Here is a 71,532-nt window from a genome sequence, read left to right as displayed (position 1 = left end):
AGAATGATTTCTGTTCGTTTCCACGGCAAACCATTCAATGTTACAGTAATACAGGCCTATGCCCCAACCAGTAATGCTGAAGAAGCTGAAGTTAATCGGTTCTATGAAGACCTACAAGACCTTTTAGAACTAACACCCCAAAAAGATGTCCTTTTCATTCTAGGGGACTGGAATGCAAAAGTAGGAAGTCAAGAAACACCTGGAGTAACAGGCAAATTTGACCTTGGAGCACGGAATTAAGCAGGGCAAAGGCTAACAGAGTTTTCTCAAGAGAATGCACTGGTCATAGCAAACACCCTCTTCCAACAACACAAGAGAAGACTCTACACATGGACATCACCAAATGGTCAATACCGAAATCAGATTGATTATATTCTTTGCAGCCAAAGATGGAGAAGCTGTATACAGTTAGCGAAAACAAGACCAGGAGCTGACTGTGGCTCAGATCTTGAACTCCTTATTGCCAAATTCAGACTTAAATTGAAGAAAGTAGGGAAAACCACTAGGCCATTCAGATATGACCTAAATCAACTGCCTTATGATTATACAGTGGAACTGAGAAATAGATTAAAGGGACTAGATCTGATAGATAGAATGCCTGATGAACTCTGGATGGAGGTTCGTGACATTGTACAGGAGACAGGGACCAAGACCATCCCCATGGAAAAGAAATGTAAAAGAGCGAAATGGCTGTCTGAGGAGGCCTTACAAATAGCTGTGAAAAGAAGAGAGGCGAAAAGCAAAGGAGAAAAGGAAAGATATAAGCATCTGAATGCAGAGTTCCAAAGAATAGCAAGGAGAGATAAGAAAACCTTCCTCAGTGATAAATGCAAAGAAATAGACGAAACCAACAGAATAGGAAAAACAAGAGACCTCTTCAAGAAAATTAGAGATTCCAAGGGAACATTTCATGCAAAGATGGGCTCGAAAAAGGACAGAAATGGTATGGACCTAACAGAAGCAGAAGATATTAAGAAGAGGTGGCAAGAATACACAGAAGAAGTGTACAAAAAAGATCTTCAAGACCAAGATAGTCACAATAACGTGATCACTGACCTAGAGCCAGACATCTTGGAATGTGAAGTCAAGTGGGCCTTAGAAAGCATCACTACTTACAAAGCTAGTGGAGGTGATGGATTTCCAGTTGAGCTATTTCAAGTCTTGAAAGATGATGCTGTGAAAGTGCTGCACTCATTTGGAAAACTCAGCAGTGGCCACAGGACTGGAAAAGGTCTGTCTTCATTACAATCTCAAAGAAAGGCAATGCCAAATAATGCTCAAACTACTGCACAGTTGCACTCATCTCACACGCTGGTAAAGTCATGCTCAAAATTCTCCAAGCCAGACTTCAGCAGTATGTAAACCGTGAACTCCCAGATGTTCAAGCAGGTTTTAGAAAAGGCAGAGGCACCAGAGATCAAATTGCCAACATTCGCTGGATCATGGAGAAAGCAAGAGAGTTCCAGAAAAACATCTATTTCTGCTTCATTGACTATGCCAAAGCCTTTGACTGTGTCGATCAAATAAACTGTGGAACATTCTGAAAGAGATGGGAATCCCAGAACACCTGACCTGCCTCTTGAGAAACCTGTATGCAGGTCAGGAATCAACACCTAGAACTGGACATGGAAAAACAGACTGGTTCCAAATAGGAAAAGTTGTAAGTCAAGGTTGTATATTGTCACCTTGCTTATTTAACTTATATGCAGAGTACATCATGAGAAACGCTGGGCTGGAAGAAGCACAAGCTGGAATCAAGATTGCTGGGAGAAATATCAATAACCTCAGATATGCAGGTGACACTACCCTTATGGCTGAAAGTGAAGAGGAACTCAAAAGCCTGTTGATGAAAGTGAAAGAGGAGAGTGAAAATGTTGGCTTGAAGCTCAACATTCAGAAAACAAAGATCATGGCATCTGGTCCCATCACTTCATGGGAAATAGATGGAAAAACAGTGGAAACAGTGTCAGACTTTGTTTTTTTGGGCTCCAAAATCACTGCAGATGCTGATTGCAGCCATGAAATTAAAAGACGCTTACTCCTTGGAAGGAAAGTTATGACCAACCTCGATAGTATATTAAAAAGCAGAGACATTACTTTGCCAACCAAGGTCCGTCTAGTCAAGGCAATGGTTTTTCCCGTGGTCATGTATGGATGTGAGAGTTGGACTGTGAAGAAAGCTGATCGCCGAAGGATCGATGCTTTTGAACTGTGGTGTTGGAGAAGACTCTTGAGAGTCCCTTATACTGCAAGGAGATCCAACCAGTCCATTCTAAAGGAGATCAATCCTGAATGTTCATTGGAGGACAGGGAGGCCTGGCTTGCTGTGATTCATGGGGTCGAGGAGAGTGGGACACGACTGAGCGATTGAACTGAACTGAGGTCCTCTTCGCGTGTTGAGTCCATAAAATGTCTTCTCCACTCCAATTGTGACGGCTATGAGTGAAATTTCTGAGTCGCATAAAGTGTTTCAAGTACCCTTTTTCTTTCAAGCGGGAATGTGGGATTTCTCTTGAGATTCTGCATTGCAAAATTTCCTCATCTCGCAGTGAGGGGATATTTGTCTGTTTTTTCTCGAGTTTTGGTGTGAAGCTAGGGGTACTTCTCGAGTTGCAACACGGAATACAGGAACTTCGTTGGGTTGCTTCAGGGAATTCAGGACCCCTTTTTATGTTGGAAGGGAACTTCGGGATTTTTCCCGAGCCGTTAAATGGGAATAGGGCCTCTTCTCGAGTTGATTCCATAAAGTGTGTTCTCCTCTCCAATGGGGACAGTGGTGTGAGGGAACTTTCTGACTCGCATAAAGGTTGTCAAGTAACCTTTTGCCTTTCAAGGGGGAATGTGGGATTTCTCTTGAGATTCTGCAGCGCAAAATTTCCTCATCTCCAATTGAGGGGATAATTTTATGGTGTTTCTCTAGTTGCGGCGGAAAGCTGGGGGTACATCTCAAGTAGCGACGTAGATCTCTGGAACTCGCTCGGGTTGCTTCAGGGAAGTCAGGTCCCCTTTTGTGTTGGAAAGGGAACTTACTGATTACTCTCCAGCCATTAAATGGGAATAGGACCTCTGTTCTTGGTGGTCCATAAAGTGTCTTTTCCTCTCCAATGGTAACGGCTATATGAGGGAAATTTCTGAGTAGCATTAAAGTTGTCAAGTACCCTTTTGCCTTTAAAAGGGGAATGTGGTATTTCTCTTGAGATTCTGCAGCGCAGAATTTCCTCATCTCGCATTGAGGGAATAATTTTGTGGTTTTTCTCGAGCTGCGGCTGAAAGCTTGGGGTACTTCTCCATTTGGGACGGGGACCTCAGTATCTCGTTCAGGTTGGTTCAGGGAATTCAGGTCTCCTTTTTTGTTGGAAGGGGAACTTCCGGATTACTATCAAGGTCTTAAATGGGAATACGGCCTCTTCTCGAGTTGAGTCCATAAAGTGTGTACTCCTCTCCAATTGTGACGACAGTGTGAGGGAACTTTCTGAGCCACATAAAGGGTCTCTAGTACCCTTTTGCCTTTCAAGCGGGAATGTGGGATATCTCTTGAGATTCTGCAGCGGAAATATTCCTCATCTCGCATTGAAAGGTTAATTTTTTCGTGTTTCTCAAGTTGCGGGGGGAAGCTGCAGGTACTTCTCGAGTTGCGATTGGTACCTCTGGAACTCGCTCAGGTTGCTTTCGGGAAGTCAGGTCCCCTTTTATGTTGGAAGGGGAACTTCGGGATTGCTCCCAAGCTGATAAATGGGAATTGGCCTCTTCTCGAGTTGAGTCCATGAAGTGTCTTCTCCTCTCCAATGGTGACAGCTGTTAGGAAACTTTCTGAGTCGTATCAAGGGTGCCAAGTACACTTTTGCTGTCAAGTGGGAATGTGGGATTTCTGTTGAGATTCTGCAGTGCAAAATTTCCTCATCTTGCATTGACGGAATAATTTTGTGGTGTTTCTAGAGTTACGGCGGGAAGCTGGGAGTACTTCTCGTGGTGCAACGAGAACCTCAACATCTCTCTCGGGTTATTTCAGGGAAGTCAGGTCCCCTTTTGTGTTGGATGGGGGACATCTGGGTTACTCTAGAGCCGTTAAATGGGAATAGGGCCTCTTCTCGAGTTGAGTCCATAAAGTGTGTTCTCCTCTCCAAAGGGAACGGCTGTGTGAGGGAAATCTCTGAATCACATAAAGGGTGTCAAGTACCTTTTTGCATTTCAAGAGGGAATGTCGGATATCTCTTGATTTTCTGCAGCGAAAAATTTCCTCATCTCGCATTGAGGGGATAATTTTGTGGTGTTTCACGAGTTGCGGAGGGAAGATGGGGGTACTTCTCCAGTTGAGACAGGAACCTCAGGAACTCGCTTGGGTTTCTTCAGGAAAGTCATGTCCCCTTTTGTATTGAAAATGGAACTTCCGGATAACTGTAAAGCCGTTAAATGGGAATAGGGCCTCATCTCCATTTGAGTCCATAAAGTGTGTTCTCCTCTCCAATGGGGACTGCAGTTTGAGGGAACTTCCTGAGTCGCACAAAGGGTGTTAAGTATCATTTTGCCTTTCAAGAGGGAATGTGGGATATCTCTTGAGATTCTGCAGAAAAAAAATTTCATAATCTCGCATTGACGTGATTATTTTGTGGTGTTTCTCGAGTTGCGGCCGGAAGCTTGGTGTACATCTCAAGTTAGCGACGGGAACCTCAGGAATTCGCTCGGGCTTCTTCAGGGAAATCATATCCCCTTTTTTGTTGGAAGGGTAACTTCGGGATTACTCTCAAGCCATTAAATGTGAATAGGGCCTCTTCTCGAATTGAGTCCATAATTTGTGTTCTCGTCTCTAATGGGGAAGCCTGTTTGAGGGAACTTTCTGAGTCGCATAAAGGGTGTCAAGTACCCTTTTGCCTCTGAAGAGTGAATGTGGGATTTCTCTTGAGATTCTGCAGCGGAAATTTTCCTCATCTCGTATTGAAGATATAATTTTGTGTTGTTTCTCGAGTTGCGATGGGAAGCTGGGGATACATCTCGAGTCGCGATGGAGACCTCAGGAACTGGCTCGGGTGGCTTCAGGGAAGTCAGGATTCCTTTTGTGTTGGAAGGGGATCTTCAGGATTACTCTCAGGCTGTTTAATGGGAATCGGCCTCTTCTCGAGTTGAGTGCATAAAGTGTGTTCTCCTCTCCAATGGGGACAGCAGTTTGAGGGGACTTTCTGAGTCGCATAGAGAGTTTCAAGTACACTTTTGCCTTTCCAGAGGGAATGTGGGATTACTCTTGAGATTCTGCATTGCAAAATTCCTCATCTCGAATTGACGAGAAAATTTTGTGGTGAGTCTCGAGTTACAGCGGTAATCTGAGAGTACTTCTTGAGTTGCGACCGGAACCTCAGGAACTCGCTCAGGCATCTTCAGGGAAGTCAGGTCCCCTTTTGTGTTGGAAGGGGAACTTCCGAATTACTCTTGAGCTGTTAAATGGGAATAGGGCCTCTTCTCGAATTGAGTCCATAAAGTGTGCTCTCGTCTCCAATGGGGATGGCTGTTTGAGGAAACTTTCTGAGTCGCATAAAGGGTGTCAAGTACCCTTTTGCCTTTGAAGAGTGAATGTGGGTTATCTCTTGATATTCTGCAGCGGAAATTTTCCTCATCTCGCATTGTAGGGATAATTTTGTGGTGTTTCTCGAGTTGCGGCGGGAAGCTTGGGGTACATCTCGAGTTGTGACGGGGACCTCAGTAACTCGCTCGGGTTTCTTCAGGGAAGTCAGGTCCTGTTTGTGTTGGAAGGGGAGCTTTGAGATTACTCTCGAGACGTTAAATGGAAAGTGGGCTCTTCTCCATTTGAATCCATAAAGTGTGTTCTCCACTCCAATAGGGACGGCAGGTGGAGGGAACATTCTGAGTTGCATAAATGGTTTCAAGTACCCTTTTGCATTTCAAGTTGGAATGTGGGATTTCTGCTGAGACACTGCAGCACAAAATTTCCTCTTCTCGCATTGAGGGGATAATTTTGTGGTGTTTCTCGAGTTGTGGTGGGAATCTTGGGGTACAACTCGAGTTGCGACGGGAACCTCAGGAACACGCTCGGGTTGCTTCAGGAAAGTCAGGTCCCCTTTTGTGCTGAAAGGGGAACTTACGGAATACTCTCAGTTCAGTTCAGTTCAGTTCAGTCGCTCAGTCGTGTCCGACTCTCCACGACCCCATGAATCACAGAACACCAGGCCTCCCTGTCCATCACCAACTCCCGGAGTACACTCAAACTCATGTCCACAGAGTCGGTGATGCCATCCAGCCATCTCATTCTCCGTCGTCCCCTTCTCCTCCCGCCCCCAACCTTTCCCAGCATCAGAGTCTTTTCCAGTGAGTCAACTCGTCGCCTGAGGTGGCCAAAGTATTGCAGTTTCAGCTTTAGCATCAGTCCCTCCAATGAACATCCAGGATTGATCTCCTTTAGAATGGACTGGTTGGATCTCCTTGCAGTATAAGAGACTCTCAAGAGTCTTCTTCAACACCATAGTTCAAAAGCATCGATTCTTCGGCGATCAACTTTCTTCACAGTCCAACATGACCACGGGAAAAACCATTGCCTTGACTAGACGGACCTTGGTTGGCAAAGTAATGTCTCTGCTTTTTAATATACTATCAAGGTTGGTCATAACTTTCCTTCCAAGGAGCAAGCGTCTTTTAATTTCATGGCTTCAATCAGCATCTGCAGTGATTTTGGAGCCCAAAAAAACAAAGTCTGACACTGTTTCCACTGTTTCTCCATCTATTTCCCATGAAGTGATGGGACCAGATGCCGGAATACTCTAGAGCCATTAAATGGAAATAGGGCCTCTTCTCGAGTTGTGTGCATAAAGTGTGTTCTCGTCTCCAATGGGTACGGCTGTGTGAGGGAACTGTCTGAGTCGCATAAACTGTGTCAAGTACGGGAGAGACGGGAGAGACCCCGGCCCCAGCCGTGTAGACGTGAGAGACGCCGGCCCTGCCTGTGCAGATACGAGAGACGCCTGCCCTTTCCATGGAGTCCCTAGATACACTGACCCTACCCGCACAGATGTGAGAGTCGCCGGCCCCAGCGCACCGACCATTCAAAGATGCACAGCCGTGAGGAGCTACCCCACGCCTGAGGCCAGGGCAGGCAGCCGAGAGGAGATAGGCTGTGGCTCTGTGGGGGAGGGCCGAGAGGAGCTACTCACGTTAAAGGTCAGGAGGGGCGGCCTTGAGGAGATACCCCTCATCCAAGGTAAGGTTCAGCGGTTGCACTTACTTGGAGTAGTTGTGAAGAGATATCCCACACCCAAGGTAAGAGAAACCCAAATAAAACGGTAGGTATTGCGAGGGGGCATCAGAGGGAAGACACACTGAAATCATAATCACAGGAAACTAGTCGATCTGATCACATGGACCACAGCCGAATGTGGTCCACTGGAGAAGGGAATGGCAATCCACTTCAGTATACTTGCCTTGAGAACCCCATGAAGAGTATCAAAGGACAAAATGACAGGATACTGAATGAGGAATTCCCCAGGTCGGTAGGTGCCAAGTATGCTAGTGGAGATCAGTGGAGAAATAACTCTTGAAGGAATGAAGGGATGGAGCAATAGCAAAATCAGTACCCAGTTGTGGATGTGACCAGTGATAGAAGCAAGGTCCGGTGTTGTAAAGAACAATATTGCATAGGAACCTGGAATGTTAGGTCCATGAATCAAGGCAAATTGGAAGTGGTCAAACAGGAGATGGCAAGAGTGAACAGAGACATTCTAGGAATCAGTGAATTAAAATGGACTGGAATGGGTGAATTTAACTCAGATGACCACTATATCTACTATTGTGGGCAGGAATCCCTTAGAGGAAATGGAGTAGCCATCATAGTCAACAAAAGAGTCCGAAATGCAGTACTTAGATGCAATTTTAAAAATGAGAGAATGATTTCGTTTCGTTTCCAAGGCAAACCATTCAACATTATATTAATCTAGGCCTATGCCCCAACCATTGACGCTGAAGAATGCGAAATTGAACGGTTCTATGAAGACCTGCAAGACCTAATCGTATTAACACAAAAAAAAGATGTCCTTTTCATTATAGGGGAATGGAATACAAAAGTAGGAAGTCAAGAAACAAATTTGGAGTAACAGGAAAATTTGGCCTTGGAGCACGGAATGAAGCAGGGCAAAGGCTAATAGAGTTTTGTCAAGAGAACGCACTGGTCATAGCAAACACCCTCTTCCAACAACACAAGAGAAGACTCTACATGTGGACATCACCAGATGGTCAACACCAAAATGAGATTGATTATATTCTCTGCAGCCAAAGAAGGAGAAGCTGTAGACAGTTAGCAAAAACAAGACCAGGAGCTGACTGTGGCTCAGATCATGAACTCCTTATTGCCAAATTCAGACTTAAATTGAAGAAAGTAGGGAAAACTCATAGACCATTCATATATGACCTAAATCAAATCCCTTATGATTATACAGTGGAAGTGAGAAATAGATTTAAGGGACGAGATCTGAGAGATATGGTGCCTGATGAACTCTGGACAGAGGTTCGTGACACTGTAGAGGAGACAGGAACCAAGAGCATCCCCATGGAAAAGAAATACAAAAAAAGCAAAATGGCTGTCTGAGGTGGCCTTACAAATAGCTGTGAAAAGAAGAGAAGTGAAAAGCAAAGGATAAAGGGAAAGATATAAGCATCTGAATGCAGAGTTCCAAAGAATAGCAAGGAGAGATAAGAAAGCCTTCCTCAGTGATCAATGCAAAGAAATAGAAGAAAACAACAGAATAGGAAAAACAAGAGATCTCTTCAAGAACATTAGAGATTCCAAGGGAATATTTCATGCAAAGATGGGCTCGATAAAGGACAGAAATGGTATGGACCTAACAGAAGCGGAAGATATTAAGAAGAGGTGACAAGAATACACAGAAGAACGGTACAAAAAAGATCTTCACGACCAGGATAGTCACGAAAACGTGATCACTGACCTAGAGCCAGACATCTTGGAATGTGAAGTCAAGTGGGCCTTAGAAAGCATCACTACTAACAAAGCTAGTGGAGGTGATGGAATTCCAGTTGAGCTATTTCAAATCTTGAAAGATGATGCTGTGAAAGTGATGCACTGAATATGCCAACAAATTTAGAATACTCAGCAGTGGCCACAGGACTGGAAAAAGTCAGTCTTCATTCCAATTCCAAAGAAAGGAAATGCCAAGGAATGCTCAAACTACCGCACAATTGCACTCATCTCACACGCTAGTAAAGTCATGCTCAAAATTCTCCAAGCCAGGCTTCAGCAATATGTGATCCGTGAACTCCCAGATGTTCAAGAAGGTTTTAGAAAAGGCAGAGGCACCAGAGATCAAATTGCCAACATCCGCTGAATCATGGAGAAAGCAAGAGAGTTCCAGAAAAACATCTATTTCTGCTTCATTAACTATGCCAATGCCTTTGACTGTGTGGATCACAATAAACTGTGGAAGATTCTAAAGAGATGGGAATACCAGACCACCTGACCTGCCTCTTGAGAAACCTGTATGCAGGTCAGGAAGCAACAGTCAGAACTGTACATGCAACAACAGACTGATTCCAAATTGGCAAAGGAGTACGTCAAGGCTGTATATTGTCACCTTGCTTATTTAACTGATATGCAGAGTACATCATGAGAAACGCTGGGCTGGAAGAAGAACAAGCTGGAATCAAGATTGCTGGGAGAAATATAAATAACCTCATATATGCAGATGACACAACCCTTAGGGCAGAAAGTGAAGAGGAACTCAAAAGCCTCTTGATGAAAGTGAAAGAGGAGAGTGAAAATGTTGGCTTGAAGCTCAACATTCAGAAAATAAAGATCATGGCATCTAGTCCCATCACTTCTCTGGAAATAGATGGAAAAACAGTGGAAACAGTGTCAGACTTTATTTTTTGGGGCTCCAAAATCACTGCAGATGCTGATTGCAGCCATGAATTTAAAAGGCGCTTATTCCTAGGAAGGAAAGTTATGACCAACCTTGACAGTATATTAAAAAGCAGAGACATTACTTTGCCAACCAAGGTCCGTCTAGTCAAGGCTATGGTTTTTCCCGTGGTCATGTATGGATGTGAGAGTTGGACTGTGAAGAAAGCTGATCGCCGAAGAATTGATGCTTTTGAAATGTGGTGTTGGAGAAGACTCTTGAGAGTCCCTTGTACCGCAAGAAGATACAACCAGTCTATTCTAAGGGAGATCGATCCTGGGTGTTCATTGGAAGGACTGATTCTAAAGCTGATGCTGCAATACTTTGGCCAACTCATAAGATGAGTTAACTCACTGGAAAAGATTCTGATGTTAGGAAAGGTTGGGGGCGGGAGGAGAAGGGGACGACAGAGAATGAGATGGCTGGATGGCATCACCAAATCTGTGGACATGAGTTTGAGTGAACTCCAGGAGATGGTGTAGGACAGGGAGGTAAGGCGTACAATTATTCATGGGGTCGTGGAGATTCGGACACGACTGAGCGACTGAACTGAACTGAATGAAATGTGTCAAGAAACATTTTGCCTTTCAGGCGGGAATGTGGGATTTCTCTTGTATGTGCAGCACAAAATTTCCTCAACTCGCATTGACTGGATAATTTTGTGGTGTTTCTCGAGTTGTGGCTGGAAGCTGGGGGTACTTCTCTAGTTGCGAATGGACCTCAGGAACTCGTTCGCGTTGCTTCAGGGAAGTCAGGTCCCCTTTTGTGTTGAAAGGGGAACTTCGGGATTACTCTCGAGTCGTTAAATGGGAATATGGCCTCTTCCCAGGTTGAGTCCATAAAGTGTGTTCTCCTCTCCAATGGGGACAGCTGTGTGAGGGAACTTTCTGAGTCGCATAAACGGTTTCAAGTACAATTTTGCCTTTCAAGCGGGAATGTGGAAATTCTCTTGAGATTCTGCAGTGCAAAATTTCCACATCTCGCATTGAGGGGATAATTTTGTGGTGTTTCTCAAGTTGCGAGGCGGACCTCCGTAACTTTCTCAGGTTGCTTCAAGGAAGTCAGGTCGCCTTTTGTGTTGGAAGGGGAAATTTGGGATTTCTCTCGAGCCCGTAAATGGGAATAGGGCCTCTTCTCGTGTTGAGTCCAAAAAGTGTGTTCTCATCTCAAAAACGGGACGGCTCTGTGAAGGAAATTTCTGAGCCGCATAAAGGGTGTAAAGTACCCTTTTGACTTTATAGAGGGAATTTGGGATTTCACTTGTGGTTCTGCAGCGCAAAATTTCCACATCTCGCATTGAGGGGATAATTTTGTGGTGTTTCTCGAGTTGTGTCGGGAAGCTGGGGGTACTTCTCGAGATGCGTCGGGGAAATAAGGAATTCGATCGTTTTACTTCAGGGAAGTTAGGTCCCTTATTATGTTGGAAGGGGAATTTCCGGATTTCTCTTGAGCCGTTAAATGGGAATAGAGCCTCTTCTTGACTTGAGTCCTTAAAATGTGTTTTCTTCTCCAATGGGAACGGTTATGTTGGGGAACTTTCTGTGTCGCTTAAACGGTGTCAAGTAAACTTTTGCCTTTCAAGCGGGAATTTGGGATTTCTCTTGAGATTCTACAGCGTAAAATGTCCTCATCTCGCATTGAGCAGATAATTTAGTGGTGTTTCACGAGTTGCGTCCGGAAAAGGGGGTACTTCTTGAGTTTCGACGAGGACCTCAGGAATGCAATCCGGTTGCTTCAGGGAAGTCAGGTCCACTTTTGTGTTGAAAGGGGAACTTCGGGGTAATTCTCGAGCCATTAAATGGGAATAGGGCCTCTTCTCGTTTTGAGTCCATGAAGTGTGTTCTCCTATCCAATGGGGACGGCTGGTGAGGGAAATTTTTGAGTCACATAAAGGGTGTCAAGTACCATTTTTCCTTTCAAGCAGAAATGTGGGATTTCTCTTGAGATTCTGCAGCGCAAAATTTCTTCATCTCGCATTGAGGGGATAATTTTGTGGTGTTCCTCGAGTTTCGGCGGGAAGATGGGGGTACTACTCAAAGTGCGACGGGGACCTCAGTAACTCGCTTGGGTTGCTTCAGGGAAGTCAGGTCCCCTTTAGTGCTGGAATGGAATATTTTGGATTCCTCTCGAGCCGATAAATGGGAATAGGGCCTCTTATTGAGGAGAGTCCCTAAAGTGTGTTCTCGTGTCTAATGGGGTCTGCGTGTGAGGAATGTTTCTGAGTCGAATAATGGATGTCAAGTACACTTATGCCTTTCAAGTGGGAATATGGGATTTCTCTTGAGACTCTGCAGGACAAAGTTTCCTCATCTCGCATTGAGGGGGTAATTTTGTGGTGATTCTCAAGTTAAGGCTGGAAGATAGGGGTACTTCTCTAGTTGCGACGGGGACCACAGTAGTTCTTTCATTTAGTTTCAGGGAAATCAGGTCCCCTTTTGTTTTGGAAAGTGAACCTCGGGGGTACTCTCAGGCCGTTAAATGGGAATAGGGCCTCTTCTCGTGTTGAGTACATAAAGTGTGTTCTCCTCTCCAATGGGGATGGCAGTGTCAGGGAACTTTCTGAAACGCATAAAGTTCGTCAAATACCATAGTGCCTTTGAAGTGAGAATGCGGGATTTCTCTTGTGATTCTACAGCATAAAATTTCCTCATCTCGCATTGAGCAGATAATTTAGTGGTGTTTCTCGATTTGCGGCAGGAATTTGGGTTACTTATCGAGTTGCCACGGGCACCTCAGGAACTGCTCGTGTTGCTTCAGGGAAGTCAGGTCCCCTTTTGTGTTGGAAGAGGAACTTCGGGATTACACTCGAGCCGTTAAATGGGAATAGGGCCTCTTCTCGAGTTGAGTCCATAAACTGTGTTCTCCTCTCCAATGGGGACTGCTGGGTGAGGGAAATTTTGGGGTCGCATAAAGGTTGTCATGGAATTTGGGATTTCTCTTGAGATTCTGCAGCGCAGAATTTCCTCATCTCCAATTGAGGAGATAATTTTGTGGTGTTTCTCGATTTGCGGCGGGAAGCTTGGGGTACAACTCGAGTTGCGACGGGGACCTCAGGAACTCCCTCGGGTTGCTTCAGGGAAGTCAGTTCCCCTTTTGTGTTGGAAGGGAAACTTCCGGATTACTCTCGAGCCATTAAATATGAATAGGGCCTCTTCTAGATTTGAGTACAAAAAGTGTGTTTTCCTCTCCAATGGGGACAGCTGTATGAGGGAAATTTCTGATTCGCATAAAGGGTGTCAAGTACCCTTCTGCCTTTCAAGCAGGAATGAGGGATTTCTCTTGAGATTCTGCAGCACAAAATTTCCACATTTCGCATTGAGGGGATAAATCTGTGTTGTTTCTCGAGTTGCGGCCGGAAGCTGGGGGTACTTTTCGAGTGGCGTCAGGGTCCTCAGGAACTCGCTCTGTTTGCTTCAGGGAAATCAAGTCCTCTTTTGTGTTGGAATAGGAAGGTCGGGATTACTCTTAAACCGTTAAAAGTGAATAGCATGTATTCTCGAGTTGAGTCCATAAATTGTGTTTTCCTCTCCAATGGGGACCCCGGTTTGAGGGAACTTTCTGAGTCGCATAAAGGGTGTTAAGTATCCTTTCGCCTTTCAAGCGGGATGTGGGATTTCTCTTGACATTCTGCAGCGGAAATTTCCTCATCTCGCATTGAGGGGATAATTTTGTGGTGTTTCTCGAGTCTCGTCGGAAGCTGGCGGTACTTTACAGTTGCAAATGGGAATACAGGGACTTCCTCGGGATCCTTCAGGGAACTCAGGACCCTTTTTTCTGTTGGAAGGGGAACTTCGGGATTACTCTCGAGGCCTTAAATGGAAATAGGGTTTCTTCTTGAGTTGAGTCCATAAAGTTTGTTCTCCTCTCCAATGGGGACTGCTGTTTGAAGGAACATTCTGAGTCGCATAAATGGTGTCAAATACACTTTTGCCTTTCAAGCGTGAATGTGGCATTTCTATTGAGATTCCGCAGCACAAAATTTCCTCATCTCGCATTGAGGGGATAATTTTGTGGTGTTTCTCGAGTTGGGACGGAAAGCTGCGGGTATTTCTCCAGTTGCGACGGGGACTTCAGAAACTCGCCCAGTTTGCTTCAGGGATGTAAGTTCCCTTATTATGAAGGAAGGGGAACTTCCCGATTACTCTCGAGCCATTAAATGGGAATAGGACCTCTTCTCGAGTTGAGTCCAAAAAGTGTGTTCTCCTCTCCAATGGCGACGGCTGTGTGAGGGAATTTTCTGAGTCTCATGAAGGGTGTCAAGTACCCTTTTGCCTTTCAAGTGGGAATGTGGGATTTCTCTTGAGCTTCCGCAGCACAATATTTCCTCATCTCACATTGAGGGGATAATTTTGTGGGGTTTCTCGAGTTGCGGCGGAAAGCTGGGGGTACTTCTCGAGTTGCGACGGGGAACTCAGGAGCTCGCTCGAGTTGCTTCAGGGAAGTCATGTCCCTTTTTTTGTTGGAAGGGGAACTTATGGATTACTCTCCAGCCATTAAATGGGAATAGGGCCTCTTCTCGATTTGAGTCCATAAATTGTGTTCTGCTCTCCAATGAGGACTGCTGTGTTAGGGAACTCTCGGAGTGGCATAAAGGGTTTCAAGTACCCTTTTGCCTTTCAAGCGGGAATGTGGGATTAACCTTGAGACTCTGCCACTCAAAATTTACTCATCTCGCATTGAGGGGATATTTTGTGGTGTTTCTCGAGTTACGGCGGGAAGCTGGGGGTACTTCTCCAGTTGGGACGGGAACATCAGGAACTCGCTCGGGTTGCTTGAGGGAAGTCAGTTACCCTTTTGGTTGGAAGGATAACTTCGGGATTACTCTCGAGCCTTTAATTGGGAATTGGTCTCTTCTCGGGTTGAGTCCATAAAGAGTGTTCTCCTCTCCTAAGGGGAAAGCTGTGTGAGGGAACTTTCTAAGTCACATAAAGGATGTCAAGTTGCCTTTTGCCTTTGAAGCGGAATGTGGGATTTCTCTTGAGATTCTGCAGCGCAAAATTTCCTCAAGTCGCATTGACGGGATAATTTTGTGGTGTTTCTCGCGTTGTGGCTGGAAGATGGGGGTACTTCTTGAGTTGCGACGGGGACCTCAGGAATTCGCTCAGGTTGCCTCAGGGAAGTCAGGTCCCCTTTTGTGTTGGAAGAGGAATTTCGGCATTACTCTCCAGCCATTTAATGGGAATTGGCCTCTTCTCGAGTTGAGTCCTTAAAATGTGTTCTCCTCCTAAATTTGGATGGCTGTTTGAGGGAATTTTCTGAGTTGAATAATGGGTTTAAACTAACCTTTTGCCTTTCAAGTGGGCATGTGGAATTATCATTGAGATTCTGTCTCGCAAAATTTCCTCATCTCGCATTGAGATGATATATTTGTGGTGTTTCTCCAGTTTTGACTGGAGGTTGTGTGTACTTCTCGAGTTGCGACGTGGAACTCAGGAGCTCGCTCCGGTTGTTTCAGGCTAGTCAGGTCCCCCTTCGTGTTGTAAGTGGAACTTCATGTTTACTCTCGAGCGGTTAAATGGGAATGGGGCTTCTTCTCAAGTAGAGTCCATAAAGTCTCTTCTCCTCTCCAATGGGGACGGCTGTGTGAGGGAACACTCTGAGTAGCATATAGGGTATCAAGTACCCTTTTGCCTTTCAAGCGGGGATGTGGGATTAACCTTGAGACTCTTCCACTCAAATTTTCCTCATCTCGCATTGAGGGGATATTCTGTGGTGTTTCTAGTGTTGCGGCGGGAAGCTGGGGGTACTTCTCCAGTTGCGATGGGAACATCAGGAATTCGCTCGGGTTGCTTCAGGGAAGTCAGGTCCACTTTTGTGTTGGAAGGATAACTTCGGGATTATTCTCCAGCCTTTAAATGGGAATTGGTCTCTTCTCGGGTTGAGTCCATAAATTGTGTTCTCCTCTCCAATGGGGATGGCTGTGTGAGGGAACTTTCTGAGTCGCATAAACAGTGTCAAAAACCCTTTTGTCTTTCGGCGGGATTGTGGGATTTCCCTTGAGATCTGCCACACAAAATTTCCTCATCTCGCATTGGGGGATAATTTTGTGGTGTTTCTCGAATTGCGGCAGGAAACTGGGGGTACTACTCGAGTTGCGACGGTGACCTCAGGAACTCGCCCGGGTTGCTTCAGGGAAATCAGGTCCCCTTTTGTGTTGGAAGGGCAACATCGGGATTACTCTTGACCTGTTAAATGGGAATAGGGCCATTTCTCGAGTTGAGTCCATAAAGTGTGTTCTACTCTCCAATATGGACGGATGTTAGGGAACTTTCTGAATCGCATAAAGGGTGTCAAGTACAATTTTGCATACAAGCGGGAATTTGGGATTTCTCTTGAGATTCTGCAGCGTAAAATTTCCTCATCTCGCATTGAGGGGATAATTTTGTGGGGTTTCTCGACTGCGGCGGAAAGCTGGGGGTATTTCTCGAGTTGCGACGGGGAACTCAGGAGCTTGCTCGAGTTGCTTCAGGGAAATCAGGTCCCCTTTTGTGTTGGAAGGGGAACTTCCGGATTACTCTCGAGCCCGTAAATGGGAATAGGGCCTCTTCTCGTGTTGAGTCCAAAAAGTGTGTTTCTCTCCAATGTGGACTGCTGTGTGAGGGAACTTTCTGAGTCGCATAAAGTGTGACAAATACCTTTGGGCCTTTCAAGCAGGATTGTGGGATGTCACTTGAGATTCTGCAGCACAAAATTTCCTCATCTCGCATTGAGGGGATAATTTTGTGGTGTTTCTCGAGTTGCGGCGGGAAGATGGGGGTATTTCTCGAGCTGCAACGGACACCACAGGAACTCACTCGTGTTGCTTCAGGGAAGTCAGGTCCCCTTTTGTGCTGTAAGGGAAACTTCCGGATTTCTCTTGAGATTTTAAATGCGAATACGGCCTACTCTCCATTTAGGCCATAAAGTGTGTTCTCCTATCCAATGAGGATGGCTGTTAGGGAACTTTCTGTGTCGCATAAAGGGTGTCAAGTACCCTTTTGACTTTCAAGCGGGAATGTGGGATTTCTCTTGAGATTCTGCAGTGGAAAATTTCCTCATCTCGCAGTGAAGGGATAATTTTGGGGTGTTTCTCGAGTTTCGGTGGGAAGCTGGTGGTACTACTGCTGTTTTGATGGGGTCCTCGGGAACTCTCTCGGGCTGCTTCAAGGAAGTCAGGTCCCCTTTTGTGTTTGAAGGGGAATGTCGGGATTACTCTCAAGCCGTTAAATGGGAATAGGGACTCTTCTCGAGTTGAGTCCATAAAGTGTGTTCTCCTCTCCAGTAGGGACGGCTCTGTGAGGGACCTTTCTGAGTCGCACAAAGGGTGTCAAGTACCCTTTTGCCTTTCAAGAGGGAATGTGGGATTTCTCTTGACATTCTGCAGCACAAAATTTCCTCATCTCGCATTGAGGGGATAATTTTGTGTTGTTTTACGAGTTGCACCGGAAAGCTGGGGGTACTTCTCCAGTTGCGACTGGGACCTCAGGACCTCGCTCTGGTTGCTTCAGGGAAGTCAGTTCCCCTATTTTGAAGGAAGGGGAACTTCCGGATTACTCTCGCGCCATTAAAGGGGAGTAGGGCCTCTTCTTGAGTTCAGTCCAAAATATGTGTTCTCCCCTCCAATGGCGAAGGCTGTGTGAGGGAATTTTCTGAGTCGTATGAAGGGTGTCAAGTACCCTTTTTGCCTTTCACAGGGAATGTGGGATTTCTCTTGAGATTTTGCAGCGCAAATTTTCCTCATCTAGCATTGAGGGGATAATTTTGTGGTGTTTCTCGAGTTTGGGCCGGAGGCTGGGGTACTTCTCGAGTTGCAACGTGGAGTGAAGGAACTAGCTGGGGTTGCTTCAGGGATGTCAGGTCCCCTTTGTGTTGGAAGAGGAACTTCTGGATTACTCTCAAGCCGTTAAATGGGAATAGGTCCTCTTCTCGAATTGAATCCATAAAATGTGTTCTCCTCTCCAATGGGGACATCTGTGTGAGGGAAATTTCTGAGTTGCATGAAGGGTGTCAAGTACCCTTTTGCCTTTCAAGGGAGAATGTTGGATTTCTCTTGAGATCCTACAGCGCAGAATTTCCTCATCTTGCACTGAGGGAACAATTTTGTGCTTTTTCTCGAGTTGCGGCCGTTAGCTTGGGGGGTACATCTCGAGTTGCGATGGGAACTCAAGAACTCACTCGGATTGCTATAGGGAAGTCAGGTCATTTTTTGTGTTGCAACGGGAACTTCCGGTTTACTCTCGAGCCATTAAATGGGAATAGGACCTCTTCTCCAGTTGAGTCATAAAAGTGTGTTCTCCTCTCCAATGGTGACGGCTGTGTGAGGGAATTTTCTGAGTCGCATGAAGCGTGTCCCTTTTGCCTTTCGCAGGGAATGTGGGATTTCTCTTGAGATTCTGCAGCGCAAAATTTCATCACCTCGCACTGAGGGGATAATTTTGTGGTGTTGATCGAGTTGCGGCCGGAAGCTGGGGTTATTTCTTGAGTTATGACAGGGACCTCATTAACTCGATTGGGTTGCTTCAGGGAATTCAGGTCCCCTTTTATGTTGGAAGGGGAACTTCCTGATTACCTCAAGACGTTAAATGGGAATACGGCCTCTTCTCGAGTTGAGTCCATAAAGTGTGTTCTTCTCTCCAATGGGTTGGATGTTAGGGAACTTTCTGATTCGCATAAAGTGTTTCAAGTACCATTTTGCCTTTCAAGCGGGTGGTGGGATTTCTCTTGAGATTCTGCAGTGCAAAATTTCCTCATCTCGCATTGAGGGGATAATTTTGTGGTGTTTCTCGAGTTGCAGTGGGAAGGTGGGGGTACTTCTCGAGTTGCAACGGGGACTTCAGGAACTCACTCGGATTGCTTCAAGGAAGTCAGGTCCCCTTTTGTTTTGGAAGGGGAACTTCCGGATTTCTCTCGAACCGTTAAATTGAAATAGGGCCTTTTCTTGAGTTGAGTCCATAAATTGTGTTCTCCTCTCCAATGGGGACGGCTGTTTGTGGGAACTTTCTGAGTCGCCTAAAGGGTATCGAGTACACTTTTGCCTTTCAAGCGGGAATGTGGGATTTCTCTTGAGATTCTGCAGCGCAAAATTTCCTCATCTCGCATTGAGAGGATAATTTTGTGCTGTTTCTCGAGTTGCGGCAGGAAGATGAGGGTACTTCTCGAGTTGCGACGGGGACCTCAGGAACTCGCTCGGGTTGCATCAGGGAAGTCAGGTCCCCTTTTGTGTTGGAAGGGGAACTTCCTGATTACTCTCGATCCCTTAAATGGGAATAGGGCCTCTTCTCGAGTTGAGTCCATAAAGTGTGTTCTCCTGTCCAAAGGGGACGGCTGTGTGAGGGAAGTTTCTGAGACGCATAAAGCGTGTCACGAACACTTTGCCTTTCAAGCGGGAATGTGGGATTTCTCTTGAGATTCTGGATAGCAAAATTTCCTCATCTCACATTTAGGGGAAAATTTTGCTGTGTTTCTCGAGTTTCAGCGGGAAGCTGGGGGTACTTCTCGAGTTGCAACGGGGACTACAGGAACATGCTTGGGTTGCTTCAGGGAATTCAGGTCCCCTTTTTGTGTTGGAAGGGTAACTTCAGGATTACTCTCGAGTCCTTAAATGGCAATAGGGCCTCTTATGGAGGAGAGTACATAAAGTGTGTTCTCCTCTTCAATGGGGACGGCTCTAAGAGGGAAATTTTTGATTCGCATAAAGGCTGTCAAGTACTCTTTTGCCTTTCAAGCGGGAATGTTGGATTTCTCTTGAGATTCTGCAGTGCATATTTTCCTCATCTCGCATTGAGGGGATAATTTTTGGTGTTTCTATAGTTGCGGCGGGAAGCTGGGAGTACTTCTCGAATTGCAACGGGGACCTCAGTCATTCGCTCGGGTTTCTAGAGGTAAGTCAGGTCCCCTTTTTTGTTGGAAGGGGAACTTCCGGATTTCTCTCGAGCCATTAAATGGGAATAGGGCCTCTTCTCGGGTTGAGTCCATAAAGTGTGTTCTCCTCTCCAATGGGGACGGCTCTTTGAGGAAACGTTCTGAGTCGCATAAATGGTGTCAAGTAACTTTTGCCTTTCAAGCAGGAATTTGGGATATCACTTGAGATTCTGCAGGGCAAAATTTATTCATCTCGCATTGAGGGGATAATTTTGTGCTGTTTTTCGAGTTGCAGCAGGAAGCTGGGAGTACTTCTCGAGTTGCGACAGGGACCTAAGGAACTCTCTCGGGTTGCTTCAGGGAAGTCAGTTCCCCTTTTGTGAAGGAAGGGGAATTTCGGGATTACTCTTGTGCCGTTAAATGGGAAAAGGGCCTCTTCTCGAGTTGAGTCCATAAATTGTGTTCTCCTCTCCAATGGGGATGGTTCTGTGAGGGAACTTTCTGAGTCGCATAAAGGGTGCCAAGTACCCTTTTGCCTTTCAAGCGGGAATGTGGGATTTCTCTTCAGATTCTGCAGCGCAAAATTTCCTCATCTCACATTTAGGGGATAATTTTGTTGTGTTTCTCGAGTTTCACCGGGAAGCTGGGGGAACTTCTCGAGTTGCCACGGGGACTACAGGAACTTGCTTGGGTTGCTTCCAGGAATTCAGGTCCCCTTTTTGTGTTGGAAGGGTAACATCTGGATTACTCTAGAGCTCTTAAATGGGAATAGGGCCTCTTCTCGAGTTGAGTCCATAAAGTGTGTTCTCCTCTCCAATGGGGACGGCTCTGTGAGGGAACTTTCTGAGTCGCATAAATGGTGTCAAGTCCTACTTTTGCCTTTCAAGCGGGAATGTGGGATTTCTCTTGAGATTTTGCAGCGCAAAATTTCCTCATCTAGCATTGAGGGGATAATTTTGTGCTGTTTCTCGAGTTGTAGCAGGAACCTGGGGTACTTCTCGAGTTGCGACAGGGACCTCAGGAACTCGCTCGGGTTGCTTCAGGAAGTCAGGTACCCTTTTTTGCTGGAAGAAGAACTTCCAGACTACTCTCCATCAGTTAAATGGGAATAGGCCCTCTTCTCGAATTGATTCCATAAATTGTGTTCTCCTCTCCAAAGGGGTAGGCTGTGTGAGCGAACTTTCTGAGGTGCATAAAGGGTGTCAAGTACCCTTTTTCATTTCAAGCGTTTATATGGCATTTTCCCTGAGATTCTGCAGCGAAAAATTACCTCATGTCGCATTGAGGGGATAATTTCGTGGTGTTTCTGGAGTTTCGGCTTGAAGCTGGGGGTACTTCTCGAGGTATGATGGGGACCTCAGGAACTCGCTTGGGTTGCTTCAAGGAAGTAAGTTCCTCTTTTGTGAAGGAAGGGAAACTTCGGGATTGTTCTCGAACCGTTAAATCGGGATACGGCCTGTTCTCGAGTTGAGTCAAAAAGTATATTCTCCTCCCCAAAGCCGACGGCTTTTGAGGGAACTTTCTGAAGTGCATAAAGCGTGTCAAGTACCGTTTTGCCTTTCAAGAGGGAATGTGGGATTTCTCTTGAGATTTTTCAGGGCAAAATTTCCTCATCTTGCATTGAGGGGATAATTTTGTGGTGTTTCTCGAGTGTAAGCGGGAAGCTGGGTCTACTTTCCGAATTGCGTCAGGGACCTCAGGAACTCGCTCGGGTTTCTTCAGGGAAGTCAGTTCCCCTTTTGTGAAGTATGGGGAAATTCGGGATTACTGTTGAGCCATAAAATGTGAATACGGCCTCTTCTCCATTTGAGTCCATAAACTGTATTCCCCTCTCCAATGGGGACGGCTGTTTGAGGGAAATTTCTGAGTCACAATAATGGTGTCAAGTACCCTTTTGCCTTTCAAGGGGAATTTGGGATTTCTCTCGTAATTCTGCAGCGCATATTTTCCTCATCTCGCATTGAGGGGATAATTTTGTGTTGTTTCTCGAGTTGCGGGGGGAAGCTGGGGTACTTCTCGAGTTGCGACAGGGACCTCAGGAAATTTCTTGGGTTGCTTCAGGGAAGTCAGGTCCCCTTTTGTGTTGGAAAGGGAAACTCGGGATTACTTTTGAGCCATGAAATGGGAACAGGGCCTCTTTTCTGAATTGAGTCCATAAAGTGTGTTCTCCTCTCCAATGTGGACTGCTGTGTCAGGGAAACTCCTGAGTCGGGTAAAGGTTGTCAAGTACACTTTTGCCTTTCAAGCGGGAATGTGGAAATTCTCTTGAGGTACTGCAATGCAGTATATCCTCATCTCGCATTGAGTGGATAAATTTGTGGCGTTTTTGGATTTGCGCCGGGAAGTTTGGGGTATTTCTCGGGTTGGGACTGCGACATCAGGAACTCCTTCAAGTTGCTTCAGGGAAGTCAGATCCCCTTTTGTGTTGAAAGGGGAAATTCCGGATTAATCTCTAGCTGTTATATGGGAATAGGGCCTCTTCTCGAGTTGAGTCCATAAAGTGTGTTCTCCTCTCCAATGGGGACCGCTGTGTGAGGGAACTTTGTGAGTCGCAGAAAGGGTGTCAGTACCCTTTTGCCTTTCAAGTGGCAATGTGGGATTTCCCTTGAGTTACTGGAGTGCAGTATATCCTTATCTTGCATTGAGGGGATAATTTTGTGGTATTTCTCAAGTTGCGGCAGGAAGCTCGGATACTTCTCGATTTTCGACGGGGACCTCAGGAACTCGCTCGGGTGCTTCAGGGTAGTCAGGTCCACTTTGGTGTTGCAAGGGGAAATTCGGGATTACTCTCGAGCTATAAAATATGAATACGGCCTCTTTTAGACTTGAGTCCATAAACTGTGTTCCCTTCTCCAATGGGGACGGCTGTTTGAGGGAACTTTCTGAGTCACATAAATGGTGTCAAGTACTCTTTTGCATTTCAAGGGGAATTTGGGATTTCTCTTGTAATTCTGCAGCGCCCATTTTCCTCATCTCTCATTGAGGGGATAATTTTCTGGTTTTTCCAGAGTTGCGGTGGGAAGCTGGTGGTTTTTGTTGAGTTACCACGGGGACCAGTGGAACTCGCTCGGGTTGCATCAGGGAAGTCAGGTCCCCTTTAGTGTTGGATGCGGACCTTCGGAATTACTCTCGAAACTTTAAATAGGAATAAGGCCTCTTCTCGGGTTGTGTCCATAAAGTCTGTTCTCCTCTCCAATGCGGACGGCTGTGTGAGGGAACTTTCTAAGTCTGAAAAAGGGTGTCAAGTACCCTTTGCCGTTCAGGCGGGAATGTGGGATTTCTCTTGAGTTTCTGCAGAGCACAATATCCTCATCTCGCATTGAGGGGATAGTTTTGTGGTGTTTCTCTAGTTGCGGCGGGAAGCTGGGGTTAATTCTCGAGTTGCAACTGGGACCTCAGAAACTCTCTGGTGTTGCTTCAGGTAGGTCAGGTCCCCTTTGTATTGGATGGGAAACTTCGGGATTACTCTCGAGCCGATAAGTGGGAATTGAGCCTCTTCTAGGTTTGAGTCCGTACCATGTGTTCTCCTCTCCAATGGGGACAGCTGTGTGAGGGAAATTTCTCACTAGCATAAAGGGTGTCAAGTATCCTTTTGCCTTTCATGCGGGAATGTGGGGTTTCTCTTCAGATTCTGCAGCACACAATTTCCTCATCTCGCATTGAGTGGATTTTTTTGTGGTGTTCCTCGAGTTGCGGTGGGAAGATTGGGGTCCTTCTCAAGTGGCAACAGGGACTTCAGGTACTCGCTCGTGTAGTCCCTGGGAATTCAGGTCTCCTTTCGTTTTTGTTGGGGAACATCGAGATTACTCTCGAGGCGTGGAATGCAAATAGGGCCTCATCTTAAGTTTAGTCCATAAATTGTTTTCTCCTCTCAAATGGGGATAGCTATGTCAGGGGATGTCTTGAGTCGCATAAAGTGTGTCAAGTACCTGTTCGCGTTTCAAGCGGGAATTTGGGATTTCTCTTGAGACTCTGCAGGGGAAATTTTCCTCATCTCACCTTGAGTGCAGAATCTTGTGGTTTTTCTCGAGTTGCGGCTGGAAGATTGGGGTCCTTCTCAAGTGGCGACAGGGACTTCAGTTACTCGCTGTGTAGTCCCTGGGAATTCAGGTCTCCTTTCTTTTTTGGAGGGGAACATCAGGATTACTCTCGAGGCGTGGAATGCGAATAGGGCCTCATCTTAAGTTTAGTCCATAAATTGTTTTCTCCTCTCAAATGGGGATAGCTATGTCAGGGGATGTCTTGAGTTGCATAAAGTGTGTCAACTACCCGTTCGCTTTTCAAGCGGGAATGTGGGATTTCTCTTGAGACTCTGCAGGGGAAACTTTCCTCATCTCATCTTGCGTGCACGATCTTGTGTTTCTTCAGAAGTAGCTTCAGGTAGCTTGGGGTCCAACTAAGGGGTGACAGGGACCTCAGGAGCTCAGTCGTGTAGTCCCTGGGAAATGAGGTCTCCTTTCGTTTGGTAGGGGAACATCGTTATTACTCTCAAGGGGACGAGTGGTAAGAGGGCTTCTGCTAAAGTTGAGTCCATAAATTGTGTTCTCCCTTCAAGTGTGGACAGGTATGTCAGGGAATGTTTTGTGTCGCATAAAGTGTGTCGAGTACCCGTTCGATTTTCAACCAGAAATGTTGGGTTTCTCTTGAGACTATTCAAGGGAAATTTTCCTCATCTCACCTTGAGTGAAGAATCTTGTGGCTTTTGTCGAATTGCGGCTGGAAGCTTGGTGTCCTCCTCGAGTTGCGACAGAGACCTCAGGAACTCACTCATGTATTCCCTGGGAAGTCAGGTCTCCTTTCGTTTTGGTAGGGGAACTTCGGGATTACTCTTGAGAGGTGGAATGGGAATAGGGCCTCATCTAAAGGTGAGTGCATAAATTGTGTTCTCCTCTCAAGTGGAGACAGCTATGTCAGGGAATGTCTTGAGTCACATAAAGGGTGTCAAGCACCCGTTCGGGTTTCAAAGCGGGAAGGTGGGATTTCTCTTGGGACTCTGCAGTGGAAATTTTCCTCATCTCACCTTCAGTGAAGAATCTTGTGGTTTTTCTCGAGTTGCGGCAGGAAGTTTGGGGTCCTTCTCGAGTTGCACCAGGGACCTCAGGACATCGCTCGTGTAGTCCCTGGGAAGTCAGATCTCCTCTTGTTTAGGTGGGGAAACATAGGGAATACTCTTGAGGCATGGAATGAGCATATTGCCTCATCTAAATTTGAGTCCATAAATCGTGTTCTCCTCTCATGTGGGGACATATATGTCAGTTTATGTCTTGAGTAGCATAAAGGGTCTCAAGTACTCTTCCCGTTTCAAGGGGAAGTGAGGGATTTCTCTTGAGACTCTGCAGGGGAAATTTTCCTCATCACACCTTGAGTACAGAATCTTGTGGTTTTTCTCGAGTTGCCGCGGGAAGCTTTGGGTCCTATTCGAGGGGCAATAGGGACCTCAGGAACTCGCTTGTGTAGTCCCTGGGATGTCAGGTCTCTTTTCGTTTTGATAGGGGAACATCGGGATTACTCTCGAAGCGTGGAGTGGGAATAGGATCTCATTTAAAGTTGAGTCCATAAATTGTGTTCTCTTCTCAAGTGAGGCCAGCTAGGTAAGGGGATGTCTTGGGTCGCATAAAGGGTGTCTAGTACCCGTTCAAGTTTCAAGCAGAAATGTGGAATTTCACTTGAGTCTCTGCGGGGGAAATTTTCCTCATGTCACCTTGAGTGCAGAATCTTGTGTTTTTTGTCGAGTTGCGGCGGGAAGTTTGGGGTCCTTCTGGAGTTGCGAAAGGGACCTGAGGAACTCGTGCGTGTAGTCTCTGGGAAGTCAAATCTCCTTTCCTTTTGATTGGGGAATATCGGGATTACTCTCGAGACATGGAATGGGTATAGGGCCTCATCTAACGTTGATTCCATAAATTGTGTTCTCCTCTCAAGTGGGGACTGCTATGTCAGGGAATGTCTTGAGTCGCATAAAGGGTGTCAAGTACTCGTTCGCGTTTCAAGCGGGATTGTGGAATTTTCTGGGACTATGCAGGGGAAATATTCCTAATCTCATCTTGAGTGAAGAATCCTGTGGTTTTTGTCGAGTTTCAGCGGGACGTTGTGTTCCTTCTCGATTTGCGACAGGGACCTCAGGATCTCGCTCGTTTAGTCCCTGGGAAGTCACGTTTCCTTTCTTTTTGGGAGGGTACATCGGCATTACTCTCGAAGCGTGGAATGGGAATAGGGCTTCATCTTACGTTGAGTCCATAAATTGTGTTCTCTTCTCAAGTGAGGAGAATTATGTCAGGGAATGTCTTGAATCGCATAAATAGTGTGAAGTACCCGTCCGAGTTTCAAGGGTGAATGTGGGATTTCTCTTGAGCCTCGGCAGGGGAAATTTTCCTCATCTCACTTTGAGTGCACAATCTTGTGGTTTTTCTAGAGTTGCGGCGGGAAGTTTGGGGTCTTTCTCAAGTTGCGACAGGGACCTCAGGGACTCTCTCGTGTAATCCCTATGAATTCAGGTCTCCTTTCATTTTGGTAGGGGAGCATCGGATTTCTCTCGAGGCGTGGAATGGGAATAGGGCCTCATCAAAACTTGAGTCCATAAATTGTGTTCTCCCCTCAAGTGGCTACAGCAATGTCAGGGAATGTCTTGAGTCACACAAAGTGTGTCAAGTACCCGTTCGAGTTTCAAGAGGGAATGTGGGAATTTTCTTGACACTCTGCAGGTGAAATTTTCCTCAACTCACCTTGAGTGAAGAATCTTGTGTTTTTTCTCGAGTTGAGGCGGGAAGCTTGGGTCCTTCTCGAGTTGCGACAGGGACCTCATTAACTCGCTCGTGTAGTCCCTGGAATCAGGTCTCCTTTCGATTTGGTAAGGGAACATCTTGATTACTCTCGAGGCGTGGAATGGGAATAGGGCCTATTCTAAATTTGATTCCATTAATAGTGTTCTCCTCTTAAGTGGGGACAGCTATATCAGGGTATGTCTTGAGTTGCATAAAGGTTGTGAAGTACCCGTTCGAGTTTCAAGTGGGAACGTGTGATTTCTCTTGAGAATCTGCAGTGGAAAATTTCCTCATTTCACCTTGAGTGCAGAAAATTGTGGTTTTTCTCGAGTTGCGGCAGGAAGCTTCGTGTCCTTCTCTACTTGCAACATGGACCTTAGATACTCACTCATGTAGTCCGTGGGAATTTAGGTCTCCTTTGTTTTAGTAGGGGAACATCGGGATTACTCTCGAGGAGTTTAATGCGAATAGGGCCTCATCTAATGTTGAGTCCATAAACAGTGATCTCCTCTGAAGTGGGGACAACATTTTCAGGGAATGTCTTCAGTTGCATGAAGGGTGTCAAGTACCCTTTCGCGTTTCAAGCTGGAATGTGAGATTTCTATTGGCACTCTGCAGGGGAAATTTTCCTCATCTGACCTTGAGTGCAGAATCTTGTGGTTTTTCTCTAGATGCGGCGGGAAGATTCGGGTCCTTCTAAAGTTGCGATCGGGACCTCACGACCTTGCTTGTGTAGTCCCTGGGAAGTCAGGTCTCCTTTCGTTTTGGTAGGGGAATATTGGGATTACTCTCGAGGCGAGAAAGGGGAATTGGACCTCATCTAATTTTGAGTCCATTAATTTTGTTCTCCTCTCAAGTGGGGACAGCTGTGTCAGGGAATGTCTTGAGTCGCATAATGGGTGTCAAGTACCCGTTCGAGTTTCAAGCAGGAATGTGGGATTTCGCTTGATACACTGCAGGGGAAATATGCCTGTTCTCACCTTGAGTGCAGAATCTTGTGTTTTTTTTCGAGTTGCAGCGGGAAGATTGGGGTCCTTCTCAAGTTGCGACAGGGACCTCAGGAACTCCCTTGTTTAGTCCCTGGAAGTGAGGTCTCCTTTCGTTTTAGTAGGGGAACATCGGGATTACTCTCGAGGCGTGGAATGGGAATAGGCCTTCATCTTAAGTTGAGTCCATAAATTGTATTCTCCTCTCAAGTGGGGAGAGCTATGTCAGGGAATGTCTTGAATTGCATAAAGAGTGTGAAGTACCCATCCGAGTTTCAAGGGTGAATGTGGGATTTCTCTTGAGACTCGGCAGGGGAAATTTTCCTCATCTCACCTCGAGTGCAGAATCTTGTGGTTTTTCTAGAGTTGCGGCGGGAAGCATGGGGTCCTTCTCGAGTTGCGACAGGGACCTGGGGAACTCACTCATGTAGTCCCTGGGAAGTCAGATCTCCTTTCGTTTTGGTAGGGGAACATTGGGATTACTCTCGAGGCGTGGATGGGAATAGGGCTTCATCTTGAGTCCATAAATTGTGTTCTCCTCTCAAGTGTTCAGAGCTATCTCAGGGAATGTTATGAGTTGCATAAAGGGTGTGAGGTACACGTTTGAGTTTCAACCGGGAATGTGGAATTTCTCTTGAGACTCTGCAGGGGAAATTTTCCTCATTTCACCTTGAGTGCAGAATCTTGTGGTTTTTGTCGAGAAGCATTGGGAAGCGTGGGGTCCTTCTCGAGGTGCGATAGGGACCTCAGGAACTCGTTCGTGTAGTGCCTGGGAATTAAGGTCTCCTTTCCTTTTGGCAGGGGAACATCGGGATTATTCTCAAGGAGTGGAATGGGAATAGGGTCTCATCTAATTTTGACTCAATAAATTGTGTTCTCCTCTCAAGAGGGGACAGCTATGTTAGGGAACGTCCTGTGTCGCTTAAAGGGTGTCAAGTACCCATTCGCCTATCAAGCGGGAATGTGAGATTTCTCTTGGGACTCTGCAGGGCTAAGTTCCCTCATCTCACCTTGAGTGAAGAATCTTATGGTTTGTCTCGTGTTGCGGCGGGAAGCTTGGGGTCCTTCTCGAGTTGGACAGGTACATCAGGAATTCGCTTGTGTAGTCCCTGGGAAGTCAGGATTACTTTCGTTTTGTTAGGGGAGCAGCGGGAGTTCCCTTGAGGCATGGAATGGGAATAGGCCCTCATCTAACGTTGAGTCCATAAATTGTGTTCTCCTCTCAAGTGGGGAGAGCTATGTCAGGGAATGTCTTGAGTCACCTAAAGGGTGTGAAATTCCCGTTTGAGTTTCAAGCGGGAATGTGGGATTTCTCTTGAGACTCTGCAGTGGAAAATTCCTCATCTCCCATTGATGGAATAATTTTGTCGTGTTTCTCGATTTCTGGCGGGAAGCTTGGTGTTCTTCTCACGTTGCGACTGGGATCTCAGGAACTCGCTCGTGTTGCCCCAGGGAAGTCAGGTCACCTATCTTGTTGGAAGGGGAATTTTGGGATTACTCTCGAGCCATTACATGGGAATAGGGCCTCATCTCGAGGTGAGTCCCTAAATTTTGTGCTCCTCTCCAGTGTGGACGGCTATGTTAGGGAACTTTTTGAGTCACATAAATGGTGTCATGTACCCGTTCAAGTTTCAAGCGGTAATGTGGGATTTCTCTTGAGATTATGCAGAAGAAACGTTCCTCATCTCGTATTGATGGGGGAATATTTTCATTTTTCTCTAGTTGCAGCAGAAAGTTAGGGGATCCCCTCGAGTTGCGACGGGGACCTCAGGAACTTGCTCGTGTTACCCCAGGTAAGTCAGGTCTCCTGTCATGTTGGAAGGGGAACTTCGGGATTCCTCTCGAGGTGCAGCCGGGGAATAGGGCCGCATCTAGTGTTGAGTCGGTCAACTGTGTGTTCCTTGTTTGTGATGACAGGGATCTCGGGGTTGGTCTCAAAATTCACCTGGGATGTCACACCTCTTCTCATGTTAAGATATCGAACTGTGCTTTCTTCTCGAGTAGTAAAACGGGTGTTAGGTCACATTAGATTTGAATTTTTACCTGGAGATTTTAACGTGTATGCTCTGCGAGTCAGGTGTCCACTCATCCTGTGAATTGATACTCGAGGATACATTTGAATCTGTGCAGTAGAATCAGACAATATCTCGAGTGGGTGTTGACATACATAACTTTTCCATTTCTGTTTTGAAAACCTGGGGATCCTCCTGAGTTTCAACGTGGTACACGCCTCCTCGTACTCTGTGACTGGAACATCTGAATTCCATTCCAGAGAAAGCAGAGGAATCGACTCTCATCTGGAAATGAGGACTGAAAAACAGGACAAGTTGTCAGTGTGGCAGGTAACTCGGTGTTTCTCTCAATTGGGCTGTGCATGTCGGTTTAATTTTTGAGTCGCATAAAGGATGTTAAGTAGTAACCTGTCAGGTTTCAAGCGGGAATGTGGAATTTCTCTTGCGAATCTCTAACGGAAATGTTCTTCATCTCGCCTTGAGGGCAGAATCTTGTGGTTTTCTCGAGTTGCCGCGGGAAGCTTGGGTTCCAACTCGCGTTGGGCCATGGACGTTTGGAACTCACTCCTGTTGCTTCAGGGATGAGAGGTCTCCTTTGTGTTGGAAGGGGAACTTCAGGATTACTCTGGTACCCTTAAATAGTAATAGGACCTCATCTCGCGTTGAATCCATAAACTGTGTGCTCCTCTCCAGTGGGGACATCTATGTTAGGGAACTTTTTGAGTCGCATAAAGGGTGTCAAGTACCCGTTCGAGTTTCAAGTGGGAATGTGTAATTTCTCTTCAGATTCTGCAGCAGAAATATTCCTCATCTCCAATTGATGGGGTATTTCTCGCTTTCCTCAAGTGGCGGCAGAAAGCTTGGGGTTCCTCTTGAGTTGCGACGGGGACCTTAGTAACTTGCTCGCGTTGTCCCAGGGAAGTTAGCTGTCCTTTACTGTTGGAAGGGGAACCCCAGGATTCCTCACGAGGCGCCGGAGAGGAATAGGGCGGCATGTAGTGTTGTGTATGTAAATTGTGTGCTCCACTTCAATGTGGACAATTATGTCGGGGAAGTTTCTGGGTCACATAAAATGTGTCTAGTACCCGTTCGAGTTTCAAGGGGAATTTGGGATTTCTCTTGAGACTCTGCAGCGGAAAAGATCTTCATCTCGCATTGAGGGGAAATTTTGTGGTCTTTCTCGATTTGTGGCGGGAAGCTTGGGGTTCTTCTCGAGTTGCGACCTCAGGAACTCGCTCGTGTTCCCCCACAGAAGTCAGGTCTCCTATCCTGCCGGAAAGGGAACCCCGGGATTCCTCTCGAGGCGCAGCAGAGGAATAGGGCCTCATCTAGCTTTAGGTCGGACAACTGTGTGTTCCTTGACAGAGGTGACAGGGATCTCGCGGTTGCTTTCAAAATTCACCTGGGGAGTCAGGCCTCGTCTTTTGTTCAGACATGTGACTGCGCTTTTTCTCGAGTTGTAAAACGGGTGTTAGGCCACGTTAGAGTTGAATGTGTACCTGGAAATGTTATGCTCGGCGTGTCAGGTCTCCACTCGTCTTGTGAGTTGATAATCGAGGACACATGTGTATCTGTTCAGGAGAATCAGACAATATCTCGAGTGGCTGGTGACATCCGTACCTTTTCCATTTGTGTTTTGAAAACCTGGGGATCCTGCCGAGTTTCAGCGTGGTACACGCTTCCTCGTACTTTGTGACTGGATCGTCCGGATTCCATTCCACAGAAAGCAGAGGAATCGACTCTCATCTGGAAAAGAGGACTGGAAAACGGAGTAATTTGTCAGTGTGGCAGGAAACTCGGGGTTCCTCTAAATTGGTACTGTGTATATCATTTTAATTTTTGAGTCACATAAAGGATGTTAAGTAACCTGTTGAGATTCAAGAGTTAATGTGGAATTTCACTTGCGAATCTCAAAGGAAATGTTCCTCATCTAGCCTTGAGGGCAGAATGCTGTTGTTTTTCTTGAGATGCGGCGAGAAGCTTGTGCTCCCTCTCGAGTCGAGCCGGGGACATCAGGAACTCGCTCTTTTTGCTTCAGGGAAGTGAGGTCCCCTTTGTGTTGGAAGGGGAACTTCTGGATTACTCTCTCGAGCCATTAAATGGGAATAGGAGCTCATCTCGAGTTGAATCCATAAATTGTGTGCTCCTCTCCAATGAGGACGGCTATGTTAGTGAACTTTTAGAGGTGCATAAAGAGTGCCAAGTACCCGTTCGAGTTTCAAGAGGGAATGTGGGATTTCTCTTGAGATTCTGCAGCATTATTGTTCCTGATCTCTCATTGATGGGGGAACGTTTTCATTTTTCTCGAATTGCGGGAGAAACCTTGGGGTTCCTCTTGAGTTGCGTAGGGGATCTCAGGAACTCTTTTGCGTTGTGCCAGGGAAGTTAGGTCTCCTTTCGTGTTGGAAGGGAAACATCGGGATTCTTCTCGAGTCACGTTAGAGGAATAGGGCACATCTAGTGTTGGGCACGTAAATTGTGTTCTCCTCTTCAATGTGGACGGCTATGTTGGGGAAGTTTATTGGTCGCATAATGCCTGTCAAGTACCCATTCGAGTTTCAAATGGGAATGTGGGATTTCTCTTGAGACTCTGTAGCGGAAATATTCCTCATCTCGCATTGAGGGGATAATTTTGAGGTGTTTCTCGAGTTGCGGCGGGAATCTTGGGGTTCTTTTCGAGTTGCGACGGGGACCTCAGGAACTCACTCGAGTTGCACTAGGGAAATCAGGTCCCCTATCATGTTGGAAGGGGAACCTCGGGATTCCTCTATAAGGAGCAGCAGAGGAATAGGGCCACATCTAGCGTTGAGTCAGTCAACGGTTTGTTATTCTCCAGTTGCGACAGGGATCTTGCTGTTGTTGTGGGTGAAATGACACAAAGAGAAGACAAAAAAGACAGACAAAGACACAACTCCGGCTGGAGGAAAAATTCTGCTCAAGCCCCCTTGCGGTTTATTTTTATACCCCGGTAGCTGGACACATACAAAAATCTAAGCAATGCATTTTTCTACAAATAAGGACAAAAAGCCAAGCACATTTCAAGGACGGGAGGAAGAAATGGAAGAATTGACAACATCGTGTTTATTACGAAGCCTGCCGAGAACTCCAGCCTCTTCCTTATTTTTAAGGAGCTCATGTTCCCTCGTATGCAAGCGGACCATTAACCTTGGATACTGTGTGCAGGCTTCCTGGCAGAACATCCTGTTTCAAGCATGCTCTGCCCAAGCAGAGAGTCTTGTTTGCAGGCTTCCTTAACCATTCTTTCTCGTGGTCACTGTCTTGCTCCTACATTTCCCCCTTCTTTCTGAGAGGCAGTAGTAAGCTGTAAGGCGGCAATAATACATTGTCTGTCCTTTTTTAGTTGTTGCCTTCTCCACCAGCACCGGAAGACTAGAATAATAACACAGCATAATGGTATTATGAACAAAGTATTCCCAAAGTAGTTCCAATTAGAGTAGATAAATGCCTAAAAAGATTCAAATTTTTCATCCCTTCCTGCAAATCCTTTAACAGATTGGACCCAGTAATATCAGGTAACGTTTTGCTAAATGTATACAAAATTTGTTGCCCTAATTCCATAATTTCCCTGGTTAGGTTTTGATGCCATGTTAAAGACCGTTTCACCTTTTCCCAACCCTCAATCATGTTGAAAGGCACAGGTGTTATACATAATTGAGAGGAGTTCCAATCACATTTCAACACACTTCTTGTGGATAAGACAGTTAATTGATCCCCAAGCCAAGAAAAAGTATGTTGAAGATTGTGCACATAATTTGAAATTTGGGTATCCAAATCTCGTTGTTGTTGTCATAATAAATGAGAGTCTTTATGCCATTCCCGCACAAAGTCTGCTGTTTGGATTCCTTGATGCAAAGCAAGTCCAGCCATGGCAGCGGTTGTAGTAACTGAAGCCACTGCAAGAACTGAAGCTATGATTACTCCAAGCATGCGTTGGGATCAATGAAGCAAAGTCTGTACAGCTGTCACCAAATGAGATACAGCAAAAGAGCCTGACCAAGGTCTTGTCAAAATTACAGGTAGCCATACTTCGGTTTGAGTTTTAACAACCACCATAGAAAACTTAGAATTGCGATTTTGTATGTCAAAATTTTCCCACCATGATTGATTTACACATTGTGTTAAATTACAATTTTTACACGATATAGATCCCTCAGTTGCATTTCAAGTCCAATTCCCATACAACAATGCAAAGGTGTATTTTAAACAAGCCGTAGCAGAATAAGATTTATTAATATGCAAGTTAACATGTAAGGGACCTGAACTGTCACTTGTATCCAAAGTATAGTTTTCCGACCATATAGTGAGATTCCCGGAAACTGCCCACAATTTCCAAATATTGCCTTGGAAGTGGGGATACCCTAACAATTGCAACTGAGGGGGAATGAGTGCAAACTGCTGCCATTTTACGGTTTCATTACCGTTACCCATTAAAGTACCAATAATTCGATGCCATTTGAGAGTTTTGTTAGACCATTTTTCCAAAATTTGGCTATGATCAGGGCTCTTATCTACAATAACAAATCCAGAATAGTTCATGACTTTGAAACGCCAATGACCTTGGCAGCTTTCCCATTCCAAAGATTCTAGAGAAGAAATAAAAAATTTAGAAGGGCATAATGGTATAAAGGTATCAGAATGATGACTCATTGGTGTCTTAGAGGTTTTGAATCCCCTGGTGGAAACAAGCACAGTAAAGACAGCAGGATGATAATTATTATATTATACCCCACAGGTATTATAAGAGTGATATTTGTGCTTTATTGTAGAAAGGCAAAAGGGATGTCTTCTAATGCACAAGGGGAGGCCCTCCACTGCAACAGTAACATTATTTATGTTATATTGATTATTATGGTGATACAAATGCTCAATTTCTCCACACGCGGGTGGTGGGAAGAATGCAGTTTCATTGGTGCATACCTATACTTCAGGTTCACCCCAAGAGACAGCTCTCACAAGAGGAGAATTAGGAACATAAGCCGAATAAGTATATTCTATCGCTTGCGCATACATTACCTGACAGGTAACCACAGCCATCATAGCCAACAGCCAATTAGTAGCATTGAGAGGTTGACCAGCATTAACGAGGGTTTTTTCAGCCTCCTGTGTAAGCTTCTTCAGTTGCCCCCATGTTGGAAGGGACGCAGATAGGGTAGGGAAAGTAAAGCTCCGCTGTGCAGAAAGCTCTTCAAATTTTCGCACAAAGTGGTCATCCATGATGAATCTTGATCAACCGAGTTGGTGTCCAAAATTTAAAATTATCAACAGATATGAAAGCATAACCTCGTCCTAAATATATCAGTGATACTGGAACCCAACCTTTTTATCTTTATACCAAAGGAGTATATTCAAGATCTTCTTATCCTCATCTTTTCTTTGAAAATGCAATTCTGCTGCTGATAGAATTTCTTTGCGTCAAATATTCAAAAAATTTAAAGTAAGTAAGGTTTTATTCAAGATATCTTTTGGTTTCATAAATCTCTCCTGTTCCCCTTTTTTTTATTTTTTCAATATATTTACGAAAAGTACGATTAGCTCTTTCAATGGTAGCTTGTCCTTGACTATTATAAGGGATGTCAAAAGTATGAGTTATATGATATTGGGATAAAAAGTGAGCTAATTTAGCCGACTGGTAAGCAGGTGCATTATCAGTTTTTAATTCAATTGGTATTCCCATAATTGCAAAACAATATAATAAATGAGTAATAGCAGCATCATCTTTTTCAGAATGTAATGCAGTAGCCCATTAGAAATGTGTGCATGTATCTATAGTATGATGGACACATTTTTGTTGCCCAAAAGATGAAATAAAAATAAGATCCATTTGCCATATCTGATTTGCTTGTTGTCTTCTTATGTTGCCACCTGGTTGGGTAAATGGTAAAGTAAAAGGCGCACATTTGGGACATGAGCGGACAATATTTTCAGCTTGTTTTTGAGCAATATCATAAGATATTTTTAATCCTTTAGAGTTAGTGTGTGGCAGATGATGCTCTTGTTTTGCTACTTTTATATGATAAAGTAATGCATGAATTGCAGCATTTCTGAAGGACAAGGGTCCAGGAAGGGCGGAATGAGCATGGATATGAGTAAAGAAAATTGATTTTGAATGTTGTCGAAGCAATTGCTGCACCTGATAAAACAATTTATCAATATCTGTCTTAAGAGTTATAGGCAGGAAAACTTGAGGAAGTTGAAGACAAGAGAGAACAGCATATCGAGAATTTGAAACAATGTTAACAGGAAGTTGAGGAAAATCTTGCACAACTAAATAAATAGCCCATAACTCAGCAGGCTGTGCAGAGGAGATTGAATGGGGAAGAACTTTAGAACGTTCAAAAGTAAAATGTCCAGCGGTGTTTTTATTTGCATCAGTAAAAACAGTGGTTCTTTTAACTGGAACATCTGAAATCGGAGATTTCATGGCGTTGGCTCGAAGAAAATCAATCAATTTAGATGACGGATAATGATTCGAAAATGAACCAGGAAATGAAGCAAGGGAGATTTGCCAATTTTTATTAAATTGTAAACAAAGATATCTGAGCATTTGTTACTTGAATGAAATTTTGGTGTGTTTTTTTTTTTTCTGATAATTTTAAAATACGATTGTGACCCTTTTGTATAAGAAAGGCTAATTTATCCATATATATATATTTAATTTTTTAGAGAAACTATTAGGTGAAAAAACCATTTTATTAATCCTTTTCCTTGAGCAATTGCACCAGATGGAGAATGAGGGGTATGAAATATTATGAATGCAATAGGTTGAGACACAGAAATATATGTTAAAAAACCATCATGTAATCTTTGTTCAACAAACTGAAGCTCTTGCAAAGCCAAGGGGGTTAAGATTCGGGGACTATCTAAAGCTGTGTCTCCTTTTAAAGTAGAAAATAAGTGTTGTAATTGATAAGTAGGAATCCCAAGTACCGAGTGAAGCCAATTAATATCTCCTCATAATTTCTGGAAGTCATTTAAAGTTTTTAAATGGTATCTTTTAATTTGCAAATTTTGAGGCCAAATTTGGTGGTGTTCTAATATGGTCCTTAAATAAGAAATGGGAAAAATCATTTTGAATTTTCTCTGGCGCTATCAGCAAGTTATATTATTTCAAAGCCTCCTGTACCTTTCAGAAGAGTTTATCACATTCAGCGATACCGGGAACTGCCAATAAGTGATCATCCATATGATGATAGAGAATATAATTAGGAAATTCTTGACACATAGATTGTAAGGAACGAGCTACAAACTCTTGATATAAGGTAGGACTATATATCATTCCCTGTGGCAAGACTGTCCAATGGTAGTGCGTAACGGGCTGAGCGTGATTAAGAACAGGAACCATGAAAGCAAATTTATCTCTATCTTGTAATTTTAAGGGAATAGTAAAAGAAAAAAAAAACAATCTTTAAGATCTAATACCGTTAAAGACCAATTTTGTGGAAAAAGAGCAGGAGAAGGAAGGCCCAACTGTAAGGCTCCCATGGGTTCAATACATTTATTAACTTCTCTTTAATCAGTCAACATTTTCCATTTTTCAGATTTCTTTTTTTATAACAAATACAGGAGAATTCCAAGGGGAAGTAGAAGGCTCTGTATGGCCAAGTTGAATTTGTTTGTTATTAATTACCCTAAGGCCTCGAGCATCATTTTTGTTAATGGCCACTGCTCAACGCATTTAGGAGTATTAATTATCCATTTTAATGAGAGTGTTCCAGGAGTTTGAGCAGTGGCTATTAGTTTCCCGACGGAATGCTTACAGAGGCTCCCATGGGAGAGAGAATATCTCCTCCCCATATATTAATAGGTATACTAACAATATAAAAAGTGACAAAAACTGTTTTTCCATTATGGAATTGGCATTGTAAAGGACGAGTACTTTTTCAAACATCTGCAATGGAGCCTATTCCGGTCAACATTAGAGGACTCTTTTCTTTGCTCCAGTCTTGGGGCCGTTGTTGGAAGGATATGACTGAAACATCTGCCCCTGTGTCTATTAGCCCTTCAAAATTCTTTCCTTGTATGGTCAAGGAAAGGACAGGACTAGAATCCTTGATGAGCATCTCCCAAAATATATGTTGCCAGTACTTCTAAAACCTCCTGACCTTTCATAAGGAAGAGCAGAAAATGGTAGATAAGATAAAAGAAGTACTTGTGCTATACGTTCTCCAGCCAATAGTGAAATTGTAACAGAAGTAGAGACCAAAATTAAAATTTCTCCAACAAAATCAGAGTCTATTACTCAAGGAATTATGCTTAGGCCTCTTAGAGCGGCACTATTGCGGCCCAATATTAAGCCAAAAGTGCCTTTAGACAATGGGCCAAATACGTTTGTTCTTAATTTATAAATGCCACAGCCCGGAGACAAAGAATATTTTCAGCGAGAGGCAAATCAGCAACAGCTCTTCTTGAAGTTGCAGAGCGTAAATCTGACACCATTAGAGGTTTGGTATTTCCCGTTGTAGTGGTCATCTCTAAGGGTTGTTGGGAAACAAAGGAGTTACTTGAGGAGCAGGAGGCATGGTTAATTGCATCCCCGGCATTGATCCTGGGACCCAGGGACTCAGGCACGCTAAGTAGTTTCCGAATGTGGGTTACCAATAGGATTGCCATATTTATTAGGTTCAGAGAGGCATTCATTGGTCCAATGAAGCCCTTTACCACGTTGACGGCAAAGCCCATGGGGATTATTTTGTTTTGTATATCCTTGTTTTGCCTTTATTTTTTTGCTATCCTTTTTCATATAGCCAGGTTTCCCACAATGGTAACAATTTTTGCCCTTAGACTGCTTCATAGCTTGAAACAAGGCAGTAGCAAAAACAGTAGCACTATGTTCAGTTCCTCCCACTCCCGATCAAGCTCTAATATATTTAGCTATAGAAGCCCCCTGTCCCCTTGAAGGACCTAAAACACGTTTACATTCCGGGTTTGCATTTTCGAAAGCAAGTGTTTGTAAAAGTATCTCTGAAATTTCATCACGTCCAACAGCCCCTCAACAGCCACCCACAATCTAGCAAGAAAATCAGTATAAGGTTCATTGGGTCCTTGTAAAGTTTTTGTGAAAGAAGACTGAGCGTGGCCAGTAGGTACAATAAGGCGCCAAGCCCTAAGAAATACTTGGCGCACCTGTTTTAAATCCTGGTCAGAATATTGAGCCTGATCTCTTAAGGCTCGAAATTGTCGTTCTCCCATCAATTTATCTTCTAAAGGACCAGAAGGGTTCTCTCCCTCATTAATTTGAGCCTGTGTTTGGGCTTTTTCTTCTCACCAACTCTTTAATTGCAACCACTGGGATCCTTTAAGCAGAGCCTGGGCTATGGACTCCAAATCGAAGGGAAGAATCAATTTTCTCTTCTCTACAGAATCTAACATAGCTAATACAAAAGGGGATTGGGGACCATATTGAGCAACAGCAGCTTTAAGATCCTTGAAAAATTTATATTTAAAAGGCGAATATTGAACATTAATCATATTGTTGGGAGCTGCTTGCCATTGAATTGGAAATAACTGTGGAGGATCTATAAAACCACCAGCGGGCACAGGGATATCATCATCATAAAACATGGACTCGTGAAATGAGAAAGAGTGCCCCTCTTGGCCTACATCTGGAGAACTATGCGATACCGGAAAAACAGAAGCATAGGGAGGGGCTGTAGGAGTAGGAACCCACTTTGTTCCTTCATTCTGTGTTTTCCACCATTGTTGAAAATTTCGGGTCACTTTATCAACATCATCGTTCCCTTCGGACGACGAGGAGAAATCACTAGCACTATCAGATTTGGTGTCTGATTCCCCATCCCTGGAATGCAAAGCAGTGGCCACGGAAGCGTCATTTAAAGAGGCACCATTTGATTTTTTGTTTGTTTGTTTCTCAATAGGACTTCCTCATAAATTACCTCAGATTTTGTAGATTTAGTTTCACTATCGGTGGAAAGCAATGCAAGTGCTTGAGTGATAGCACTACATAGAGTCCACAATTTCAAAAGAATTATGTTACCCTTTTGATGCTGTTGCCGTAATTCTTTCTGTATTAATTTCCATTCCTTTAAGTTTAATTGTACTTTAGGTTGGCACTTAAACCAATAACAATGATGCTCCACAAGGGGAAATAACTCCGATAAACGACGACTAGATGCTTTACCCCGATGGAGTGGAGAAGCCCTTTGACTAGCTCCATGTATTGTGCCTTTAATGATGGGGAATTCCCCATAATTTTCCCGAAAGTTCCCCTGCTTTGGACCTACAGTGCCCGGGGGGGGTACTCACCCTTTCGGTTTCTTTTGGGCCCAACCTTGGGCGCCAGATGTTGTGGGATAAATGACACAAAGACAAGACACACAAAAGACAGGCAAAGACACAACTCCGGCCAGAGGTAAAATTCTGCGCAAGCCCCCTTGCGGTTTAATTTTATATCCCGGTAGCTGGGCACATACCAAAATCTACCCAATGCATCCTTCTACTAAATAAGGACAAAAAACTAAGCACATTTCAAGGACAGGAGGAACAAAGGGAGGAAGTGACCACATCATGTTTACTACAAAGCCTGCCCAGAACTCCAGCCTCTTCTTTTTTCTAAGGAGGGCATGTTCCCTCGTATGCGAGCGGAACATTAACCTTGGATATTGTGTGCAGGCTTCCTGGAAGAACATCCTGTTTGCAAGCATGATCTGCCCAAGCAGAGAGTCTTGTTTGCAGGCACATCTCTGCTTCCTTAACCATTCTCTCTCGTGGTCCCTATTGGGCTCCTAAACGCGGTTGCTCTCAAAATTTTCCAGGGGATTCATCCCTCGTCTCTTGTTCAGACATGGAACTGTGCTTTTTCTTGAGTTGTAAAACGGGTGTTAGGCCCCATGAGAGTTGATTTAGTACTTGAAGATTGTATCGAGTATGCTCAGGGAGTCAGGTCTCCACTCATCTTCTGAGTTGATACTCAAGGCTACATTTGAATCTGTGCAGTAGAATCAGACAAATTTCCAGTGGGTGGTGACATCCGTACCTTTTCCATTTGTGTGTTGAAAACCTGGGGATCCTCCCGAGTTTCAAATTGGTACCCGCCTCCTCGTACTGTGCGACCAGAACATCCGGATTCCATTCCAGAGAAAGCAGAGGAATCGACTCTCTCATCTGGAAAAGAGGACTGGAAAACGGGGTAATTTGTCACTGTGGCAGGAAACTCGGTATTCCGCTGGATTGGGGCTGTGTATGTCGGTTTAATTTTTGAGTCGCATAAAGGATGTTCAGTAACCTCTCGAGTTTCAAGTGGGAATTTGGAATTTCTCTTGCGAAGCTGCAACGAAAATGTTCCTCCTCTCACCTCGATGGCAGAATCTTGTGGTTTTTCTTGAGATGCGGCAGGAAGCTTGGGGTCCCTCTCGAGTTGGGCTGGGGACCTCAGAAATCTCTTGTGTTACTTCAGGGAAGTCTGGTCCCCTTTTGTGTTGAAAGGGGAACTTTGGGATTACTCTCGAGCCGTTAAATGGGCTTAAGGCCTCCTCTTGAGTTGAGTCCGTAAATTGTGTGCTCCTCTCCAGTGGGGACGGCTATGTAAGGGAGATTTTTGAGTCGCATAAAGGGTGTCAAATACCTCTTCGAGTTTCAACTGGAAATGTGGGATTTCTCTTGAGATTCTGCAGCAGAAAATTTCCTCATCTCTCAAAGATGGGGGAACTTTGTCGTTTCTCACGAGTTGAGGCGGAAAGCTTTGGGTTCCTCTCGAGTTGCTATGGGAACGTCAGGAACTCACTCGCGTTGTCCGAGGGAAGTTGAGTCTCTTTGCTATTGGAAGGGGAACCTCAGGATTCATCTAGAGGCGCGGGAGAAGAATAGGGTCGTTATCTAGTGTTGTGTAGGAAAATTGTGTTCTCCACATCAATGTGGATGGCTATGTTGGGGAATTTTTTGAGTCGCATAAAGGGTTTCAAGTACCCGTTCGAATTTCAAGGGGGAATGTGGGATTTCTCTTGAGATTCTGCAGCAGAAAATTTCCTCATCTCGCATTGAGGGCATAATTTTTTGGTGTTTCACGAGTGCGGTGAGAAGCATTGGGTTCTTCTCGAGTTGTGACGGGGACCTCAGGAAATCCCTCGTGTTGCCCCAGGGAAGTCACGTTTCCTATCGTGTTGGAAGGTGAACCTCCGGATTTCTCTCGAGGCACAGCAGAGGAATAGGGCGGCATTTAGTGTTGATTCGTTCAACTGTGTGTTCCTTGCCAGTGGCAACAAGTATCACGGGGTTGCTCTCAAAATTCACCTAGGGAATCAGGCCTCTTCTATTGTTCAGACATCGAACTGAACTTTCTTCTCGAGTTGTAAAATGGGTGTTAGGCCACATTAGATTTGAATTTGTACCTGGAGATTGTATCGAGTATGCTCGGGGAGTCAGGTCTCCACTCGTCTTATGAGTTGATACTCGAGGATACATTTGAATCAATGCAGTAGAATCAGACAATATCTCAAGTGGGTTTTGACATTCGTACCTTTTTCATTTGTGTTTTGAAAACCTGGGGATCCTCCTGAGTTTCAAGGCGGTACCCACCTCCTCGTGCAGTGAGACCTGAATTTCCGGATTCCATTCCAGAGAAAGCAGAGGAATCTACTCTCATCTGGAAAAGATGACTGGAAAACGGGAAAATTTGACAATGTGGCACAAAACTCGGTGTTCCTCTCGACTGGGGCTGTGTATGTCGGTTTAATTTTTGAGTCGCATAAAGGATGTTCAGTAACCTGTCGAGTTTCAAGTGGGAATGTGGATTTCTCTGGTGAATCTGCTACGGAAATATTCCTCATCTTGCCTTGAGGGCAAAATCTTGGTTTTTCTCCAGTTGAGGCGGGAAGCTTGGGTTCCCTCTCAAGTTGCGCCGTGGACCTCAGGAACTCGCTCGTGTTGCTTCAGGGATGTCTTGTCCCCTTATGGGTTGGAAGGGGAATTCCGGGGTTACTCTTGAGCCGTTAAATGGGAATAGGCCCTCATCTTGTGTTGAGTCCGTTAATTGTGTACTCCTCTCCAGTGGGGACGGCTATGTTAGGGAACTTTTTGAGTTCCATAAATTGTGTCAAGTACCCTTTTGAATTTCAAGAGGGAATTTGGGATTTCTCTTGATATTCTGCAGCAGAAAATTTCCTCATCTCACATTGATGGGGGAACGCTGGTGTTTTTCTTGAGTTGCGGCGGAAAGCTAGGGGTTCCCTGCGAGTTGCGACGGGGAACTCAGGAACTCGTTCGCGTTGTCCCAGGGAAGTTAGTGCTCATTTGCTGTTGGAAGGGGAACCTCAGTATTCCTCTCGAGGCGCTTGGGAGGAAAAGGGCCGCATCTAGTGTTGTGTACGTAAATTGTGTGCTCCGGTTCAATGTGGACGGCTATGTCTGGGAAGTTTTTGGGTCGCATAAAGGGTATCAACTACCCGTTTGAATTTCAAGCGGGAATGTGGGATTTCTCTTGAGACTCTGCAGTGGAAATATTCCTCATCTCTCTTTGAGGGCAGATTTTTATGGTTATTCTCTAGTTGTGGCAAGAAGCTTGGGCTCCCTCTCGATTTGCGACGGGGACCTCTGGAACTCGATGGTGTTGCTTCAGGGAAGTCAGTTCTCCTTTCGTGTTGAAGGGGAACCTCGGGATTCCCCTCGAGGTGCGGCAGAGAAATAGGGCCGCATCTAGCGTTGTGTACCTAAACTGTGTGCTCCTCTTCAGTGGGGACAGCTCTATCGGGGAAGTTTTGATTCGCATAAAGGGTGTCAATACTTGTTTGAATTTCAAGCGGGAATGTAGGATTTCCCTTGAGACCCTGCAGCGGAAAAATTTCTCATCTCGCATTGACGGGATAATCTGATGGTTTTTCTCTAGTTGCAGCGGTAAGCTTGGGGTTCTTCTCCAGTTGTGACGGGGACCATATGAAATCTCTCGTGTTGCCCCAGGGAAGTCAGGTCTCCTTTCGTGTTGGAAGGGGAACCTCGGGATTTCTCTCGAGGTGCAGCAGAGGAATAGGGCCACATCTAGCGTTGAGTCTGTCAACTCTGTGTTCTTTTCCAATGGCAACAGGGATCTCGGGGCTGCTATGAAGGTTCTACTGGGGAGTCAGGCTTCATCTCGATTTGAAGCATGGAATTCTGCTTTCCTTTCTAGTTGTAAAAGGGGAATCTTTCTTCATGTCTTGATCAGGATGTTCATTAGAGCTTTCTCTCTCAGCTAGGCATGGGTGTCAGGTTTCTCATCATGTTGTGAGGGGATAGTCGGTGTTCCATTGGAGCTTTGCTAGATCATCAGGACTTACCTCGACTGGAGGTGGAACTCAGAGTCCTCAGCAGCTTCCGCGGGAGGGCACTTGAGTTTCAATAGGAGACAGAGGCCTCCTCTTGTGGTGGGAGAAGAAGAAAGGATACATCTAGAGTTGAAGCAGGGTTTGAATGCTCATATCATGAGGACGTGGGGAATACAGAGCTCTTCTAGAGCTGTGCACGGAAACTGGGCTTTTCTCTCAATTGAAAATGGATATTCTGGGAGCCCCTTCAATTGTAAATAGGGATTCAAGTCTCCTGTGGTCTCTTGAGAGAGAACTCGGGATTGCTCTTCAGGCAATGTAGGAAAAAAGGGCCTCAAATGATGCTGCCTGGGGCTTCTCGTGGTATATGGCGATTACAAAGGGAAGTATGACTTTCATTTCGAGTTATGCTAGGGAACTCAGGGAGACACTCATGTTGCCTCAGGGAAGAAAAGTTGTGAGGGGAAGTTCGTGATTGATCTCGAGTCAATGCAGAGGAATCGGGCTTCAATTCACATTGAAAGTGGGTAATCCCAAAGTGTTTCTCGATTTTGGGCAGGAATCTTTCGGATCCCTCGAGTTGCAAAAGGGGCCTCACGGATCCTCTCAAGTTGTCTCTGGGAAGTCCAGAAACCTTTTGTAGTGTGGAGAGCCTTTGGGTTGCCTTTCGAGACAGTGCAGCGGAATAGGGTCTCATCTGGGGTTGAGGCGCTAACCTCAGTGTGCCTCTCCAGTTCTTACATGGATCACAGTGTTCCTACGAAGTTTCAAAAGGGGATTCATGCCAAGTCTCTTGTTGAGGCATGGAACTCCACTAACTTTTCGAGTTGTAAAAGGGGTGGTCGGCCTCCTGTTGAGTTGATTTTCTGTCCTGGGGCTTTTTCTCTATGATGCACCTGGGAAATCAGGCCTCCCTGAGTGGTGTTACTTGATCCTGGGAGTTCCCTTTGAATTGGGACTGTGGAATCAGTCTTTATATTGAGCGGATGGTTAAATTGGTGTCTTTTTGAATTGTGTCACGACTCCCCGGGGTCCTCTCGAGTTTTAAGAGGACATAGGCCTCCTCTTCAGATTTGACAGAAACATCGGGTTTAATTTCCATACGAAGCAGGGCAATCGATCCTCACCTTGAGATGACAAGTGGAAAACGGGTCTCTTCTTGAGCTGTGGCAGGAACCTCGCTGCTCCTCTTGAGTTTAGCCGGGTATCTCGGGGAAACTCTTCAGTTGCCTATAGTGTGCCGAGTATCCTTTCGAGTTTGAAGAGGGAATGTGGGACTTCTCTTAAGACGCTGCAGCAGAAAAGGGCGTCCTGTCGCGTGGAGTGGAGAATTTCATGGTTTATCTGGAGTTGCGCCTTGAAGCTTGGAGGTATTCTCACATTATGACGGGAACCACTTGGACTTGCTAGTTTTGCCTCAGGGAAGTCAGGTCTCCTTTCCTGTTGAAAGTGGAACTTTGCGATTCCGTTTGAGTGGCTGCAGGGCATGAGGGCCACATTTAGACTTGATTGGGTAAACTCAGTGTTCCTTTCAAGTGACCACATGGATCTTGGTGTTGCTCTGATGGTTGCACTGGGGAATCAAGCCTAGTCTTTGTGGAGGAGGGAGCTCTACTTTACCCCAGAGTTGTAAAAGGACTATCAGGTCTGCTTTCTGTTTTAGCGGGAAATGTGTGCTTTTTCGAGAGTCTCAGCAGGTAATTCATGCCTCCGATCATGTTGCGAGTTGATACTCCGTGTTCCACTGGAGCTGCTGCAAACACAACAAGACTCATCTCTAGTTGAGTGTGAACTCGGAGTCCTTTGAACATGCTGCAGTATCTACAGTGTTGCCCTCAAGTGTAAATCGATGTGACAGGACTCGTCCTGTGGTACGAGGTGAAATTGGGATTCCTCTTCAGTTGAACGTGGAACGCTCATTATCTTCAGCTGAGGTGTGATCACTGGCCTTTTCTTAAATTGTGGTGGGGAAAATCGGTTTTCTTCTCTCATTGGGACCGGTAGCTCTGGGAGACCCTTAAGTGGCATCAAGGAACTCAAGCCTAATCGAATTTGGAGAAGGAACTTGGGACTTTTGTCTACGTGCTGTAGGAAAAAAAAGGGGGGGCATCATCTTGCTTTGAAAGAGGAATTTCGAGGTTATTTTCAAGTTGCGGCGGGAAATGTGGTGATCCTCTCGAGTGACGATGGCTATATAAGGGAGCCTCCTGTGTTGTTTCTGGGAAGTCAGAACGCCTTTCCACTTGCAAGGGGGACCTCGGGATTCCTTTGGAGTCACTGCAGAGAAGTAGGTCTGCATCTAGATTTGAGTCCGTTTAACTCAGAATTCCTCTCCAGTAGCAAAAGGGTTGCTCTCAAAATTGTCTTGGGGAGTCAGGCCTCGTCTCGTGTTCAGACATGGTACTCCACTTTCTTCTCGAGTTGTGAAAGGAGTGTTAGGCCACAATTGAGTTAAATTTTACCTGGAGATTTTGTTGAAAATCCTCAGGAGACTGGTCTCCACTTGTTTTGTGAGTTGATATTCGAGGATATATTTGAATCTGTGCAGTGGAATCAGACAATATCTCGAGTGGATGGGGACATTGGTACCTTTTCCAATTGTGTTTTGAAACCCGGAATTCTCCCGAGTTTCAAGGTGTTACCGGTCTCCTCGTACTGTGCAACGGGAACATCCGGATTTCATTCCGGACAAAGCGGGGGAATCGACTTTCATCTGGAAAAGAGGACTGGAAAACGGGACACTTTGTCAGTTGTGGCAGGAAATTCGGTGTTCCTCTCGGTTCAGTTCAGTTCAGTCGCTCAGTCCTCTCCCACTCTTTGCGACCCCATGATTCACAGCACACCAGTCCTCTCTGTCCATCACCCTTTCCCACAGTTCATTCAATCTCATGTCCATCCAGTTGGTGATGCCATCCAGCCATCTCATTCTCCGTCGTCTACGTCTCCTCCCAACCCCAATCCCTCCCAGCATCAGACTCTTTGCAAGTGAGTCGACTCGTCACATGAGGTGGCCAAAGTATTGGAGTTTCGGCTTTAGCATCAGTCCTTCCAATGAACACCCAGGATTGATTTCCTTTAGAATGGACTGGATGGACCTCCTTGCAGTCTAAGGGACTCTCAAGAGTCTTCTCCAGCACCACAGTTCAAAAGTATCTATTCTTCGGCGATCAGCCATCTTCACAGTCCAACTCTCACATCCATACATGACCACGGGAAAAATCATAACCTTGACTAGACGGAACTTGTTTGCCAAAGTAATGTCTCTGCTTTTTGATTTGCTATCTAGGTTGGTTATAAATTTCCTTCCAAGGAGTAAGCGTCTTTTAATTTCCTGGATGCAAACAGCATCTGCAGTTTTTTTGGAGCCCCCCAAAAATGAAAATCTGACAGTTTCCAAGGATTCCTCATTTATTTCCCCTGAAGTGATGGGACCAAATGCCATGATCTTCGTTCTCTGAATGTTGAGCTTCAAGCCAAATTTTCACTCGCCTCTTTCACTTTCATCAAGAGGCCTTTGAATTCCTCTTTACTTTCTGCCATAAGGGTGGCGTCATCTGCATATCTGAGGTTATTAATATTTCTCCCAGCAATCTTGATTCCAGCTTGTGCTTCTTCCAGTCCAGCGTTCCTCATGAGGTCCTCTGCATATAAATTAAATAAGCAGGGTGACAATATACAACCTTGACCTACTCCTTTTCCTATTTGGAACCAGTCTGTTGTTCCATGTCCAGTTCTAACTGTTGCTTCCTGACCTGCATAAAGGTTCCTCAAGAGGCAGGTCAGGTGGTCTGTTATTCCCATCTCTTTCAGAATGTTCCACAGTTTATTGTGATCCACACAGTCAAAGGCTTTGGCATAGTCAATGAAGCAGAAATAGATGTTTTTCTGGAACTCTCTTGCTTTCTCCATGATTCAGCGGATTTGGCAATTTGATCTCTGGTGCCTCTGCCTTTTCTAAAACCTGCTTGAACATCTGTGAGTTCACGGTTCACATATTGCTGAAGCCTGGCTTGGAGAATTTTGAGCATGACTTAAGTAGCGTGTGAGATGATTGCGATTGTGCGGTAGTTTGGGCATTCTTTGGCATTGCCTTTCTTTGGGATTGGAATGAAGACTGACCTTTTCCAGTCCTGTGGCCACTGCTGAGTTTTCCAAATTTGCTGGCATATTGTGTGAAGCACTTTCACAACATCATCTTTCAGGATTTGAAATAGCTTAATTGGAATTCCATCACCTCCACTAGCTTTGTTCATAGTGATGCTCTCTAAGACCCACTTGACTTCACATTTCAAGATGTCTGGTTCCAGGTGAGTGATCACGCCATCGTGTTTATCTTTGTCCTGAAGATCATTTTTGTACAGTTCCTCTGTGTATTCTTTCCACCTCTTCTTAATATCTTCTTCTTCTCTTAGGTCCATATCATTTATGTCCTTTATCGAGCCCATCTTTGCATGAAATGTTCCCTTGATATCTCTAATTTTCTGGAATGGTTATGTCAGTGTCACTTTTGAGTCGCCTAAAGGATGTTAAGTAACCTGTCGAGTTTTAAGCGGGAATGTGGGATTTCTCCTAAGAGTCGGCAACGGAAAAGTTGAACATCTCACTTTGAGGGCAGAATCTTGTGGTTTTTCTCGAGTTGTGGCGGGAAGCTTTGGGTTCCTCTTGAGCTGCGACGGGGGATTCAGGAACTCGCTCGTATCGTTCCAGGGAAGTCAGGTCTCATTTTGTGTTGGAAGGGGAACCTCGGGATTTCTCTCGAGGTGTGGCAGAGGAATAGTTCCGCATCTAGCGTTGTGTACATAAACTGTGTGCTCCTCCTCAGTGGGGACGACTATGCCGGGGAAGTTTTGAGTTGTATAAAGGGTGTCAAGTACCCATTTAAATTTCAAGCGGGAATTTGGGATTTCTCTTGAGACTCTGCAAAGGAAATGTTCCTCATCACGCATTGCGTGGAGAATCAGGTTGTTTTTCTCGAGTTGAGGCGGGAAGCTTGGTATTCTTCTCAAATGGTGACAGGGACCTTATGAACTCGCTCGTGTTGCCCCAGGGAAGTCAGGATTGCTCTCTTGTTGAAAGAGGAACCTCGGGATTTCCCTCGAGGCACAGTAGAGCAATAGGGCCCCATCTTGCGTTGAGTCGGTCAACTGTGTTTTCCTCTCCAGTGGCGTCAGGTATCTTGGGGTTGCTATGAAGGTTCTGCTGGGGAGTCAGGTTTCATCTCGATTTGAGGCATGGAATTCTGCTTTCCTTTCGAGTTGTAAAATGGGAACCAGGACTCTTGTCGTTATCAGGCTGTTCATTAGGGCTTTTTTAATAGGCTCAGCATGGGTGTCATGATTCCTATCACATTGTGAGGGGATCGTCGGTTTTCCATTGAAGCTTTGCTAGATCATCAGGACCTACTGTGATTGGAGGTGGAACACAGAGTCCTTTATCTTTGCATCAGGACCCTCGGGAGTGCCCTCGAGATTCAATAGGAGACAGACGCCTTATCTTATGGTGGGAGAGGAAGAAAGGATTCCTCTAAATTTGAAACAGGGTTTTAACGATCATATCATGAGGAGGTGGGGAATACAGAGCACTTCTTGAACAGTGGATGGAAACTCAGGGATTCACTCGGCTGAAGATGGGTATTCTGTGAGCCACTTGAATTGTAAATAGGGATTCAAGCCTCCTATGTTATCCTGATAGTCAATTCGGGATTGCTCTCCAGGCGCTGCAGGAAAAAAAGGGCCTCATGTGAAGTTTCCTGGGGCTTCTCGTGGTTTTTGGCGAGTTGAGAAGGGAAGTTTGGATTTCCTTTCGAGTTACGCCAGGAACTCAGAGAGACACTCGTGTTGCCTCAAGGAAGTCAATTTGCAAGGGGAAGGTCGTGATTGTTCTCGAGTCAATGCAGAGGAATCGGGCTTCAATTCACATTGAAAGGGGTAATGCCAGAGTGTTTCTAGGTTGGGGGCAGGAAACTGTCGGATCCCTCGAGTTGCAAAAGAGGCCTCACGGAGCATCTCAAGTTGTCTCTGAGAAGTCCGGAATCCTTTTGAGCTCTGAGAAGCCTTCGGGATGTCTTTCGAGTCAGTGCAGGGGAATAGGGTCTGATCTGGAGTTGAGGCGCTAACCTCAGGGTGTCTCTCCAGTTCTGACATGGGTCTCAGTCTTCCTATGAAGTTTCAACAGGGGAGTCATGCCACGTCTCTTGTTGAGGCTTGAATCTCCGCTATCTTTTCGAGTTGTCCAAGGGGTGGGAGGCCTCCTGTTGAGTTCAATTTCTGTCCTGGGGCTTTTCTTCCATGATGCACCTGCAAAGTCAGGCCTCCCTTATTGCTGTTACTTGATCCCGGGAGTTCTCTTTGAATCAGCACAGTGGAATCAGTTCTTATTCGAGCAGATGGGATAATCCGTGTCTTTTTGAATTGCGACACGACTCCCCAGGGTCCTCTCGAGTTTCAAGGGGACATAGGCCTCCTCTTCACATTCAACAGGAACACCGGGATTAATTTCCAGACAAAGAAGGGGAATCGATCCTCACCTCGACATGACAAGTGGAAAACTGGTCTCTTCTTGAGTTGTGGCAGGAACCTCGATACTCCTCTCGAGGTTGGTCGGGTATCTCGGGGAACTCTTTGAGTTGCATATAGGGTGCTGAGTATTCTTTCGAGTTTGAAGAGGGAATGTGGGATTTCTCTTGAGATGTTAAGCAATTAGACTATCCCTGCTGCTAGAGCTGCTGCATCCATTCAACTGTGGAAATGAAGGCTAAAAAAAACCCGCATCTTTCCGAGAAGTTCTCCAAATGGGTTTAGGAACGACACGTTTGCAAACCAGAGTTGATGACATGCATGTCCATGGAAACTTGACACCTCTCAACAAATGCACTACACATGATTGGTAGACATACATTCCATGCAAAACGGATCACAAATCCAGAAGGAAATGGAGCAGACATTAGACATGAGCTCTGAGTCTTCACACATAATACATAATGGCACTACACAAAGAGTAACCAGGGAACAGTAAACTTTGTCAAATCCAAGATTTGGACTCTGGGAAAGACCTTCTGAAAAATGCAAACGAGACATCCCACGTTGGAAGACAACTGTTTGCATACACAGAACTTAGGTAGGATTTGGCTCTTAATACACAAAACACATGATCACAAACGAGCCTGAAGGAGGGGTCTGAAAGGACACCAGGCAAAGGAAGGGACACAGAGAGTACACCGAATGATGCCCAGTACTGAGGGCCTGAGAAATACGATCAAGCTGCACTTCTCGAGACGCGTGTTACCGTGGAAGAGGCCTGTTCTACCTGGAGGCTCAGAGAGATGGACAGTGAGGAAGGGGAAGAGAAATCCTTGGCATTTCTATCACTCACAGCAAGCACTTAGAAGGAGAAGGCAAGTATCAACCCCACCGACGGTGACATTCCCTGAAACGCAATAGCTAGGAGTCCATCTAACTCTGGAGGGAAGCCCCTGTTCTCAGAGAACTTCAAGAGATGGATGAAAGAAGGTGAAGTCCACCAATCCAGTGGAAAATAAGCTGTGCTCACGGATCAAAAGAATTCTTCCTGGTAAGATGATGTCGGTTCCCCCTCCCCCAGACCCCCACCGTGGGGCAATCCAGAGTTTCCACGCTATTCCTCTCGAAATACCAACAGCTGTTCTCAGGGTAATATAACCAAAGAATTCCAAAATGTCTATGGAAATATTAGGAGTCAAAGGAGTCAATGCAATCTGCCGCAAAGTCGTGAAATGGACATCACAGGCTGCCTGATAGCCAGTTAGACTATCACACTAGGATCATCAGGACAGCATGGTACTGGGAAGAAATGAAACACGCAGAACCAGATCCATGGAATGGAATTGAGGGTCCAGAAATAAACCCAAGCTTCTATGGTCAATTCCTCGATGCCAAAGGAGAGTACACAATACGAATGGGAACAAGAGCCTCTGCAACGAAAGACAATGGGAATTGGAGATGGTTCCATCTGAAAAATCACATTGGCTTTTGGTCTCATAACAACTCAGATTCAGTGAAACACATCAACGCAAACCTAAAGAGATGAAAGTCCTGGAAATAAACAAGGGACATTGGCTCCTTAATGTCAGGGACTTCTCAAAATGTGTGGGGGCTGAAGCAAAATTGGGTGTCTTCAAGTCAAGGAAACAGGAAACCAACGGACACCAATGGGCTTGCATCCATTTGAACAGCTATGCAACAGAAAAGCTAAGCATTCACAAATCAAAATGGTAACGAACTGAACACAAAAGAATATTTGCAAGCAGAATATCTGAGAAGGGGTTCCTTCGTGAAAGAGAGTGAGAAATCCCACCACTAAGTCTCCCAGAATTGACCACAGACGAATCCCTTCCCCTCACACAAACTCCAGTCCTTAATCATTACCTCACTCGAAAGGAAAAACTATAGCCTCACCCTAGGTCAATATTGTACATGTGTACATGCATTCACAGTTCGTGAGCATCCACAGGAGAGACACAGAGAAGAAAAGACAGACTGAATTTGGATAGGTCATAAAAGAGACAGAACGAGGGACAGAGACTAAACAATGGAGAGAGGAAATGAGTCAGTTTCACAAAATTTGCATGAATCTCTCTTGAGGATGGAAATAATGACAGTGCCTATTCCCCCTCGATGATTAGACTCACAGACAAGGATGTGGGGAGCCACTGTTGGAACAGCCTCCCCCACCCCTCGAGGCTGAGTGGGACACTTGAGTAGGACGAGGAAGGTTGATATCAGAAGGGGCGATGTCTGAATATGACCTTCGATACTCCCAATGCAGGGGTCAAGAAATAGGCAGGAAGGGGACTGCCTTCGCCCAGGTCCCAGAGCCCATCCAGGCCTGATTCTGACCCATTCTGTGCTAGGTCAGCCCTGTGTGGAATCCTTCCTTTGGGAAGTCTGTGTCCAAGCTCCTTTTGATGGAGGCCCAAAGTTTGAACAGGCACTGGAGCTCTTTGTAAGCTGACAGACCTAGGCAGGAGATGGGAGAGGGACCCCCACTCTGCACACGGAGAGACTGGGGAAACCCTGCGGGGCACATGTCTTTCCCAGGGCCACTTCACTCTTGAGAAGAAAGAGCCTGGGTTGAGAGCAGCTCTGTCCTCAGAGCTCAGGCTCTGGCTGCACCAAGTTCTCCCCAAGGCTGTTGGATGGGGTGTGTAGGTGTCACTTTGCCTGCACGTGGACTAAGGGCGTTGGGGAAAAGCCAGAAACCAGAGGTTCCCTTTCGGAGCTTGTGGAAGGGACCTCAGCCACGAACCCAGGAAATGATGTCACTTCCTGGCAACAGAACCCAACAGAACCCGCAACCCATGTATCCAGGCCTCCCCAGCGGAAAGAAGCCCCAAGCCAGATCACTTGCTGTCAAGATGTTCTGCTGCTTGCCCCTGCTAAGAGGCCGGGGCCTCAGGAGAGCTCACAGGCAGAGTGTGTGGGAATGTGGTCGACGCTGGCTCAGGCACCCCCTCCTTGAGAGGCCTCTGGCCCTTTGCGCAAAGGAACAGAAAGGTACCATGGGAGCCCCAGACCGGGTCCAGCCACATCTCCCGTCCCACGCAGGGAAGACTGAGGCCTTTCCCTCTGTGTGGATGGGGGTTTCTCCGGGTGTGTCGAACTGAAGCAAACCCAGCCACATGAGGGTCAGTAGTCATTGGGCTGCTTGTGGCCACACCCCAGGGGAGAGCAGGCTGGGTGGCATGAGGAGAGTCCGGGAAGTGCCAGCTGCCCATGCTGGCCGCACACCCTCATGAGGTTCTCCGTCCTTCCGGGTGGGTATCCGAGCAGACACTTTTGTCTCTGGTCTTTCTTGGAGCAGAAGGGCAGGCAGGCAGAAGCAGCAGCCATCCTGGCCAGGCACAGCTCAGAAATATCGAAGCAAGGCTGGCTGATGGTCACTATCATTGCAGATCGTCACAACTGAGGTGCCCCTGAGGGGCACACTCTATCCACCTCCCAGCGGGAGGGCTCAGCGCACCAGCCCCCTGCCCTGGAGGCTAAGTACAGGCTTCAGGTGAGAGTCGCCTCGGAGGGCTCAGCCCAAATGGCGTTGAAGAGGAAGAGGGCAAGGCCTGCTGCTCAGACACCACCCAGCACACAACCCGGGGCCCAGTCTCAGGCTGCTACGAACTCAGCACAGCTGGCTATGACCCAGAGCTCTGAGAAGCCCTGCCTCGGAGGCAGATGGAGGACCTGAAGCCCAGCAGGACAGAGCACAGAGGTGAGGCGGCTGGGGCTGCTCCATGTGAGTGTGGGCAGGCGGTGCTGAGCCACAGGGAGAGGAGTCTCCCAGAGCTGGGGCTGGGCCTGGACCAAAGACTGGCCTCACACCACCCATCTTGGAGACTGCAGAGAAGACTCCGATGGTGGGCCTTCTTAGCGAATCTCTAGGAAGCTTTCTGGCCCACTTAGGCACATGGCAAGGCTGGCCTGTGGAAAACTCTTCTTCTCCCCCAGCTCTAGCTCTGGCCGTCAAACTCAGCCAGCCTCCAAGTCCAAGACCTGTCACTAAGGAGGAGGAGAGAGGTCCAAGTGCAGGACCCAGGGATCCAGTGAAGGGAGACCGAGACCTGAGACGTCCCCTCCCAATGACACGGGGCCAGCCGGGTACTGGCCAGCACCCTCAGCACATCGGATTTCTGTGCCAGGATGACCCCCAGCCCCAGGCCCCGATGTCCCACCCGGCCTTCCAGAAACTCCACCTCCACGTGCACTTGCTCGTACTCAGGTTTTGGCAGCAGAACCACAGTCAAGGCCTGAGTGACCACATGTGCAGAGGCAGCCTGCCCTGGCTCCTGCAAAGGACTCAGACGCCCACCCTGACTGTCCCACCCCACAGGGAGAAGAGGCCCCTGCTCTGGACAGAGACCCAGAGCCCTTCAGTAACCAAATCATCCAGGGGCGTGGTTGGTGCTGCAGCCTCCATCCCTGTATGTTCTCCATGGATGCTGTCTACTCCCTCCCCACCCAGGGGAGACTGAATTTCCTTAACCTGAGCTGATTTTCATCAGGGTCCTAGGCATTTTTCTCCTCCTCTTTATATTCATTTATAGCTTTCTGTATATTTTGTTCCTAAGTGTGTGTCAATAAAGCTTCCTTCATTGATGCCAGTTGGGAATATGAAGGCCTTCACAATGCTGTGTAAGCATCACCACTGTCTACATTGTGACGCCCTCATTCTATCCACCCTCACTTCAAAAAAAAAAAAAAGCCTCCATTCATGGCAAGCAGTCCCCATCCAACTCTCCTCCGCCTGACAACATTGAGTCGTCTTCTCTCTGCATTTCTTCCCATCCTTTCGGGGTCCCCAGTCAATGCCAATCACTAAAATGAGAGGAAACTGGATTTTGCTCTGACTAAAGGTGAATGTTATAGTCTCTCAGTATTGTTAGTCTTGGCATTCCCGTGAATTCTACAGTCCATGGAATTCTCTAGGTCAGAATCCTGGAGTAGGTAGCTTTTCCTTTCTCCAGGGGATTGTGCTGATTCCCCACATTTTGGAAGACCAAACTGGAGAATTCTGGTTTCTATGTCATTTGAAGGATCCTTTGGGTATCTGATAGGACCAGGTAGATGTTTTCAAGATGTCATCTGCCAAACGAAGCCCTCTCGGCAAATGTGTTCAGAATCTCCAGGTAGCATTGCTGTTGCAAGTGGGACACCTCAGGCACAAGAGAAAGGCTGAGTTCTTCCGCCGGCACAAACAAACTCACAGCAATAAACCAGGCAGGAGAACTGGAAAGATAAACCCACACCAACAAAGGGACAAATATTCCTCAGAACACAAGGCCAGAGAAAGACCCACCATTATTGTTGCCCCCACACGCTGGAGAAAATCAGTGATGGGGAAGGAAACAGAAGAAACATGTGCAGGTCCAATGAGAGGCAATGCACATGGCTAGTGTAGCTCAGAGACAGCCTGACGCTTCGCATGGACATGCGAGTAAAGGGAAACACAGTGCAAGTGGTGCTGGTCATCATCTCAGAACTAGGTGCTCAGGATGTTGACAACCAAGCTTCAGGACAACGAGAGGGAGTGGAGGGCCTAGCAGAGCCCATAGACATTTCTCTCGCTCTCTGGCAGAAGAGTGTGACAGACCCATCAAAGTCCCACGGGAGCATCTCTTGACGATAAGTGCCCACCCTCAGGGTGGATCCCACTCCACTTCTGGCACGGTTGTTCCTCTCCTCTGAAATGCTCACCTCTGGCGGTCCGAAACGGCAGGCCTGCTGGGCGCCTGTGGAGTAGAAACTCACTTCGAATGTGACAGCGACCTCCGGAACTCGCTCAAGTAGTCCCTGGGAAGTCAGTTCTCCTTTCTTTCTGGTAGGGGAACATTGGGAATGCTCTCGAGGTGTGGAATGGGAATGGGGCCTCATCTAAATTTGAGTCCAAAAATTGTTTTCTCCTCTCCAGTATGGACAGCTATGTCAGGCAATGTCTTGAGTGGCATAAAGGGTGTCAAGTACCCATTCGCGGGAATGTTGGAGTTCTCTTGAGATTCTGCAGGGGAAATTTTCCCCATCTCATCTTGAGTGCAGAAACTTGTGGTTTTTTCTTGTTTCGGCGGGGAGCTTCGGTCCTTTCTCGAATTGCGACAGGGACCTCAGGAACTCGCTCGAGTAGTCCCTGGGCAGTCAGGTCTCCTTTCGTTTTGGTAGGGGAACATCAGGATTACTCTCGGGGCATGGAAATGGAATACTGCCTCATCTAAAGTTGAATGCCTAAATTGTGTTCTCCTCTCAAATTGGGACAGCTATGTTAGGGAATGTCTTGAGTCGCATAATGGTTGTCAAGTACCAGTTGGCGTTTCATGCGGGAATGTGGGATTTCTCTGGAGACTCTGCAGGGGAAATTTTCCTCAACTCACCTTGAGTGCAGATATTGTGGTTTTTTCGTGTTGCGGCGGGAAGGTTGGGTCCTTCTCGAGTTGCGACCTGAACCTCAGGAACTCGATCGTGTAGTCCCGGGGAAGTCAGGACTCCTTTCGTTTTGGTAGGGGAACATCGGGATTATGCTCGAGGCATTTAACGGGAATAGTGCCTCATCTAAAATTGATTCCATAAAATATTTTCTCCTCTCTAGTGGGGACAGCTATGTCAGGGAATGTCTTGAGTTGCATAAAGGGTGTCAAGTATCCATTTCACTTCAAGTGGGAATGTGAGATTTCTCTTGAGATTCTGCAGGTGAAATTTTCCTCATCTCACGTTGAGTGCAAAATCTTGTGGTTTTTCTCGAGAGGCGGCGGGAAAATTGGGGTCCTTCTCGAGTTACGACATGGACCTCAAAACTCGCTCGTGTAGTCCCTGGGAAGTCAGGTGTCCTTTCCTTTTGGTAGGGGAACATCGGGATTACTCTTGAGCCGTGGAAAGGCAATAGGGCCTCATCTAAAGTTGAGTCCATAAATTGTGTTCTCTTCTCAAGTGGGGACATCTATGTCAGGGAATGTCTTAAGTCACATAAAGGGTGTCAAGTAACCGTTCGTGTTTCAAACCTGAATGTGGCATTTCTCTTGAAGTAACCGTTCGTGTTTCAAACCTGAATGTGGCATTTCTCTTGAGATTCTGCAGGGGAAATTTTCCTCAGCTCACATTGAATGCAGAATGTTGTGGTTTTTCTTGAGTTGCGGCGGGAAGTTTGGCGTCCTTCTCGAGTTGTTGCAGGGACCTGAGGAACTTGCTCGGGTATTCCCTGGTATATCAGGTCTCCTTTCCTTTTGGTAGGGAAACATCGGGATTACTCTCGTGGTGTGGAATGGGGATAGGGCCTCATCTAAATTTGAGTCCATAAATTGTGTTACAATCTCAAGTGGGAAGAGCTATGTCGGGGAATGTCTTGAGTCACATAAAGGGAGTCAACCCATTTGAGTTCAAGCGGGAATGTGGGAGGTCTCTTGAGATTCTGCAGGGTAAATTTTCCTCATTTCACCTTGAGTGCAGAATCTTGTGTTTTTTCTCGTTTTGCGGCGGGAAGCTTGGTGTCCTTCTCGAGTTGCTATAGGGACCTCAGGAACTTGCTCGTGTGTCCCTGGGTAGTCAGGTCTCCTTTCGTTTTGGTAGGGGAATATCGGGATTACTCTCGAGGCATTGAAAGGGAATATGGGCCTATTTAATGATGAGTCCATAAATTGTGTTCTCCTCTCAAGTGCGTACAGCTATGTCAGGGAATGTCTTGAGCAGCATAAAGGGTGTCAATTACCCTTTCGCGTTTCAAGCGGGAATATGGGATTTCTCTTGAGACTCTGCAGGGAATATTTTCCTCATCTCACCTTCAAGGCAGAATCTTGTGTTTCTTTCTCGAATTGCGGCAGGTAGCTTGGGTTCCTTCTCGATTTGCAACAGGGACCTCAGGAACTCGCTCGTGTGTCCCTGGGAAGTCAGGTCTCCTTTCGTTTTGGTAGGGGAACATCGGGATTACTCTCGAGTCATGGAAAGGGAATACGGGCCTATTTAATGTTGAATCCATAAATTGTGTTCTCCTCTCAAGTGCGTACAGCTATGTCAGGGAATGTCTTGAGCAGCATAAAGGGTGTCACTTACCCTTTCGCGTTTCAAGCGGGAATATGGGATTTCTCTTGAGACTCTGCAGGGAACATTTTCCTCATCTCACCTTCAAGGCAGAATCTTGTGTTTCTTTCTCGAGTTGCGGCGGGTAGCTTGGTGTCCTTCTCGATTTGCAACAGGGACCTCTGGAACTCTCTCGTGTAGTCCCTGTGAAGTCAGATCTCCTTTCGTTTTGTTAGGCGAACATACGGATTACTCTCAAGGCGTGGAATGGGAATAGGGCCTCATCTAAAGTTGAGTCCATAAATTGTGTTCTCCTCTCATGTGGGGACAGCTATTTCAGGGAATGTCTTGAGTGGCATAAAGGGTGTCCAGCACCCGTTCGCGTTTTAACAGGGAATGTGGGATTTCTCCTGAGACTCTGCATTGGAAATTTTCCCCATCTCACCTTGAGTGCAGAATCTTGTGGTTTTTCTCTAGTGGCGGCGGGAAGCTTGGTGTCCTTCTAGAGTTGTGACAGGGACCTCAAGACCTCGATCGTGTAGTTTCTGGGAAGTCAGGTCTCCTTTCGTTTTGGTAGCGGAACATTGGTATTACTCTCGAGGCGTAGAATGGGAATAGGGCCTCATCTATGTTGAGCCCATAAATTGTGTTCTCCTTTCAAGTGGGGACAGCTATTTCAGGGAATATCTTGAGTCGCATAAAGGGTGTCAAATACCCGTTCGCGTTTCAAAAGGGAATGTGGGATTTCTCCTGAGACTCTGCATTGGAAATTTTCGTCATCTCACCTGAGTGCAGAATCGTGTGTTTTTTCTCGAGTTGCTTTGGGAAACTTGGGGTCCTCCTCGAGTTGCGACAGGGACCTCAGGAACTCGCTCTTGGAGTCCCAGGGAAGTCAGGTCTTCTTTCGTTTCCATAGGGGAACATTGGGATTACTAGTGATGCATGGTAGGGACATAGGGCCTCATTAATGTTGAGTGCATAAATTGTTTTCTACTCTCAAGTACGGACAGCTATGTCAGGGAATGTCTTGAGTCGCATAAAGGGTGTCAAGGACCCGTTCGCCTTTCAAGGGGGAATGTGGGTTTTCTCTTGAGACTCTGCAGGGGAGATTTTCCTCATCTCACCTTGAGTGAAGAATCTTGTGGTTTTTTTTTCGTGTTGTGGCGAGAAGCTTTTGGCCCTTCTCAATTTGAGACAGGGACTTCAGAAACTCGCTAGTGTCGTCCCTGGGAAGTCAGGTGTGCTTTTGTTTTGGTAGGGGAACATCGGGATTACTCTTGAGGCGTGGAATGGAAATAGGTCTCTTCTCAATTTGAGTCCATAAACTGTGTCCTCCTCTCAAGTAGGGACAGCGATGTCAGGGATTGTCTTGAGTCGCATAAAGGGTGTCAATTCCCCTTTCCCATGTCAAGCGGGAATGTGGGATTTCACTTAGACTTTACATGGGAAATTTTCCTCATGTCACCTTGAGTGCAGAATCTTGTGGTTTTTGTTCTGCTGCTGCGGCAAACTTGATGCCCTTCTCGATTTGCAACAGGGACCCCAGGAACTCGCTCGTGTAGTCCCTGGAATCAAGTCTCCTTTCGTTTTTCTAGGGGAACATCGGGATTAATCTCATGGTGTGTAATGGGAATAGGGCCTCATCTAAATTTGAGTACATAAATTGTGTTCTCTCAAGTGGGGAAGCTATGTCGGGGAATCTCTTGAGTCGCATAAATGGAGTCAAGTACCCGTTCGAGTTTCAAGCGGATATATGCGGTTTCTTTTGAGACTCTGCAGGGTTAAATTTCCTCATTTCACCTCGAGTGCAGACTCTTGTGAAGTCTCTAGAGTTGTGGCTGGAAGCTTGGGGTCCTTCTCGAGTTACGAAAGGGACCTCAAGTACATCCTCTTGTAGTCCCTGGGAAGTCAAGTCTCCTTTCGTTTTGGTAGTGGAACATCGGGATTTCTATCGAGCCGTGGAATGGGAATAGGGCCTCATCTAAAGTTGAGTCCATAAATTGTCTTCTTCTCTCAAGAGGGGACAGCTATATCAGGGAATGTCTTGAGTCGCCTAAAGGGTGTCAAGTACTGGTTCACGTTTCAAGTGGGAATGTGGGATTTCTCTTGAGACTCTGAAGGGAACATTTTCCTCATCTCACCTTTAAGACAGAATCTTGTGTTTTTTCTCTAGTTTTGGTGGGTAGCTTGGGGTCCTTCTCGATTTGTGACAGGGTACTCTGGAACTCGCTTGTGTAATCCCTGTGAAGTCAGGTTTCCTTTCGTTTTGGTAGGTGAACATATGAATTACTCTTGAGGCGTGGAATGGGAATAGGGCCTCATCTAAAGTTGAGTCCATAAATTATGTTCTCCTCTCAAGTGGGGACAGCAATGTCAGGGAATGTCTTGAGTCACATAAAGGGTGTCAAATACCCGTTCTCGTTTCAAGCAGTAATGTGGGATTTCTCTTGAGACTCTGCAGGGGAAATTTTCCTCATCTCACCTTGAGTGAAGAATCTTGCGATTTTTCTCGAGTTTTGGCGGGAAGCTAGAAGTCCTTCTTGAGTTGCGACAGGGACTTCAGGAACTCGCTATTGGAGTCCCTGGGAAGTCAGGTCTCCTTTCATTTTGGTAGGGGAACATTGGGAATACTCTCGAGGAGTGGAATGGGAATAGGGCCTCATCTCAAGTTGAGTCCATAAATTGTGTTCTCCTCTCATTTGGGGACACCTATATCAGGGAATGACTTGAGTCGCATAAAGGGTGTCAAGTACCCATTAGCCTTTCAAGCGGCAATTTGGGATTTCTCTTGACTCTGCTGGGGGAAATTTCATCATCTCAAATTGAGTGCAGAATCTTGTGGGTTATCTCGAGTTTCGGCAGGAAGCTTGGGGTCCTTCTCGAGTTGCGAAACAGACCTCAGGAAATCGCTCGTGTAGTCCCTGGGAAGTCATGTCTCCTTTCGTTTTGGTAGGGGAACCTCGGGATTTCTCTCAATGCATGGAATGGGAATAGGGCCTCATGTAATGTTGAGTCCATAAATTGTGTTTTCCTCTCACGTGTGTACAGCTATGTCATGGAATGTCTTTAGTCGCAAAAAAGGGTGTCAAGTACCCGTTCACGTTTCAAGCGGGGATATGGGATTTCTCTTGAGAGTCTACAGGGGGAATTTTCCTCATCTCACCTTGAGTGCAGAATCTTGTGATTTTTCTCGATTTGCGGCGGGAAGCTTGGTGTCCTACTCGAGTTGCGCCAGGGCCCTCAGGAACTCGCTGGTGTAGTGCCTGGGAAGTCAGTTCGCCTCTCCTTTTGGTAGGGGAACATCAGGATTACTCTCGAGGTGTGGAATGGGAATAGGGCCTCATCTAAAGATGAGTCAGTAAATTGTGGTGTCCTCTGAAATTGGGACAGCTATGTCAAGGAATGTCTTGAGACGCATAAAGGGTGTCAATTACTTGTTGGCGTTTCAAGTGGGAATGTTGGATATCTCTTGACTCTGCCAGGGGAATTTTCCTCATCTCACCTTAAGTTCAGAATCTTTGGTTTTTCTCCGAGCTGTGGCAGGAAGCTTGGGGTCTTTCTCGAGTCGTGACACAGACCTCAGGAACTCACTCGTGTAGACCCTGGGAATTCAGGTCCCCTTTCTTTATGGTAGTGGAACATCGGGATTACTCTCGAAGTGTGGAATGGGAATAATGCCTCATGTAAAGTTGAGTCCATGAATTGTGTTTTCCTCTCAAGTGGGGACAGCTATGTCAGAGAATGTCTTGAGTCGCTTAAAGCGTGTCAAGAAACTTTTCGTGTTTCAAGCGGGAATGTGGGATTTCTCTGGATATTCTGCAGGGGAAATTTTCCACATCTTACCTTGAGTGCAGAATATTGTGGTTTTTCTCGAGTTTAGGCGGGAAGCTAGGGGTCCTTCTCAAGTTGCTACAGGGAAATCAGGAAGTTGCTGGTGTATTCCCTGGGAAGTCATGACTCATTTCGTTTTGGGAGGGGAACATCGGTATTACTAACGAGGTGAGGAATGCGAATCGGGCCTTATCTAACGTTTGTCCATAAATTTTGTTCTCCTCTCAAGTGGGGACAGCTATCAGGGAATGTCTTGAGTCGCATAAACGGTGTCAAGTACCTGTTCAAGTTTCAAGCAGAAATGTGCTATTTCTCTTGAGATACAAAGGGGAAGTTTTCCTCATCTCATTTTGAGTGCAGGATCTTGTGGTTCTTCTCGAGTTGCGGCGGGAAGATTGGGGTCCTTCTCGAGTTGCGACAGGGACCTCAGGAACTCGCTCGTGAAGTCCCTGGGACGTAATGTCTCCTTTCGTTTGGTAGGGGAACATCGGGATTACTCTTGAGGCGTGAAATGGGAATAGGTCCTCATCTAAAGTTCAGTCCATAAATTGTGTTCTCCTCTCAAGTGGGGGCAGCTATGTCAGGGAATGTCTTGAATCGCATAAAGGGTGTCAAGTGTCCGTTCGAATTTCAAGCGGGAATGTAGGATTTCCCTTGAGACTCTGCGGGGGAAATTTTCCTCATCTCACTTTGAGTACAGAATCTTGTGTTTTTTCTCGAGGTGCGGCTGGAAGCTTGGGATCCTTCTCGAGTTGCGATGGGGAACTCAGTTACTTGCTGGTCATGCCCCAGGGAAGTCAGGTCTCCTTGTGTTTTGAAAGGGAAATCTCGGGATCATTCTCGAGGCGTGGAATGGCAATTGGACGTCATCTAGATATGAGTCCATAAATTGTGTGCTCCTCTCCAGCAGGAACGGCTTAGTCAAGGAACTTTTATGGTTTCAGAAAGGGTGTCAAGGTCCTCTTCGAATTTCAAGCGGTAATGTGGGTTTCCCTTGAGACACTGCAGCAGAAAATTCCTCATCTCGCATTGATTTGGGAATCTCGTGGTTTTTATCGAGTTGCTGCGGGAAGCTTGTAGTCCCTCTCAAGTTGACACAGTGACCTCAGAACCTAGCTCCTTTTACTTCAGGGAGGTCAGGTCACTTTTTCTTTTGCAAGGAGATCTTCGGGATTACACTCAAGGAGTAGAATGGGAATACAGCCTCATCTAAAATTGAGTCCAAAAAATAAAAAATAAAAAAAATAATAATAAAATTGAGTCCATTAATTGTGTTCTTCTCTCAAGTGGGGACAGCTATGTCAAGGAATGTCTTGGGTCGCATATAGTGTGTCAAGTCCTGGTTCGAGTTTCAAGCGGGAATGTGGGATTTCGATTCAGTCTAAGCATGGGAAAATTTTCCTCATCACACCTTGAGTGCACAATCTTGTGGTTTGTTTCGAGTTGCGGCACGAAGCTTATGGTCCTTCTCAAGTTGCGACGGGGACCTCAGAAACTCGCTGGTGTTATCCCAGGGACGGCAGGTCTCCCATCGTGTTGGAAGGGGAACCTCGGGATTCCAATCATGGCATGGAATGTGATTTGCTTTTCATTTTGTGTTGAGTTCGATAATTGTGTGCTCCTCTCCAGTGGGGACGGCTTACTCTGGGTTCTTTTTGTGTTTCAGAAAGGGTTTCAATACCCTATCGAGTTTCAAGAAGGAATGTGTGATTTCCCTTGAGACTCTGCAGCAGAAATATTCATCATCTCGCATAGAGGGGAGAATCTTGTGGTTTTTCTCATGTTGCGGCTTGAAGCTTGGGTCCCTTTCAGGTTGCAACGGTGATATCAGGAACTCAATCATGTAGTCCCTGGGAAGTCAGGTCTCCTTTGGTTTTGGTAGGGGATTTCAGGATTACTCTCGAGGCATGGAATGGGAATACGACCTCATCTAAAGTTGAGTCCATAAATTTTTCTCCTCTCATGTGGCGACAGCTATGTCACGGAATGTCTTGAGTCACATAAAGGGTGTCATGGACCCTTTCGAGTTTACGGCGGGAATGTGGGATTTCTCTTGGGACTCTCCATGGGAAATTTTCCTCAGCTCAACTTGAGTGCAGAATCTTACATTTTTTCTCGAGTTGCTTCGGGATGCTTTGGCTCCTTCTTGAATGCGACGGTACCTCAGGAATTCGTTCATGTTGCCCCATGGACGTCCTGTCTCCAATTATGTTGGAAGAGGAACCTCGGGATTCCACTCGTGATGTGGAATGTAATTTGGGCATCATCTTTTGTTGAGTCCGTTAATTGTGTGTTCCTCTCCAGTGGGGACAGATTAGTCAGGGATCTATTTTGTGTCAAAGAAAGGGTTTAAAGTACCCTTTGAGTTTCAAGCGGGAATATATGATTTCTCTTGAGACTCTGCAGCAGAAATATTCCTCATCATGCATTGAGGGGAGAATCTTCTGGTTTTTCTCGAGTTATGGCTGGATGATTGGGGTCCCTTTTGGGTTGCGATGGAGATCTCAGGAAAGCGCTCATGTTGCCCCAGGGAAGTCAGATCTCATTTGCTGTTGGAAAGGGTACTTTCGGATTTCACTCGAGGCGTCGATTGTGAATTGGGCCTCATCTAATGATGAATCTGTTAATTGTGTGCTCCTCTCCAGTGGGGACGGCTTAGTAAGGGTCCTTTTTGTGTCACAGAAATAGTGTCAAGTGCCCGTTAGAGTTTAAAAGGGTATGTGGGATTTCTCTTGAGACTCTGCAGGGGAAATTTTCCTCATCTCACCTTGAGTGAAGAATCTTGTGGTTTTTCTCGAGTTGCGGTGGAAACTTGGGGTCCTTTTCGACTTACAACGTGCACCCCAGGGACACGCTCGTGTTGTCCCTGGGAATCAGGTCTCCTTTCCTCTGGTAGGGGAACTTCGGGAATTCTTGAGGCGTGGAATGAGAATAGATCCTTATCTAAATTTGATTCCATAAGTTGTGATCTCCTCTCAAGTGGGGACAGGTATGTCAGGAAATGTCTTGAGTCGCATAAAGGGTGTCAAGTATCCGTTCAAATTTCAAGCGGGAATGTGTGATTTCTCTTGAGACTCTGCAGGGGAAATTTTCCTCATCTTGCCTTGAGTGCATTATCTTGTGGTTTTCTCGAGCTGCAGCGGGAAGCTTTGGGTCCTTCTTGAGTTGTGATGGAGACCTCAGTTACTCGCTGGTCATGACCCAGGAAAGTCAGGTCTCCTTGCCTGTTGGAGGGAAACTTCAGGATTATTCTCTAGGCGTGGAGTGACAATTGGAAGTCATCTAGAGATGAGTCCTTAAATTATGTGCTCCTCTCCAGTAGGGATGGCTTATTCAGGGAACTTTTATTGTTGCAGAAAGGATGTCAAGTACCCATTCGAATTTCAAGCGGTAATGTGGTTTTTCTATTGAGACTCTGCAGCAGAAAATTCCTCATCTTGCAATGAAGGGGGAATCTCGTGGTTTTTATCGAGTTGCAGCGAGAAGCTTGTAATCGCTCTCGAGTTGAGACAGAGACGTCAGAACCTAGCTCTTTTTACTTCAGGGAGGTCAGGTCACTTTTCTTTTTGCAACGCGAGCTTCGCGATTACACTCGAGGTGTAGAATGGGAATAAGGCCTCATCTAAAATTGAGTGCATAAATTGTGTTCTTCTCTCCAGTGGGGACAGCTGTGTCAAGGAATGTCTTGGGTTGCAAATAGTGTGTTAAGTACTGGTTCGAGTTTCAAGCGGGAATGTCAGATTTCTCTTCAGACTTAGCATGGGAAAATTTTCCTTATCACACATTGAGTGCACAATCTTGTGGTTTGTCTCGAGTTACGGCAGGAAGCTTGGGGGCCTTCTCCAGTTGCGATGGGGACCTCAGAAGCTCTCTCATGTTATCCAGTGACGGCAGGTCTCCAATCGTGTTGGAAGGGGAACCTCAGGATTCCAATTGTGACGTGGAATGTGATTTGCTTCTCATTTTGTGTTGAGTCGGATAATTGTGTGCTCCTCTCCAGAGTGGACTGCTTAGTCCAGGATCGTTTTGTGTTGCAGAACAGAAAGGGTTTCAGGTACCCTATCGAGTTTCAAGCAGGAATGTGTGATTTCTCTTGAGACTTTTCAGCAGAAATGTTCCTCTTCTCGCATTGAGGGGAGAATCTTGTGGTTTTTCTCGTTTTGCGGCTTGAAGCTTGGGGTTGCCTTTCGGGTTGAGAGGTGATATCAGGAACTCAATCGTGTAGTCCCTGGAAAGTCAGGTCTCCTATCGTTTTGGTAGGGGATTTTGGGATTACTCTCGAGGCATCGAATGGGAATACGGCCTCATCTAAAGTTCAGTCCATAAATTTTGTTCTCCTCTCATGTGGCGACAGCTATGTCACGGAATGTCTTGAGTCTCATAGAGGGTGTCATGTAACCTTTCGAGTTTCAAGCAGGAATGTGGGATTTCTCTTGGGACTCTGCATGGGATATTTTCCTCATCTCACCTTGAGTGCAGAATCTTATGGTTTTTCTCGAGTTGCAGGGGGAAACTTTGGCTCCTTCTTGATTGCTTCAGGGACCTCAGCAATTCCCTCCTTTTTCCCCAGGAATGTCAGGTCTCCAATCGTGTTGGAAGGGGAACCTCGGGATTCCAATCGTGGCGTGGACTGTGATTTGGTCATCATCTTGTGTTGAGTCCTTTGATTGTGTGTTCCTCTCCAGTGGGACGGATTAGTCAGGGATCTTTGTGTGTCAAAGAATGGGTTTAAAGTAACCTTTTGAGTTTCAATGGGGAATGTGTGATTTCTCTTGAGACTCTGGAGCAGAAATATTCCTCATCTCGCATTGAGGGGAGAATCTTGTGGTTTTTCTCGAGTTACGGCTGAAAGCTTGGGGTCCCTTTAAGGTTGCCTTGGGGATCTCAAGAAATCGCTCGTTTTGCTCCAGGGAAGTCAGGTCTCCTTTCCTGTTGGAAAGGCTACTTCGGGATTTCTCTCGAGGCATCGAATGTGATTTGGGCCTCATCTAGAGAAGAGTCCGTTAATTGTGTGCTCCTCTCCTGTGGGGACAGCTTATAAGGTTCCTTTTTGTGTCGCAGAAATAGTGTCAAGAGCCCGTTTGAGTTTAAAAGGGAATGTGGGATTTCTCTTGAGAATCTGTAGGGGAAATTTTCCTCATCTCACCATGAGTGAACAATCTTGTGGTTTTTCACGAGTTGCGGCGGGAAGATTGGGGTCCTTCTCGAGTTGGGACAGGGACCTCAGGAACTCGCTCGTGTAGTCCCTGGAAAGTCAATTCTGTTTTGGTTTTGGTAGGAGAACATCGGGATTACTCTCGAGGGGTGGAATGGGAATAGGGCATCATCTCAAGTTGAGTCCATAAACTGTGTTCTCCTCTCAAGTGGAGACAGCTATGCCAGGGAATGTTCTGATTCGCAAAAGGGTGTCAAGTACCCGTTCGTGTTTCAAGCGGTAATGTGATGTTAGCAAAGGTTGGGGAGGGAGTAGAAGGGGACGACAGAGAATGAGATGGCTGGATAGAATCACCGACTGTGTGGACAATAGTTTGAGTGAACTCCGGGAGTTGGATATGGACAGGGAGGCTTGGCGAACAGTGATTCATAGGGTCGCGGAGAGTTGGACACGACTGAGCGACTGAACTGAACTGTGTGTCAAGTTACCTTTTGCCTTTCAGGCGGGAATGTGGGTTTTCTCTTGAGATTCTGCAGCGCAAAATTTCCTCATGTCAAATTGAGTGGATAATTTTGTGGTGTTTCTCGAGTTGTGGTGGGAAACAGGGGGTACTTCTAGAGTAGCGAAGGGGACCTCAGGACATCGATCGGGTTGCTTCAGGTAAGTCAAGTCCCCTTTTGTTTTGAAAGGGGAACTTCCAGATTACTCTCTACCTGTTAAATGGGAATATTGCCTCTTCTCGATTTGAGTCCATAAAGTGTGTTCTTCTCTTCATTCATGACGGATATTAGGGATCGTTCTGAATAGACTAAAGGGAGTCAAGTACCCTTTTGCCTTTCAAATGGGAATGTGGGATTTCTCTTGAGATTCTACAGCACAAAATTTCCTCATCTCGCATTGAGGGGATAATTTTGTGGTGTTTCTCGAATTGCGGCGGGAAGCTGGGAGTACTTCTAGAGTTGCGACGGGACCTCAGGAACTCACTCGAGTTATTTCAGGGAAGTAAGGTTCCCTTTTGTGCTGGAAAGGAACTTCCGGATTACCCCCGAGAACTTTAATGGGAATAGGGCCTCTTCTTGATTTGAGTCCATAAAGTGTGTTCTCCTCTCCAATGCGGACGGATGTTAGGGAACTTTCTGAGTGGCATAAAATGTGTCAAGTACCCTTTTGCCTTTCAAGTGGGAATGTGGGACTCAGAAACTCACTCGAGTTACTTCAGGGAGGTCAGGTCCCCTTTTGTGCTGGAAGGTTAACTTCCGGATTACTGTCGAGCCCTTTAATGGGAATAGGACCTCTTCTCGAGTTGAGTCCATAAAATGTGTTCTCCTCTCCATTGGGGACGGATGTTAGGGAACTTTCTGAGTGGCATAAAGTGTGTCAAGTACTCTTTTGCCTTTCAAGCGGGAATGTGGGATTTCTCTTGAGATTCTGCAGCGCAAAATTTCCTCATCTCGAATTGAGGGGATAATTTTGTGGTGTTTCTCGAGTTGCGTCGGGAAGCTGGGGGTACTTCTCGAGTTGCGATGGGGACCTCAGGAACAAGCTCGGGTTGCTTCAGTGGAGTCAGGTCCCCTTTGGTGTTGGAAGGGGAACTTCCGGTTTACTCTGGAGCCGTTAAATGTGAATAGGGGCTCATCTCGAATTGAGTACATAAAATGTGTTCTCCTCTCCGATGGGGACTGCTGGGTGAGGGAACTTTCTGAGTCGCCTAAAGGATGTCAAGTGCTCTTTTGCCTCTCATGTGGGAATGTGGTATTTCTCGTGAGATCCTGGAGCGCAAACTTAGCTCATCTCGCATTGAGGGGATAATTTTGTGGTGTTTCTCTAGTTGTGGCGGGAAGCTGGGGGTACTCCTCGTATTGCGACGGGGACCTCAGGAACTCGCTCGGGCTGCTTCAGGGATGTCAGGTTCCCTTTGGTGTTGTAACGGGAACTTCCGGTTTACCCTCAATCGGTTATATGGGAATAGGGGCTCATCTCGAATTGAGTCCATAAAATGTGTTCTCCTATCCAATGGGGACTGATGTTAGTGAAATGTCTGAATCGCATAAAGGGTGTCAAGTACCCTTTTGCCTTTCAAGCGGGAAAGTTTTATTTCTCTTGAGATCTTGCAGCCCAAAATTTCCTCATCTCACATTGAGGGGATAATTTTGTGGTGATTCTCGATTTGGGAAGGGAAGCTGGGAGTACTGCTGGAGTTGCGACAGGGACCTCAGGATCTCGCTCGGGTTGCTTCAGAGAAGTCAGTTCCCACTTTGTGAAATAAGGGGAATTTCCGGTTTACTCTCGAGCCGTTAAATGGGAATAGGGTCTCATCCTGAATTGAGTCCATAAATTGTGTTCTCCTCTCCAATGGGGACGGCTGTGTGAGGGAACTTTCTGAGTCGCATAAAGGGTGTCAAGTACCCCTTTGCCTTTCAAGAGGGAATTTTGTATTTCTCTTGAGATTCTGCAGCACAAAATATCCTCATCTCGCATTGAGGGGATAATTTTGTGGTGTTTCTCGAGTTGCGGCGGGAACCTGGGGATACTTTTTGAGTTGCGACGGGAACCTCAGGAATTCGCTCAGGTTCCTTCAGGGAAGTCAGGTCCCGTTTTCTGTTGGAAGGGGAACTACCGGTTTACTCTCGAACCGTTAAATGGGAATCGGGGCTCATCTCGAATTGAGTCCATAAACTGCGTTATCTTGTCCAATGGGGACTGCTGTGTAGGGAACTTTCTGAGTCGCATATAGGGTGTCAAGTACCCTTTTGCATTTCAAGAGGAAATGTTTTATTTCTCTTGAGATTCTGCAGTGCAAAATTTCCTCCTTTCGTATTGAGGGGAAAATTTTCTGGTGTTTCTCGAGTTTTGGCGGGAAGCTGATGGTACTTCTCCAGTTGCAACCCAGACCTCAGGAATTCGCTTGGGTTGCTTCAGGAAAGTCAGGTCCCCTTTGGTTTTGGAGGGGAACTTCTGCTTTACCCTCGAGCCGTTAAGTGGGAATAGGGGCTCATCTCGAATTGAGTCCATAAAGTGTGTTCTCCTGTCCAATGGGGACTGATGTTAGTGAAATTTTTGAGTCGCATAAAGGGTGTGAAGTACCCTTTTGCCTTTCAAGAGGGAATGTGGTATTTCTCTGGAGATTCTGCAGCGCAAAATTTCCTCATCTCGCATTGAAGGGGTAATTTTGTGTTGTTTCTCGAGTTGCGGCGGGAACCTGGGGGTACTTTTCGAGTTGCGACGGCGACCTCAGGAACTCGCTCGGGTTTCTTCAGGGAAGTCAGGTCCATTTTTTTGAAAGGGGAACTTCCGGTTTACACCCGAGCTGTTAAATGGGAAATGGGCCTCATATCAAATTGAGTCCATAAAGTGTATTCTCCTGTCCAATGTGGAAGGCTGTGTGAGGCAAATTTCTGAGTCGCATAAAGGGTGTCAAGTGCCATTTGCATTTCAAGGAGGAATGTGGTATTTCTCTTGAGATTATGCAGCGCAAAATTTCCTCATCTCGTATTGAGTGGATGATTTTGTGGTGTTATCCGAGTTGCGGCAGGAAGCTGGGAGTACTTATCGAGTTGCCACGCGGTCCTCAGGAACTCGCTCGGGTTGCTTCAGGGAAGTCAGGTCCCCTTTGGTGTTGGAAGGGGAACTTCCGGTTTACTCTGGAACCGTTAAATGGGAATCGGGGCTCATCTCGAATTGAGTCCATAATCTGCGTTATCCTGTCCAATGGGGACCACTGTGTAGGGAACTTTCTGAGTCGCATATAGGGTGTCAAGTACCCTTTTGCATTTCAAGAGGAAATGTTTTATTTCTCTTGAGATTCTGCAGCGCAAAATTTCCTCCTTTCGTATTGAGGGGATAATTTTTTGGTGTTACTCGAGTTTTGGCGGGAAGCTGGTGGTACTTCTCCAGTTGCGACCCAGACCTCAGGAATTCGCTTGGGTTGCTTCAGGAAAGTCAGGTCCCCTTTGGTTTTGGAGGGGAACTTCCGGTTTACTCTCGAGCCGTTAAATGGGAATAAGGGCTCATCTCGAATTGAGTCCATAAAGTGTGTTCTCCTGTCCAATGGGCACTGATGTTAGTGAAATTTTTGAGTCGAATAAAGGGTATGAAGTACCCTTTTGCCTTTCAAGAGGGAATGTGGGATTTCTCTTGAGATTCTGTAGCACAAAATTACCTCATCTCGCATTGAGGGGATAATTTTGCGGTGTTTCTCGAGTTGCGGCCGGAAGCAGCGGTGACTTCTCGAGTTGCGATGGGGA

The sequence above is a fragment of the Moschus berezovskii genome, chromosome 23 (assembly GCF_049115385.1).
Source record: "Moschus berezovskii isolate FMDL1 chromosome 23, NW_MosBer_1.0, whole genome shotgun sequence".
In the NCBI taxonomy this organism is placed as follows: domain Eukaryota; kingdom Metazoa; phylum Chordata; class Mammalia; order Artiodactyla; family Moschidae; genus Moschus; species Moschus berezovskii.
Note: the sequence above shows the minus strand (reverse complement) of the source record.